The 72,089-nt window shown below is 37.4% G+C and overlaps 1 protein-coding gene and 1 long non-coding RNA gene across 3 annotated transcripts; both read left to right on the top strand.

Annotated features, from left to right (window-relative positions):
- The first annotated feature begins 5,926 nt into the window (after positions 1 to 5,926).
- On the top strand, positions 5,927 to 27,505 carry LOC118880106. 2 transcript variants are annotated; one of them, XR_005016217.1, is made up of 3 exons: positions 5,927 to 6,059; positions 11,375 to 11,477; positions 26,514 to 27,505. It is a non-coding gene; the product is annotated as an uncharacterized LOC118880106 (long non-coding RNA). The 2 variants fall into 2 exon arrangements; XR_005016216.1 differs by having other exon boundaries at positions 5,929 to 6,059; positions 11,370 to 11,477.
- Positions 27,506 to 42,339: 14,834 nt separating this feature from the next.
- On the top strand, positions 42,340 to 71,855 carry DSC1 (desmocollin 1). The gene is given in 18 exon segments (XM_036823490.1): positions 42,340 to 42,406; positions 44,976 to 45,059; positions 46,308 to 46,510; positions 48,082 to 48,198; positions 49,046 to 49,201; positions 54,819 to 54,967; positions 56,091 to 56,234; positions 56,681 to 56,828; positions 57,617 to 57,802; positions 59,791 to 60,050; positions 60,199 to 60,272; positions 60,275 to 60,337; positions 67,561 to 67,776; positions 68,107 to 68,349; positions 69,676 to 69,797; positions 70,521 to 70,775; positions 71,657 to 71,755; positions 71,757 to 71,855. Coding segments are annotated over 18 exon segments (2,685 nt in total).
- Positions 71,856 to 72,089: the final 234 nt, after the last annotated feature.

Below are 72,089 nucleotides of genomic sequence, written 5' to 3'. Positions count from 1 at the left end.
AAAAATTAATCAAGTATATTTTTTGCTGTTGTTCTCCAACCATGTGCTTTCTTCTTTTTCAATTGGCTCAAATCTACCAATATCTTTCCTTTTTACTTTTCTTTGTTCTTTCTATTACTCTTCAAAATCAGAACAAAGTACACCTCATCAAGCAGAAATGTTCTATTCAGTGTGGACAAAGAATGTTGCCTGCCATTTCAGTAAGCAAAGGGTGTTGCAACCATTAAGTCATCAGACACTGCAGCCAACCCCTGACTGTGTACCCTGAGGGGATTCAGGATGGAGAAAACAGGACACTGGCCCTAGATAGTTAAGGTGCATATCAAAGGAGTGATTTCAATGAGCCAAGACTCTTTGCATCTTCCCATACATAGAAAAATGCTAAGTTCATTAACTTACATCCTCAGACTCTCCCTTGAATAAAACATAATTCTCAACTTTTAGGTTGTGCATCTTTTTCCAGTCGACATCAGAAAAGATTTTTTTTTAAATGAGATGTGAAAAGGAAGAAAATATGGACTGTCATTTCATACTTGTGGCCAATTTTCTTTAGGCCAGCAACTTTAAATTATTGATCCAAGAATACAATGACCAGCACACCCTTTCTTGGTAAGGATAGCCCTTTTTCCAAAACTGTAGTAGCATGGTGTAGTCTTGATTTTTCTTAATGTTAAGAGAATTCTTAAAAAGTCCCAGATGTTAAGCTCCAAACAGGCATGTGCAAATGTCAGTCAACCTTCTTTCCCTGTTGTTCTCAATTAGAGAGCAGTCATGCGTCTGTTCCCAGTTTGATTTTCAGCTACTGTTTTGGAAGACTTTTAAGTAATGTAAGATATTTAAGTAATAACTCTTACAGGCTCTGTGTTAGATCATATACATCTGTATTTTAAAATAACTGTGTATTATTTTATCATGTTCACCTTATATATAAAAAATCTGAGGCTTAGAAAAGTAACTTGTCAAAGTGGTGGAGTAAGAATTTGAACCCAGGCGGTTTCACTCCTGGGATAGCTGGTTTAACCACTGTGCTGTAGAGTCATTATTCTGGGGAAACTTCATGGTAATAACTAAATATAATGGGGCACAATTGAGTTATTAACCAAAAAAATGATAAAAATAACAGACTATTTCAAAAATTGTTACACTAGGAAAGATTATAAAGACCATCTACCTTAACTTCCTAATTTGAAGATGAGAAAGTTGAGATCAAAAGACATTAAAGTAAAACTCAAAGTCATACTATTAGTAGGAGACTAGATAAACCAGTTCTCCCAATTCCCAATGTAGCGTGCTACTGTTTCAACCTAACAATTTAGATACGTATAAGGATAATCTGGGTTCTACAGTGATAAAATAGATGTAACTAGTGAAGAACTTCTGACTGCATAAATGAAGTTTGGTCTGTGCTACTGTTTCAACCTAACAATTTAGATACGTATAAGGATAATCTGGGTTCTACAGTGATAAAATAGATGTAACTAGTGAAGAACTTTTGGCTGCATAAATGAAGTTTGGTCTGCATGTTAATAAACAAAGCAGATGCTTAAGACGAATGTGTTGTTTAAAGCTAACGTATTAAAGGGCAAGGGCTCTAATCTTACAAGCATATGGTGGCTCAAAAGAGATATGAAGACTTTCTGTTTTTCTCATGGGATGTTGACAGCTAGAAAGAGCATCATTCTTACCCTTACAGCAGTGACACAAAATGTCAGACAAACTACAAACTCATGACTATACTTTAAACCCATGAGAGGGCTGATGTCACAGTGCAACTAAGTAACCTGAAAGATAAGAAAAGTACCTCCAGCAAGAGAGGGACGTGAGCACTGGTTTACCTGGGGCAGATGCAACCACACACACTGAGAATAATCCAGCTAAGGAATTCAGTTAAGGGATTTTGGGAAGTCAAGAGTGAGCTGGTGAGAGCATGGAGCCCCTGGGGCCATAGAAGGACAGGTCCACACCCTCTTGCAAACTCTCCTCCAGGAATCTCACCAGGCTCTCACAAAAAAGACTGATGAAAGTCTTGAAAACTTAATGGTGTAGGGGAGGAGGAGGGGAATAGCAGACTTTCCTAGTCTCCATAGGAAAGGCATGAAGCCTTATGAAGATCCTGCTTCTCTCCCCTGTGGAATAAGAGCCTAAAACTTCAGGCAGGGGAGTGGCAAACACTGCTGCACTTACGGCATTGGGGAAAACCATTCTAACTGTGTGTAGGGAACAGTAAAAACCCTCTAGCTTTGGGGAAAAGGCAGGAATATGTGTGGAGCCCAGAACTACAGCTTGTAAGTGGAGCACTAAAAAGACCACATCCTCAATATTCAGGGACACAGTGCTTGCATAACCTTGTGCTTAATCAGAATAACAGAGATTCCCCCACCCGCTTCTGTCCCACCACACTAACAAGCATTGAGCAACAAGTAACAGTGGAATAATGCTGAGAGAGTTGCAAGGGTGTGGAGCAAGAGACCCTCTCTGAGGCATGGTAGAAAGGGGGAACCTCAAGCTAAAGGTAAAGCAGATATTGAGAAAAAAATCCCCTGCAAATCAGTCCCCATGCTAAACACAAGAATTCTCTAGAAGAATTTGAATTCTGTGGTGTGCTGATTTTAACCATAGCAACAAGAAGCCCCAGACCCAATTCAGCCCCTTCCTAGATTAACCCAATTTGCCCCCCAAAAAGGTCTAGTAAAATTTAAAACATATGCTTCTATTAAAAACATAGAAGCTGTTTGCCTTAGTTTCTATTCCTACATAAGTTGTCCAACTTTCAACCAAAAATTATGAAGCATACAGAGAGACAAGAAAAAGTAGTAAACTACCCAGGGAAAAGCAGTCAATCTAATCAAATTCAGATATGACAGAAATGATAGAAGTATCAGAAAAGAAATTCAAAATAACTATGATTAATATGTTGAAGGCTCTAAAGGAAAAGATTGACAACATATATGAACAGATAGGAATTTCAGCAGAGAGATGGAAATGATAAAATGAAATAAAATTAAAATGTTAGAAATGAAAAGTATAGTAACAGAGATGAAGAACAACATTATATGTCTCATTAGAAGACTTGAGACAGCTGAAGAAATAATTAGTCAATAGGCTAATTAGCATTAGGTTGACAGGTATTACCCTAACTGAAACACAAAGAGATCCAAACTGTATTTCTCATTTATTGCCAGTGAGAATGCAAAATGGTACAACCACTTTGGAAAACAGTTTGGTCATTTCTTATAAAGTTAAGCATATACTTACAATATGACCCAGGAATGCCACTCTAATTACTCAAGAGACATAAAAATGTATTTTCCCACAAAAACGTATACATAAATATTTATAACAGCTTTATTCATAATTGTTAAAAATTGGGAAAAACTCAAATGTCTTTCAATGGGTGACTGGATAAACAAACTATGGTACATTCATACAGTGGAATACTACTCAGCCATAAATAGGAACAGACTTGATATACACAAGCAACATAGTTGAACCTTGAAAGCATTTGCTAAGTGAAAGAAGCCAAACCCCCAAAACTATATACCATAGGAATCCATTTATATGACATTCTAAAAAAGGCAGAACCAAAGGACTGGAGAACTTATCAGTGGGTAAGGGCTGAAAGTGAGAGGAGGAACTTACTACGAAGAGACATCATAAGGAAATTTGGGGAGACAGTGATGGAACTGTTCCCTATGATGATTTTGATGCTGAATATGACTCAATGTACTTGACAAAATGCTTAGAACTAATTATCACAAAGCAAATTTTACTGTGTGTAAGTTAAAAAATACATTAAAAAATAAAAAGGTGAATTGTTTGTGTTTCTGTACACAGAGTTTGGTACCAGAGTTGTTTTTAGGGCTGGTGATGTTTAGCAAACATACTCTACATATATTTCAGATTTGTTCTTACCAGGGTAAAATTCCAAGAGAGTGCTTTCTCAAACAGCCCTCCCTTTCAGAGAACACTAAATTCGAACTTGAATGAGCTTCTCTCTCTCTTGTTCCATGACCTAGCCAGATTCAACATAATGTGCATTATAATATTTGCTAAATTTAAAAAATTGTTTCTTAACTACTTAACATTTGGATTAATCCTTTTCTTCTTCCTCACAAATATCCATTGTCACTCTCTTCCCATCATTTTACAAGGCATCAGACTGTTTATCCACTAAAAAATGCTTGTGGGTGTGCTAAAGACTGACTCATTCTTTTCCCTACTTCCTTCACCACCACCAATATTTGTCATTAAGTTGCTCCAGTCCTGTGTCTGCAATATCTTCTGAATGAATCTGTTCCTTCTGAATGCTCTTCCTGCCACTACAATATTTATGGCCCTCAATAACTCTCACCTATCTACGTGATGCTTAGCCTTGGTTTCCTCCCCAGTATCTCTTCCTATGGAATCAGGTCCTTCTAAACATTTTAGCCCTGATCCTTAATCTGTTTGTGTGGTTGGTCTCTGTTTCCAAATCTGCCCTGTGATATTTTATTACCACTTGACCACTTTAGGTAAATATGACAACACGTTGGCCAGGTCTCATTTTATAAAGGTTTTTTTTGTCTTAAGGCTAGGGTGAGACTTTTCCCTTATTCAAGTGGCAGAAGAAAGATATTGATTTTTTTTTTTAAGTAGGAGGGATATGCAACAGTGTGAAGACTGGATTTGGAGAGAGAGAGAGAGAGAGAATCAGAATCAGAATCAGAATCAGAAGAGCATTGAGACAGTTTAGGAGAAAGGTAATGAAGGCCTGAGCTAGGGTAGCTACAGTGGGAAGGGAAAAAAGAGACCAACTAAAAAAAGTGTTAAATAGATACAACGTACAGGATTCTAGCAAGGAATTGTTTAAGGAGCATGATGAATAAGGAGCAACCACCAATTGCTATGTGGTTTCCAGTCTTTGTGATGAAGAGGATAGAGATGCTCGTATTGGATGGAGGGAAGAGCAGATGTTGGAGGCATTAGGAAGCATGGGCAGGCTGTACACTTGGAGAGATTGGGTTTGCATCTGTTTCTGGTACTTAATTCCTTATGATAACAAACACATGTCTTTCATTTCTTCCTGTCTTCTTTTGCACATCTCTGTAATAGGGTAATAATACCTACCTAAACAGGATGGTTATGAGGATTGAGTGAGCAACTACATGAAAGGCATCTGCCACACAACGAGTTCTGGACCAATAATTTGAAGTTATTCTTATTCTTATTATGTTGGTTACTGTAAGGAAATAAGTGCCATCTTAATTGTTAGTCAGTGGTAAATGGTCGTCTATCTGCACTAGAATGGACATCAGGCAGCATTTACACAAGGCATTGCCTCATGACCCGGGGAGCTGGACTGACCAGTTGAGAGTCTAGCAGTCCATGCTCGCAAGATGATCTATCTCTGGGAAGAGTCTTCCAGGAGGTTTACTCAGTTGATCCAGTTTGCTGTGATTTGAAGTAATGTGGAAAGGATCCAAAACAAAAAGGGAAATGCAGGGAGGCAGGCTGAAGAATCTAGGTGGGAACTGTCTGCGGAGGAGTCAAGGAGGGCACATTAATGGGAGGCTTCATTAAGGTGTGGGGGAGGGGGAGGGGGAGGGGGTTAGGGTTGGGGCAGAGAGGATCTGCTGGAGCCAGAGCTAGTGCTGTAGACAGGGTGTGGTGTGTGGTGTGTGAGCTGCAGAGGTGCAATCACCATAAAAAAGAGGGAGGTGTCTGAGAAGGGCAGGTGGCGGGAGGGTGGAGACATGGGGGGGGGCAGGATTGGAAAGGGACAAATGGGAAATTGCTGGGTCTGGTGGGGTGGGGCTCTCCCAATAAATCATTTGCAGTTGCTGGAATTGGCTTGAGTGTCTCTTTCTAGGGCAGCTCTATTGTCAGGGCCCTGCTTCATTTCTCTGTGGGCTTTAATCACTCATTACTCACCTGAGGCAGCCCAGAAGGCTTCATGCTGCTGGTGGGGTGAGAGGCCCGGAGCAGCTGAGTCTATTTTGCTTGAGCAACCACAACAGGATTGCAGTCTGTGGAACATGGATGATGGTATCGGGAATGGGACAGACATTAATTATATCAGGGTGGGACAGAATTATTACTTGAATTTAATTATATTACAAAAATGTGTTGTTCATGAAATTATGTGCATGATACATACGTAAGTATGTATTTAGGTTTTTGTGATAAAAATGTTTTTATTCAGTATTTATAGCACTATGTGGTTGGAATGTAAGAAATAGGAAGGAAGAGGAGAGAGAACCATTGGGGTGAAGAGCACGGCTTTGGTATAAGCTAGAACCAGGTTCAAATCCCAGCTCCACCACATAGCTGCGTGGCTTTAGGCATGTTACTGCTTAACCCCTTTGGACGTTATTTTCCTCACCCATAGAAAGTGAAAAGTAATTCCTATTAAGAGGTCTTATGAGGATTAAATAAAATATGTAGCATAGCCAGAAACAGTACATAACAAATGACAGCTGTTATTACTTATTAAGTTTTACGTTAGGTGCTTTTTCTTATCAGTTATTTCACGTATCCTTTCAAAGCCATTGAGGCAAGAGTGTGATTCCAGTTTCACAGAGGAAGGGAATGAGGCTCCGTTGGTTACACTATTAGCTGGAATCACAGAAATGCTGGGTAGCAAGGCTAGCAGTAAAGTTCAAGTCTCTTGACTTCCAAGTCTGATGCCCTTTCCATACACAATGTAAAGACACAGTGAACTAGGAATCAAGGCAGCCATCCCGCATTTACTCAGCTTTACTTCTCAGAGCAATGTGAAAAGCATCACATATTCCACTGCCATGAAAGGGGGTTGGTGAGGCTGAGTTGGAGGTGGCCATTTCGGCTTAAGAAACTTTTTATAGATCTTCCAACCCTGGAGCATCTGAACATCCAGAACAATTTCCCTGCTTCACTTGTAAAGGATGGGGGTAGGCGGGGTGTGCCTCAAGAGACAGCTGTACAATAGAGACTGCCAAAGATGGACAACTGTGGGAAGAAGTAGGGGTGGACTGAAGTGATATACCCTCTCTTGCTGCATCAGTAATTGTTTTGAAAAGCAGATAGTTGCCTACAGAGATGCTTTTCATTTTTATCTGTGAAATGGCCGCAGTGAGCATAATCCGTATTTTCTAACAAAGATGTTCAACATAGAATGATGCCAGGCAGTTTTGTGAAGCCTCTGCCTATCTGGGAGCATAATCTAGTCTAAGAAATTTGACATCAAAGTGGACATCAATGGCTTGGTAATATCTCCCCTACCCCTGTTATGTTGCTATACTGACTGGAAACCATTGTCCTTAGAAAAAAACCAAATTTTAAAGTATTTCTAGAAAAAGTTTGCAAAAGCTGGCTCTTCTTTATCTCTTGGTACTCTTGTCCTCAAACTCTATACTCACCCCAGATCAGACTTCTCTCAGTGTCTCCATGTCTCTCCTGCAGATCTTCACACTTGCCGTTTCCTCCACTTTCCTTTCACTTGGTAATTCTCATCTTTCAGAGAGTAGCTTGGAGGTCGTTCCCACCCGCTAGCCGAGCCTTCCCGCCCACCACCTCCATAAAGTCCAGGTTGGAGTAGCTGGGGGGCGCTCCCAATGCCTGCTCCCCTTTGCTGCCATGGCCCCTTCCACACACCCTGCAGTGCTGTTTGCTTATCCGACCACCGTCATAAGATAACGACCACCTGCCCCCTGAGGGCAGGGCTCACAGCTCCCCTGTTCACCACTGTATCCCCTTAGCCTACCTCCATGCCTGGCACACAGCAGAGTAGGTTCTCCATAAATATTTGTTAAAAGAGTAGAAGTATGCAGAGAAGTTTACTTCCACAGTTTCTGAAACCAGCTTCTCAGGAGGAAAATGGAGTTTAGGAGCAGAGCTTTCCAGCCAATTGTATTCAGCCATAAGACTACAAGCATGCATGTTAATATCTTTATATTTCTTGTTTTTGAATGATTATAATTATTTCTACAAGTTCTGAGTTTTTGCACCAATTTACAAACATGAGCATCTTAAACAAGACAGTAGATGGCTCCTGCTTAAAAGTTATGACAGTTACGTTCTAGAATTAAAGGGCTTGATTGGGAACTTCTATTTTAAAAACAATATATTGTGGAAAGTGAAAGGAACTATCTCACGGTAAAAATAAAGAAGGAGGGACTTCCCAGGTGGCACAGTGGTTGAGAATCCGCCTGCCAATCCAGGGGACACAGGTTCAATCCCTGGTCCGGGAAGACCCCACATGCCGCAGAGCAACTGAGCCCATGAGCCACAACTACTGAAGCCCGTACACCTAGAGCCCATGCTCCACAACAAGAGAAGCCACTGCAATGAGAAGCCCACTCACCGCAGCTAAGAGTAGCCCCTGCTCACCACAACTAGAGAAAAGCTCACACGCAGCAACGAAGACCCAACTCCGCCAAAAATGAATAAATAAAAATTAAAAAAATAAAAAAGAAATGGTTTGTAACATTGCCACCTGAAATTCTAGCACTCACTATTTAATACTTAATTTACAACCATTTCCCAATGGAGCAAAAAGTAAATATGCTTACAGTACAATTTAAGAACATAAGAGCAATGCAAATATTTAGAGGCTTTTATCACAGGTAATATTTTTAGGTTGAAGACATCCAACCAATATAAGATTCGGGGAAGTTAGATGTACTTCTAAAATGGGATGTTTCTTTTGACTAGTAATATCTTCATCTGTAGTTTGTGAATTTTATCTTTTCCCAGGATGATAAGTGAGGGAGAGACCAAAGGGAGCAAAGCAAATGTATGTTTCATTTGAGAGTATGCCAAATACACAGTGATTCACAGCGTCCTAATCAGACAGACATGACAGCTCACTAAAAAAAAAAAAGTTTCACCCCACCCACCCTGGAAACTGTTCTTTGACTAAGTTCATCATACTGACAACTACTTTCTAGACATGTCTCTGTGCTTATTCTTGATTGGCAAGGAAATTATACAAAAATGGTGACCAAGGCAGCTTAAATCATTATATAACTTTATTGCTGGCCTTTGTGATAGATTCAGCTATGAGTATGGATTTTTTTTTTTAATTCAAGGACTAACCTCATTTATTTATGGCTTTTTGATTTGCTCTGCATTTTCTCTAGCGTTTTATATGACTTATATACTTTTGAGAAAAATTGTGATAAACATTTCTACTCACGTTTCTTTTTCACATCTAATTCTGTAGGATTACATAGGTTAAATAAATTTATGACTTAGAGGAACTTTAAGAGTCATCTCATCTATACATCTCATTTTATAGATGAGCAAAATAGAGGCCTTATCTACTGTCAACACAGGATTGGGTTTTTGCCAGGACAAAAAAATCCAGTCTCCTCTACTAATACTCTGATTTTTAAGAACAGCATTATTTCACAAGTTATATAAAATGAATACACTGTGCAAATTATTGCTGATGAAATCTGCAGAAAAATTATACATTTGAGTTGACATTTCTGGTTTCCCCAGATGGCAGTGCTTCTGAATCAGAAAAACAAAGCAACAAAATAAAACAGTTAAAGGACCTAACATAGACCTGCTGACTTAGAATCTGGTAAGGTTGGTCCAGGCATTAGTATATTATGAAAAACTCTCCAGGTGTTTCTAAAATTATAAGTATGGAGCCACTGTTTGAGAAATAGTAGGTGTTGAATAGGCACATGTTTGCTTTCCAAGGTGGTTCAACAGAAAGTAGGCTAAAGTAGCTAAAGTATCTGGCTACTTGAGGAATGCAATTGTGAAATTTTAGTTTGGTGAAAATAATTTTCAGTTTCAAGCCTTTTCTTCCCTGGACCTTTCTTGTCACTATTTCACTTACGGCATATGTAAGAGAACCTCTGAGCTCGATTAACAGGCATGTCCACTTAATTTTTACAGAGGAATTTACAACAGACTCTGTGACAAAAATGAATGTTGGAAGATTTTAAAATGAGAACACAGTGTTTGGACTAAATTCTGAATAAATAACCAATAGGAATTAATGAAGGGTACATTCTTAAAAAATAGTAGTATAAGGATGTCTATAGTTGATTGGTGTCCAAGAATAACATCAAAACAAAACAAAACAAAACCCCAAAAAACCCCAAAACCAAAAACCAGAAACCATAGCACCTTAGGCCATGTTATTGATTAAATGGCATCAGGCAAAATCACAGGCCAAGCTTGCTGTGTAGAGGAAACATATCACATAGGATGTTATAAAGCCCAGTTTTCCAAGATCTTTTCCATTCTCTTCCTAACTGTGCCCCTGCTCATCACTTAAACGAGCTACAGAATTAAAAGACCAAGAAAGATGTTTCTGATGGTGTCACATTTTGATGATTCAAATAGGCCAGAGCCAGATACCTTGGCCCCCAAGGACAGTCAATAGTTGTAGGGGACAACTATAGCCTTCTCCCCTTAACACTCTTCCATTTTCCTGGGAGCCGTACTTCTGTTCCTCTGGAAATTCATCTTCTTTTCCTTTTAAGCCCGTATTTGCAGAGGGAGATACTAATCATAATATCCCTCTCACCCAGCCACAGGGGTAGACACGTGGCTCAAGAATATCTGCACATGGTCTTCTTGGGGTTGATTAAAATGGCAGTTAAAAGAAGAAAGCCCTCTCACCTCTGCTGGTGAAGGCACAAGACCATCTTCTGCAGAGAGAGTGAAGGCAAAGGGAGGGACTGGAAATAGAGCAAGGCAGAGAGAGGCCTGCGCTGAAGTCCCTGTCCTGTCATCCTGTGAGTCTCCTACCCCTCCTGTCTACCCCGCTTCTTATTTTCTTGTGAATCGATAAGCTTTCCTTTTTGGCCTCAAAACCCAGTTTGGATTCGGTTTATATAATTGCAACCAAAAGAGTTTTAATTCAATAAAAATTCAAAATGCCCTTAGATTTCATACACCATTTAGGGAAAATCCACTTTGTTTGACTTTCTCATATAATGCACTTGTTGGGGAAAGGGGATGGCAGAGGCAAATTTCTTGCTGACTCTTCTCACATAACTTTTCACTGCTGGCTATTCTCTGGAAAAAATAGGAAGCTAAAACAGCAACAACAACAAAAGCCAAGACAGGGACACTAGACGCAAGAGTAGATTTCAATAGTTATTACTAAATGTATTTCGTGTTTGGCATAAATGCGAGTACCTACACACCTCAATTTCCTACAGACTAAATTTAATACTGTATTTTCATTTCAAAATACCAGTGGTTTTGGAAAAAGTTTGGCAAGTAATCTAAATTCATTATTCATACATTTGTAAGTTCCGATAGTATGTTAGATGTGCATTTCTTCAATTGAACTATATTTTATCTATTGGGTTAGTTATAATATAATAAATAACATTTTATCAAAATCTTCTAAGTGATTTTTTTTTTCCACTTAACTAAAGCACAGAAACTTTAATTGAATCAGAATTATACGTGTCAAGAACCTGGGCAGTACACTCTTCTTCACAGCACCAATTCCTTCTGAGGGGGGAATTTCACAAGCCATCTGAGTAAGTGTTCCAGCTCTACTCGACTGGTTACAGAGATGTTCCAAGCATAGGCCCATCAGCATCAATATCTGGGCATACTCAGACTTCTGGTTTAGTGCCACTTTTCCTCCCACTCCCTTATATCCCAGGAGGGTCTCACAGCCAGCAGGTAACTTACCCCTCCCCACCCCACTAAACCCTGGAAAACCCTGGAGTGCCTTTTCACAGCTCCTGCTTCTCGGCCCCCTTCTTCTGGAAGGCAGTCAAGTGATTTGAAATGATTGATGTTCTTGCCAGAGTCTGTCACTTTCATGTCCCATTTTGTCCATAACCTTAGTTCTGGTTTACGTTTGACCTAACATATTAAACATTTTTAAACTTTCAAGCAACAAAATATCCCAAGATGTCTAATGTTCTGAACAATAACTATCATTATTTGTAATGCCTTAGTCTTTTTTATTATTTTTATTAGTTGATCACGATTCACTTGTCATATTTACAGTCATGTTTATGTATATTGTGTTTTTATTCACCATCAGCCTGTTGACACAGCCTTTTGTAGTTTTAGTCTCTAGAGTCAAGTGTTTGAGTCATAATCGAAGGGCCAATGCATTTTTAGAGTTTGCTGAATGCCATGTTTCTTGCCTCATGGGAAGACACGAAAGATATGTCATATGGCCACAGGTGATGCTGATTGCAGTGTCACTTTGTGTTTATGACAGGCATGGGGAAAATCTCTGCAGGAATGTGGCTGCGTTTCTCGTCAGTAAAGTACCTGTTGAACATTCACTAAGTGCTCAGCATTTGAGACAGCAGTTGGTGGAAGAGTCAAAATGAGTGTCGGGCATGGTTCCTTTGAATTAATATACATAACACAACCAGTAAACAAGGACTAAATTATACTTTTCACTAGAAGTTCAGAAAAAGAAAAATATAGGCTAGAACTGTTTGTTGGAAAAGGTAGGAACTGTGCAGTACCAAAATGAGTGACATGTATAGACAGAAAAAGAGGAAGAAGACATTCCCAGTACTGGGCTAACCCCTCTCGGAAGTGGAAACCTGTATAATATCCCAATCAAAGGATTAACCCACCCATACTTGTCCTCACTAGTGGCAAGGAACTCAGTAGCCTATGGGGATACTCATCCCATCCTAAACAGTGTAATTAGAAGGTTCTTTCTTATGTTTAATTGACATCAATCTGAACTGAAAGTTTTGGTCCCATTTGGTTGTTGGGCCCCTGTCCTCTGCAGGCAGGTCATACAATCTGATTCCTTGCCAGGCGTTATCAAGCTCCTGTCTTCTCATCTTGTGTTCCTCCAAAAAAGGAGTGTTAGGGACCTTGAGGCTTCCTGAAATTGCAAGAAAATTCCTGTGCCACTGAGGACTTGATAAGGTGAAGAAGATGCTTTAAATTTTGACATTTCTTTAGAAGAATAGAATCCATCTTAGAATTTTCTTTTGGTGTGATAAAGGGAAAAGGGAAATGAACAGACTGAGACTTGAACTTCTTGAGAACTTATGTGTTCCAGGCCGTTCGAGGGGGGTGTGTAGAAGTGGGAGGAGGGGTGTACTTTACTTATATTACTGCATTTAATCCTCATAACAACACAGTAGAGTAGATGATATTATCCATATTCCTTATGAGAAACTTAAGGGTTAGAGAAGGTAAGCAAAGCTGAACATTCTCTCTTTACTCATTGTGGCTTTCTATTTCCCTTCTTCTAAAGAAAGATCTTTATGTATAGAATTATGCACTGAGGTCAAAGTGATCTTAGAGATCATATATGTTCTTACACAATCCAGAACACTTTTGAGATTGACAGAGATCAATGTTATAATTATGGCCTAACAAAGGGTACAAACTAGGACTGTCTGGGCAAACCTGGACTTCCGGTCACCATAACTTAAAGTCACTTCTAGGCTACCAGGAGGTCCTACCTAGGGGTGCTGTAGCTTAGGGACTTGATCGTAGTAATTGCAGCTTTTGTTTCTAACTCTCATGGGACCATCTCCATGCACACTATGAGAAAATATCTTCTTATATCAACATCCACTCAAGAAGTTAAGTTTTTTTGTTGTTTTTGTAAGGGATACATTTTCACCTAAATCTACTTGAGTTCCTGACAAAATTCCAAACAAAAGAGGACTTCTCTAACTCTCCCAGAACAATGGTTGGGGTGGAGCTCAGTCCTACCTGGCATTGTGTGTGAGACGGATGGGACAGCTCACTTTTGGCCTCTCTTTCACTGGGTTTCCCAAGGGTTGAACTGGTTGGAGCTGTTTCCCAGCTCTTTTCTCTGTCCTGTGCAATTGCTATCCCAATACATCTCAGGGAAAGGTGAAATTAGTATTTATAGAATCCCTTTGAGATCCCTGATGAAAGATGATTTGATAGTATAAGATATTATTATAATCAACAGACCCTGGGATTGTATCCTTGAGGGTTCTAAGTGACACTCTCTCAACATGAACACCATATGAAGCAATGAGCCTCAAATATCCACCTGGTAGCATCTTTTAATGAGTATCATTATTTTGGATCAGCAAATGTTTAGTCAATTCATAATGAGAAATGCTCTGTGTGATCATTACTTAACAAGAAACTAAAATTTGTTCTACATGCACAGAGAGACTGAATCATATTTTGAATTGGGATAAGTACTAATAATACAAGTAGAAACTTGTTCAATTATATGCCTTGGAAGAGCCAACTACCAAACAGAAGGAGACTAAAGTTGTCAGCATTATCCCAAATGATTCCAGATTGGATAAGCCAAATTAATAGAAACTTGTCCAGTTTACTTTACTCTCTTTCAAAACTTGCAAGTCTTAAAAGGAATGCTAATTGTCACCCTATGTTAAACTAAAAAACAAGGAAGTTGAAGCTGACTATATTCTATTATTATGCAATTTAAAGATATAAAATTATAAAACTCAATGTGGGAAAATGATTTGACTGTTCAATTTATCTCTTTTTCTTAGTTCCCATTAATTTACAGATTTGGAGCATCATTCTTTGGCTCAGTTATATTTAGGATGATCTGAGGGGTCCTGGTACTAGGTTAAGTGGTAAAATTATAATATATTGCTTAATATAGCAATAGACATTTATGTTTATGAACATTTTCTATTGCTTGGCATTTGAAAATATATATATATATTTTTTAGAGTTTTTCTTTTAATTAATTAATTTATTTATTTATGGCTGCATTGGGTCTTTGTTGCTGCATGAAGGCTTTCTCTAGTTGTGGCTAGCGGGGGCTACTCTTCGTTGCGGTGCACGGGCTTCTCATTGCGGTGGCTTCTCTTGTTGTGGAGCATGGGCTCTAGGTGCGTGGGCTTCTGTAGTTGTGGCACAAGGGCTCAGTAGCTGTGCGTTGAGGGCTCTAGAGCGCAGGCTCAGTAGTTGTGGTGCACGGGCTTAGTTGCTCCACGCCACGTGGGATCTTCCCGGACAAGGGCTCGAACCTGTGTCCTCTGCACTGACAGGCGGATTCTTAACCACTGTACCACCAGGGAAGCCCTGAAAACATATTTTAATACACAAAGCCTACTTCAAAACCAAAATACTTGCTTCCAAGGATGTATAGTGAGACGCTTTGCACAATCGTTTCTTACATAAGTGACAAAAGGTACTTTAGAGCACCTACAAATACTTGCAAAAGATATTGTAAGAGGACACTAATGGATTTTTTAAAATAAATTTATTTATATTTTATTTATTTTTGGCTGTATTGGGTCTTCGCTGCTGCACGCAGGCTTTCTCTAGTTGCGGCGAGCGGGGCTACTCTTTGTTGCGGTGTGCGGGCTTCTCATTGTGGTGGCTTCTCTCGTTGCGGAACACGGGCTCTAGGCGTGCGGGCTTCAGTAGTTGTGGCACACGGGCTTCAGTAGTTGTGGCACGGGGGCTCAGTAGTTGTGGCGCACAGGCTTAGTTGCTCTGCAACATGTGGGATCTTCCCGGACCAGGGATCAAACCCATGTCCCCTGAACTGGCAGGTGGATTCTTAACCACTGCACCACCAGGGAAGTCCTGGATTTTTGATTTTGTAAAGTTCTTTGCCTATAGATTTATTAGGGCTAGGTTAGTTATACCAATCTTTTTGAGGTATAACTTTAGCTCTCTTTCACAGGAAAAGAGATTTTTTTTGCATTTTCCAATCTGTTTATTTGTTATATCAAAGGAAAACTTGAGCTCTAAGGTGAACAAACTCATTGTTTATGCTGGGGTTCTGGTACCCAGGACTGCAGAATCTAAGTAAAGAGAATCACTTTGCAGTTATTTCAGTACTGCAGGACAACACAAAAAATTCACGTGCAGAAAAGTTGTAAAGCAGAGATTTGCAAACTATAGCTTTAAATACTGCCTGTGGTTCTTGCTAAACATGCATTTTCCTTGATCCCTCTCCTTCCCCCATCCCAGGACAGATTTCATCTGATCTGGAATGAGATCAGGAATATCAGGTTTACCAAGCACCTGGGTGTTTCCCAATGCTCGTAGTACACATGCCACTTTGAGAACACTCCTTCAGGTTATCAGCGACTAGAACAAAGGCTGGAAATTTAAGACAGGTGTGGCAAAGGTAGCAATAGAATGTTTCTTACAGCCTGGTCCAGCCAGGGTGGAGATAGGCATGGATAGAACCAAAATTATCACATTTTATTTTCTGCCATTTCACTTCCTTTTCTATCAGTTCCTCCCCCAAATCCACTCTCCACCCCATATGCCCTTCAGATTTCTCTTCATTTTCCTAGGATGATAACTGATATAAGTTTACAATGAGTCCCTTTCAAAGGACGTGCTTTCACCATAATAGGGTACTCTTGAAATATATTCCTCATCAACAGCTCCTCTATTTATTAGAGAAGTTTAGTGTAATGGTTGAAGCCAGGATACCTGGATTCAAATCCTGCCTCTGTCATGTACTTGCTATGTGCCCTGAGACAGTTACTTTATAAAGCCTTAAGTTTGTTATCTTTAAAAAGGAGATAATAGTAACATCTATGTCATAAGATTTATACATATATAATATATATATTTAATAATATGTTATATATATTTATGTATAATATATATATATAAACTTAGAAGAGCATGAAGAAAATGTCAAAGTTGTATAAATGTTACTTATTATTTGTTGTGTTTAAGCCAGTGGACAAGTTATCTGGGCCTAAATACTTGGTGTGAAACTTGAGTAAGCTTTTGAGTCTTGGATTAAGGAAAAGAAGAGTATTCTTCAGGAACCATTGGCTTCTCTCTATAAACATAAATAAATAAATAAACATTCTCTCTATAAACATAAATAAATCCATAGTAACCAACTTAAAGAAGGCATGGGAGAACTGTGAAAATAAGAAGTGAGATACTTGTGAATGAAGCTGAGTCTCTCCTATCGATGTGTAAAGCAGTAATAAAGAATTGTTTCACAAGATACACAGAAAGCCGTTTGACAGAATTTGGCAGCTATTCCTAACAACATTTTTGTAATATTTTTAACTGAGGAAGATAAATACATTGCCTTAACATTAACTAAGTTCTCCCAGCCTAACAGGCAAGCTCATATTTGTCTTATTGCCTGATCAGGGTCACTAGTGGTGGTTGACTATCGTGAAGAGATTATCTTGGCATCTGACACCAGACCTTTGCCTTAGGAGAAGAATGCCCTTCTTCAAGGAAATACTTTGATAAGCTTGTTGACATAAGGTGAGGACTTAAAACAAAGACTTAAAGCCAAGAGATAAGGAAACAATGGATAAACCACTCTACGTTAGAAATAAACTTGAATTTAAAGGAGAATTGAGAAGAGATCAGAGCAGAAAATAGAAAAGGAAAGAACAGGAAGTAGAGAAAAGGGAGGGAATTCAAACCAGACAACATAGGTCAGAGCTGGAGAATGACAGAAGCTACTCTGAAATTCCTATCATGTGTTTGGGTAAATCACGGGATTTTAAGAAGAAGCGTTTTTTAATATTATAACGTTTTGTTTTGTTTTCTTGTTTTTGCTTCCTAATTTCTCCCACCCACTCCCTCATCTCTCCAAACCTGGTCAATAAAGGGCTGGGACTGTAAAGGACCATGTGGTGGACTGGACACTCACTCACAGAAAGGATGGTCAGGCAACTCCACGTGGTGAAGAGCAGGAAAGCAATGACAGGCTATAGCAAAGCTGAATGGTACAGAGGAGCAGGACAGAGTTGCCCTGACTCCAGAGTGGCCAGGACCACCTTCTTCCTTCCTAATTTAATAAATTATATGTGTATATATATATATATATATATATATATATATATATATATATACTCACATATATATGTTATTGTGTATATATTATAGTATATATGTGTATTGTATATACATGTTATATATGTATATGTATGCATATTATTGTATATATGCATATTGTATATACATATTGTATATGTATATTGTATATACATTATGTATACATATATTGAGCATATATTATGTCTCACACTGATTACGTACTCTACACATATTATCACTTAAGCCTCACAAGAACCTCTCAGATTGGGACTATTATTATGCCTTTTATATAGACAAGAAAACTGAGGCACAGGCAGGCTAATTCACTTGCAAGACCATACATCTAGTAAACAGCAGAACCAGGCTGTGTGAAAAGGTCCCCTGATCTAGAGCGCAGTACAACGCTCTTAACCACAATACCCTAAAGCCCTGGTTGACTTTGAAGATGGAAGGGTGAAAGCTGGGTGATGCATGAGAGCCACAAAGTCAAAAGTTCAATGGGATGACCTGCCAGTGGTGTGAGATGCCCTGGGAGTGCCAGAGACAGGGCTTTTGCTCCTGGCTCCTGGCTCGGTTTTGCTGCTCACGGTGGCATGATATGTTGGATGGCCAGCTCCAGTTAAAGCAGGTAGAGGTAGAGTAGAAAATACTTAAGGGTAAAATGGGGTTGTTCTGGGACTTCCCTGGCGGTCCAGTGGTTAAGACTTCGCCTTCCAATGCAAGGGGGGCGGGTTCGATCCCTGGTGGGGGAGCTAAGATCCCATGTGCCTCGTGGCCAAAAAACCAAAACATGAAAAAGAAACAATGTTGTAACAAATTCAGTAAAGACTTTAAAAATGGTCTACATCAAAAAAAATCTTAAAAAAAAAAGGCTGTTCCAATGGAATTCAGAAATGAAAGAAAAATGCTTTTTCCTCACTATTACTTAACATTATTCTGACAAGTATAATAAGACCTACAACAGAAAAAGAGATAGAAAATCACAAGGAATTGGAAAAGAATGGAGAAAAATTGTTGCTGTTTGCACATAACATTTTAATCAATACATTACTGTGCATGAAATTAGTAAACAACCAATAGAGAGTTGTGTATTGGTGCTTCACAGGAACCTCTGTGAAACACATCTTTATAATTTATTTTATAGAAATATTTATAGTAAGCTGACTACAGTTCCGACTATAGAATACAGGTTTAGTCATTCTTATAAATTCTTTTACCTTGTTTATAACGGTTTGAGTTTACCCTTAAGGTGTTGTGAACTATAAATACAGAGTCTTGATAAGTCAAAATGGATGCCCAGAAACTAAGCAGCACCAGCTAGTATTTCTGTCCCAGTGGATAGTAGAAAAAGAATAATTAAAAATACGTTTGTTAAAATGAATGCAAAGAAAAAGGAATATGTAAATCAACATATTTTGGATACAAATGGATAAAATCTCTCTCTCTCTCTCTCACACACACACACACACACACACACACACACACACACACACACACACACACAGGACATGGGGTCCAGGAGGTACCTGTGTGTGAAATAGATAAAGGAACTCTTCCTTCTGGCAGATGCAGCTTCACCCCAGGGCACACAATTGATGTGAGGAGACCATGGGCAGATTTCACCTCCCACTCGCCCTTCCCCAAGTGCCCTTACTCAGAGCTCAAGCCAAACAAACACGTGCAGTAGATTTGTGGAAAGAGAACTTACTACCAACAACAAGAATACAATATAAAATGGTTCGGAATGACTTGAATAAGATATCTGCATAATCTATATGAAAAAATGCACAACTTTACTGATAAATATAAAATAATAAATTGAGAGTCATAGCTCATGACTAAATTGGAAGAATGAATATTTTCAAGGCATCAACTGTTCATGCAAATGTTGACAGACTTTGGAAACTCCAACTAAAATACTGCGTTCTGCAGCAGAGGCCCTGGGGGATATAAAGTGTGTTTCTCAGATCAGAAAACTCACTATTGACCCTTTACGGACCACAACACAATCCCACAGAAATATTCATCTTCTTCACCTCTTCGAGTCTCTATAAAGGACACTGCTTACTAAATGGAGAAATCTTATAAGCAACAGGGAAAGGAGAAAGGAAGCTGAAAGGCTGAGTATTTATTGCAAATAGACCGACACTGTTCAGATGATAAGATGGAACCAATAATAACAATATTGTCAGTAGACTTTAAGCAAAGCACATTACCCTCCACAATATGGGTGAACCTCATCTGGTCAATTGAAGACCTTAAGAGCAAAGACAAAATTTCCCTGAAATGGAAGGAATTCTCCTCAAGACTGCAACATAAAAAACCCTGCCTGAGTTTCTAGACTGTTCTTCTGCAGAATTTGGACTCAAGATAACATGAACCCTTACCTAAATTTGCAGTTTGCTGGCCTGCTCTATAGATTTCAAAATTGGCAGACTCCACAATCACCTGGGCCAATTCCTTAAAATAAATCTGTTTTTCTCTTCCAATCTGCAGAGACACACACACGCATTATTGGGTACATATTTTTTCTGTTGGTTCTGATTCTTTGAAGAACTCTAACACCAGACCCAACTTTGATTATAGGTCTGCAGGCAATGAGAAGAGAATGGGTAGATTTTGAAAGAGAATGCTTGTTCCCAGGAAGGAACATTCATCTTAAAGTTTTGCCTTCTAAGGCTACTTCCGATTGTCTTGGCTTGGGTTGTCCCAGAAGCAGAGCCTGAGGTAACGTAGATCCTTGAGTGCATGTTGTTTATTTGGGAAGCAACTCCAGGGAGACAAAGTAAAGGGCAGAGGAGAGAAAAATGGGGGAGGGAAGAGCCAATACACGGGTACATTACTTAGTTGGTTACCACCATAGGTGACTTGTGCTCAGTCCCATGTCAACATCTGAGAAGCCTTATGAAACATCCCCCAGAACTTTCTGGCCAGAGAATGAAAGAGAGAATTACTTATCCACTGGTTTGCCTCCTCCATTGTTCAAGATTGTGCTTCGTATTGTGCATACAGGGGCACCATGTGTATTTAGTACTCCCATAATGAACCTTGAAGCTTGTCACTCAGAACCACTTGAGGGGTAAGATAGTAAACTCAAACATTCTGTTCTCTGACCATAACCAATCTTCAGGAATTCAATCCTCTCACTTTCTTTTATTTTACCAGCTTTCCAACTCCTAATCTTTGATTCTTACATTTTGTCCCATTCACAGTGCTCTACTGGTTTCAAGTAGGTTCAAATCCTGTCTCTACCACTTGCTAGCTCTGTGACCTTAAACTCTCTAGGCCTCAGTTTTCTTGTCTATAAAATGGGATAATAACAGTACCAACTTTATAAAGTTGCTATGAGTATGGTTGAGATAATGCACATAGAGCATTTAACAGTGTCTGATACATAGAAACCAGTCAATAAATGATAGCTGTTATGACTATGATGGTAATTATAATAACGATGCCAGCTTAGGTACTACTGTTCATCACTTCATTTACTCTCTTACCTTTTGACCCTTAGGTTTCTGCTGGTCCTAACCAATAAACTTCAAACTTGAATTTATGGTCTCTTCATCTCAGGTGAACTGTTCAAGCATAATTACCAAGAAAGGAAGATTAGGACCCATACCTTATTCATGTTCCCAAGCTTTAGCTAGAGTAACTCTACTATTTTTCTACACGGTGGTTATTGCAAAGGCTTACCATTTGCCACTGACTTCCGTTGCTAGCTCACTGTTTTTGGAGCGATGTCTTTGCTTATTCTGAGCAGAAATTTAAATCAAGACAAGGAATACCTCAGAACCATCCTCTATGGCATCTTTATCCATTCTCTCCTCCTTTCCTTGTATCTCAGAAGACACTCTGCATCATTATCTAAATCTAAGAATTCAACATTTGTTCTTGCTTCATTGATCAACAAACCTATTGTTACCTAGATGTGCAGGTCAGCATGTGAGACCCTGCCCCCAAAGAGATCTGTAACCGACTGACTGCCTGGCTTTTGATCTTTGCTCTGCCACTTTCTAGTAGTGTAGCATCTGGGGAGTCATTTGGCTCCTGGATTTCTCAGCTTAACCTCAATTAAAATGGAAAATAATAATACTTAGCACATTGGGTGGTTGCGAGGATAAGCTGATGTCTATAAAGTGCTCAGAACAGGACCTAGAACATTATAAGAGTTTTATTGGAAATAGCTGTTATTCTTCTTGATGTAGGGGATACATCTGTTCAGAGTGTTAATGGGAGGCAAAGCAAAAGGGAGGGATCCCGTCTCCCTGCCTTCTGGCATCCTGAGCCAGGAGATTAGATCCTCTCTCCCAGGGATTTGATATTTGAGCAAGGGAAGCAAAGGCTAAGAAGATATTCCTGGCTGTATCAGGGGCTAACCCTATGAGGGCGGCAATGTCATGTCCTGTCACTGCAGGTGGCATCCTAGGTAGAAGCGTCCTGTGACAGGGCCTTCACTGTGTTTTCTTATGGTGAAGTCTCCTTGGCTCCTCCCACTTTTCTGAGCCTGGTTCATCAGCTTTTGTGTTGATTCTGTGATGTATCTCTTATCGCTTCATTAAATTCCTTTTCTGTGATGTTAACTCGTGTTCATTTCTCTTGTCTGGAGCCAGGAATCCTGACAACTTAGTGACCACTACTGAACCTTAAAACTCTCTCTTCCCTGGGGAAGACATCTTTCCTTTATTCCTACCAGAATGCTCCTCAGATTCACATTTCCCTGATTTTTTGTCCAAATTTTTGACTCTATATATTCTCTGTTCCCTTTTGTATTTTCTTTTTCTCTCATTCGGTACACTTTCTCTGATTGAGCTCATCCATTTCAGGGTCTTCAAACTGCTTCAGTTTTAATGTAAATGGTTCCTACATCTATCTTTCCACTTAAGAGTTCAGTCCTAAATTCCAAATGCAATTTTTGACTTCCTACTTAGGATATGACCTGGATAGACTGACTATAACATCTTCCACACCTGAATCAGCTCATGTCCCTGTACTCTCCCAGTAAGTAATACATAAGCCAAAACAATGCAAGAATCATCTTTGACTCTTCCCTTTCCTCCTATTCTCGTCTCCTGTTGCTACTGCTTTATTTGTGATCTCTCTTCATTAGGATGAACAAGTGCAAGAACTTCTAAACTTGTACCTTTCTAAATGCAAATCTGATATTGGTCCCCTGTTCAACAGTTTCAGACAGTTCTCTGTTTTCCTGATGTCACACAAAGTAATTCTAGTCAAATTATTTCAGTTCGAAACTAATCTACTCAAGGACCATTTTGGACGCCTCACTATGAGGTATGAAGTACCAGAAATGTAAAGACACATACAAATGGTTCTTTACTCTTAGAGACCCCAAATGCTACTGGGAGAGATAAATGCAATGCATGGGACACATCTTATGTTCCACTTGAGATCTCTCAGCCTCACCCAGATCTGTTTCTCTCCCAGATCTGCATGGTTCCTGGTTGACTTAACACAGACACAAAGAGAGCATCTTGCCTCCTGCTCACACAGAGAGCCTCTTGCCATTTGCCTTCCATATCCCCATCACACAGGTTTGGAGTGACAGTAAGTCCTGAATAAATTATTGTTCAGAAAATGTCATCTTAATTTTATAATATTTAAAACACACTGGCGTTAATTGTAAGCAAAACCTGAGTAAGAACAACTCCATGTTATGCATGGAGGGTAATTGGGGATTTATAACATATTGTTATATTGTTTTTAATAGACTTCTAGCTTAGGAGGCATCATTTCAAAGGAAATTCTCTCAACAAATCCAGCTGCTACTTTATTAGAATGATTACATTAAATAAATGTCCTAAGAATATTGTTTGACTCTATTTATTAATGCGATTCCACTTAAGTTAGTAAGCTAAAACTAAAGTTTAATATTTAATATCCTCAGTAAAATAAAAAGAAGTCAAATGATTTTTATTAAAATGTTCTCTCTCATACAAATGAAGAGGTAAAAAAAATGAAAACAAAAGCAGAAACTCTGCAACCTTATATCAGGATGCTGTTTGAGGGCTTTCTCTAGTTGTGGCAAGCGGGGGCCACTCTTCATCGAGGTGCGCGGGCCTCTCACTATCGCAGCCTCTCCTGTTGCGGAGCACAGGCTCCAGACGCGCAGGCTCAGTAGTTGTGGCTCACGGGCGCAGTTGCTCCGCGGCATGTGGGATCTTCCCAGACCACGTCTCGAACCTGTGTTCCCTGCATTGGCAGGCAGATTCTCAACCACTGCGCCACCAGGGAAGCCCTGTACTTACTTTTTTGGATCATCTATGATATTTGATAAAGACATCAAAATGTCTTGACCATTTTACTTGAGTACTAACAATTCAAATAATGCAAGACATTTTTGTCTATGTTTATTGGCTTGGTGGTTGATTTTTGAAATCTTTTATTGTTAGACAAATTTATAAACTGTTATGCACTTTGTATTTACAAGTGTTATGCAGATAATACAGAGAGTTCTCATATATCCTGTACCTAGCTTTCCCTTATATTAACATCTAACATAACTATAGAACCATTATCAAAACTAAGAACTTTATCTTGGTACAATAACATTAACTAGATTACAGAATTCATGGGGGTGGTTTCCACCAGTTTCTTTACTAGTGTCCCTTTTCTGTTCCAGGATCCAATTTAAGAAACAATGTTTCATTTAGTTGTCTTACCACCTGATTCCTCCAATCTGTAACAGTTGCTCAGTCTTCCTTCCTCTTTCATTGCCTTGACATTTTGAGGAATACCTGTCAACTATATTTTAAATGTTCCTCAGTTTAAGTTTATCTGCTATTTTCTCATGATCAGACAGGTTCTGCATTTTTTGAAGGATACCAGAGGTGATATTCCTTTCTCAGTACATTGTATCAAAAAGCTACATGGAGCCTATATATATTATTGATGATGTTAATCTTGGTTGTTGTGTGATTAAGGTGGTCTCTGCTAGGACTCTTTATTATAAAGTCATAATTTTTCTTTTTTATAAAAACTTTCATCCACACATTTTAGCCTCCATGGGTGGATCTTGCCTGTGGCAGTTACTATTGTGATCATTGAGAGGTGATTTTCTATTTCCTTCTTTCCCTCCACATTTATTAATAGGACTTCATCTGTAAAACAAGAATTGTCTATTTACCCCCATTTATGTATTTGCCCAGTTATTTATATCAGTATGGGCTTGTAATATTTATTTTATTCTTTGGGTTGTAGTCCAATAATGTATAATTATTTCATTGCTTGGGCTGTTCTAAGGTTGGCCTTTGGGGGCTCTTTCAGGTTGGCTCCTATGCTGCTTTGACCTGCCACCGTCCCTTTTTCTTTTCTAAACATTTCCTTATTTTCAGCATCTTGAGATCTGACATCTGACATTGACATCTATGCTCATCTTGAATTTTTCCTGCCCAGACCTGCAATCAATCAGTTTTCTAGGATTTCTGGATCTTTTTATTAGAAATTTAGAAATCAAGATCTAGGCACTGGGTGTGCTCATTGCTACTGGGTTATCAAGTTTACAGAAAAAAAAAACAGACATACAAAAGAGATGAAACTGACAAAGGAAATTCCCATGATAATATTGAAGAGAAGTCTCAGGATATCAGCTGTGCTGAAGACCTAAAACTCTGCAAGGCCAGCGTGGGGCAGGATGGAGGTATTCAGGAAGGATGCCTGTGAGATATAAATGGAACTGAGCTACTACTTGGTATGTCTGAGCTCGTTGGTAGTCATAATAATGTGGAATCGAACATTAATTTAGTCAAAGTTTATGAAGGAAGTTGGCTGGGAGGTAGAGAATTGTGGATGGTGGGGGGGATGTAAGAGGTAAACACATATTTTCTATGGCAGAAAGTCAATAAATAATAGTCTAAATTTGGAAAATAATTTCTGTATAAGTACATTATTTAGCAATGCAGTGGCAAATAGCAGAAGAAATGGTTTTAAAAGTTGAATGTAGTTACTTTTAAGGAGTAAGAATTGGGATTTGGGAGGAGAAAGGGAATAAACTATTATATTTTTAGCCAGTATATTTGAATGTACATACTTTCTTGTTATAAATAAAAAATTAAATTTTGAAAAGGGAAAAAGACATACCCACAAAAATTACAATGGGTAAAGATTTATGGAACTGCCTCTGTTCTAGGTGAAATAAATTTTAAAAGACCCACACCTAGAAATATATTGGCAGAATTATTCTACTTCAGGAACAAAATGCATCCTAAAAGAGTACAGGCAGAAATATAAGAATTAGCAGAAAATGAAACAAAATAAGTTTAACGGAAAATAAGCTAAAATGTGACCAAGAATATTATACCCTAACAAATTGTCTGCCTTGTGTGAAATCAATGGAAATTCAATTTCGAATATTTCCAAATTCACAAAACATGTACCTAGGCTGAAAAAAAAATTATTTTTTTATTTAATCCAGTTGACAGCAAACTTCACAGATTAAACAACTTATTTGCAGAGAAGTGTTTTAACTCAAAGTACACAAGTGTAAGAGGCAGACCTACCATTTAAATTCTGACTAAATGACTAAATGGCTAAATGACTTTACCTATTATGCTAAATGGGAGCATTATTCCAGGAGCTTGGCCATATTTCCTCTCCTTCTTCCTTCTTTTTCTTCTCTTTATCTCTCTCTTTTTTCTGCTTGAAATAAATTTTTTGAACTCTATAACAGATTTTTGGGCAAGGAATTCCAAACTCAGAATACAAAAGCCTGTTAATTTTTCCTAAAAGGAGGAGAGAAACAATCTAATCATTATATACTTATTTTTTCCCCCCAGGAAAACCACAGCAGTCGGGAAAGGGACAAAATCTGTGTGCTGGACACTGCTGGATTCTGAGGATATGATGATGAACAAGACTGTTGGGGCCCTGCCCTAATGAAGGGCATATTCTAATGGGGACAATAGACAAAGAGACAAAAATCAAAAATAAGTAAAATACAATGTTAGTTTGTAATAACTGCTAAGAAGGAAACAAAGAAGGGTCTGGCAGAGAAAATAATGGGGACCGTGGGATCTGCTTTAAATTAGATGGCCAGGAGAAGATCTCTGAAAGGAAGATTTAAACTGATTCTTGATAAAGGAGGATGAGCTAGCTGGTGAGGGGGCATTCCAGACAGAGAGATGGGGCATGGCCAAGTCAAGACAAGAATGACTACTGAAGTGTGTGGTCTTGTAGGGACAAATTAATTTCTCAATACTTAATCCTGTTATTTTTTATTCAACAAATATTTATTTTGTTCCCTCCACATGGGAGGCATAATTCTAGCCACTGGGAATAAACAGTCCCTGAATAGAAAGAATTTATCATCCAGGGAGGAAAACTTGCCAGTCAACTGGAGTTAGCTAATCAGGGTAAAGAGGCTTTATATGAGAAACACACCTAATACCAATCCAGGTGGGGGTAACAGAACCAGGGAAGGTTTGTTACCTTTCCTGGTAACCAACATCTAAGCAGACACCTGGACGTAAGTGGAGTTATATATAACTAACAGGGCATGAAAACACAGAGGGTGTAATTGTCCTTTTTCATTGGCTTGAAAGAGTTGAATAAATGACTTCAACATTGTTATGATTGAATTGTGTTCCCCCCATATTCATATGTTGAGGTCCTGCCCCCCAGTACCTCAGAATGTGACCTTATTTGGAAACAGGGTCATTGCATATGCCATTAGTTAAGATGAGGTTATTATGATGGACCCTAATCTAATATGACTGGTATCCTTATAAAAAGGGGAAATTAGGACACATATAAAGGGAAGATAATGTGAAGAGGCATAGGGAAAAGACAGTCATCTATAAGTCAAGGAAAGAGGACTGGAAGAGATCCTTCCATCAGAAAAAACCACCTTGCTGACATCTTGTGAACAATGAAATAGTAAATTTCTGTTGTTTAAGTCACTCAGTTTGTGATATTTTGTTACAGCAGCCCTAGCAAACTAATACAAACATAAACTAGGAAATACCTACATTATCGTATTAAATGAAAGGAATATACAGAAATGAATATACAGAATGTATATACATTCATTTATAACTCGACAGTGTATCCTAAAAACACACACAAACAAAAATGCTACTCCCTTGGGAGAAAATATTTGGAAAATATATATCTGATAAAGGACTGGTATCCAAAAATATATGAAGAACGCTTAGAAATTCGGCAATGAGAAAACAAACAAGCCAACTAAAAAATGGGCCAAAGAACTTGAGTCCTCACCAACAATGATATACAGATGGCAAATGAGCATATGAAAATTTGCTCCACATCATATGTTATCAGGGAAATACAACTTGAAATAACAATGAGATACCACTGCACACCTATTAGAGTGGCAAAAATCCAGGGCACTGACACCACCAAATCCTGACAAGGATGAGGAACAACAGGAATGCGAAGTGGTGCAGCCATGTTAAAGACAGTTTGGCAGTTTCTTACAAAATTAAACATACTTTTACCACACAAAATTGATCCAGCAATGGTACCCCTTTGTATCTATCCAAGGGAACTGAAAACATTTGTCCACACAAAAACCTGCACACGGATGTTTATAGCATTTTTATTCATAACCGCCAAAACTTGGAAGCAACCAAGATGTCCTTCAGTAAGTGAATGGATAAACAGATTGCAATACATCAAGACAATGGAATATTAATTAGTACTAAAAAGAAATGAGCTATCAGGTCATGAAAAGACAATGAAGAAAATTAATGTATATTACAAAGTGAAAGAAGCCAATCTGAAAGGCTATATGCTGTATAATTCCAACTATATGACATTTCTGGAAAAGGAGAAATTATGGAGACAGTAAAATGATCAGTGGTCTTCAGAGGTTGGGGGTGGGGAGGAAAGATGAATAGGCGGAACACAGCGTAATTTTAAGGTAATGAAACTATTCTGTACAATATTATAATGGAGGATACATGTCATACATATGTCCAAACCATACATTGTACACCACCAAGAATAAACTCTAATGTAAACTATGGACATTGGGTAACAATGATGTATCAGTGTGTCATCAGTTGTAACAAATGTCCCTCTCTGGTGGGGATGTTGATAATGGGGTAAGCTACAATACGTGGGGTTAGGGGGTGTATGGGAAGTCTCTGTACTTTCTTCTTAATACCGTTGTGACCCTAAAACTACTCTAAAAAATAAAGCCTATTTTTTGAAAAATGCTACACCTTGTTTCACAGAGCCTGTAAACTAGCATATACCACAAAGTATGTAAAAGTAAAATAAATCTTCCTAATTCATTAAATATAAAGCATGACATTTCTCTTGTCTGTTCAAAGAAAATGTATACAGGTAAATATGCCAGCTTTGTAAGCTGTTCTCGATAATTACATTAGTTCTATATTTTATTGCATAAGTAACAATGGTATTCACAAGCAATCTAAACTGGAAATTTTAAGAAACCTAATTTTTTTAAAAGAAGGCTTTCTCCAACAATATGAATCATAGCCATGACTTTTTATTTATTTAAATGTTTATTGGAATTTATTAAAATTAAAGGAGCACAATTTCTCTACAAGACTATGTAATGAAAATAAAAAGAAAATTCTTAAATAACAAGCAGATATTTGTGTACATAAGGTAGGCTCAGTTTAAATTGTTAGGGGAATGGGTGAGATGTCCTTAGAGATTTTAAATACTCAGAATATACATGAGAGTTCTCCCACTTTTTTTCCTCGCTTTCTTCCACTTCTCTATCTAGTTAAAGATGAATACATAAAATGACAAGAGGAAGAAATAGATTCACTTCTTTGTAGTCAGAAGTGCCCCCAAACTTGCTACCTTTTCTTCTAAATTTCTAAAGACATCCACAGATTGGACAACAGGCATTTCTTATTATAAGTTCATTGATTCCCATGTTAGCTTATTATTTAGGTCGGCCAGTGGTCCTCTCTCTTAGCAGCACATTAAAATCACCTGGAAGGGTATGTTTGTTTGGTTTGTTTGTTTATTTAAATATCTCAGCTCCAATCCCAGAGATTCTGATTTAATTGGCCTGGGGTGGGACCCAGACATCAGCATTCTTTTTTTTTAACTCTATACCTGATAGAAGTGTGCGGCCACAGTTGAGAACCGCTGATCTAGGCAGTGTTTCTCATCCTTGGCTAGTCGTCAGAATCACCAGGGACAATTGCTAAAAACGTAGATTCCTGTGCCACTCCCGCAAGAATCTGATTCCATAAGTCTGAGGTGGACCAAAGGAATCCGTACTTTTAATAAGCACCCTGGGTATTTTTGATAATTAGCCAAGTTTGAGAAACACAGGGGACATCCAATAAAAATTCAAAACAATGCTCAACTGGTCTGTTTTTTGCTTGATGACAAAATTCCCTCAAACTCATCTTCCTGCTTGCCCCTCATTGAAAAAAAATTATTTTTCATTTTAAAATTTTATACTTTTTCCGTGCATATGTGTGTGTTTGTGTATGTGTATTGGGTTTAACTAGCCATCCACCCCTTTCAGAGCATTCAAGCACCAATTTGCAATATTTATTTTATACACATGCAGTCACAGATGCCCACAACATTTTAAAACAAACAACTAAATAGTGGTTAAATATTTGTGTATATTTAATCACTCTTAAACACTAAAAGGACTTTTTTTTTTTAAGTATTTATTTATTTATATTTATGGCTGTGTTGGGTCTTCGTTTCTGTACGAGGGCTTTCTCTAGTTGTGGCAAGCGGGGGCCACTCTTCATCGCGGCGCACGGGCCTCTCACCATCGTGGCCTCTCTTGTTGCGGAGCACAGGCTCCAGACGCGCAGGCTCAGTAATTGTGGCTCACAGGCCCAGCCGCTCCGCGGCACGTGGGATCCTCCCAGACCAGGGCTCGAAGCCGTGTCCCCTGCATTGGCAGGCAGACTCTCAACCACTGCGCCACGAGGGAAGCCCTAAAAGGACTTTTTAAAATGATATTTTTCTTTGGGAAAAATTGCTTCACAATCAGATGCTACTTTCCTCACCAACTCTGAATCACCATGTTCTATCCATATGAATTTGGGATTCTTAAATGACATTCTTAGAGTCTGACAGCACTGGGTAGAGAATGCCTACAGTCAAGCACTTTCCTTCAATTTCCTTCAAGTCTTCCCTGTCACAACACCTCACCCTCGTCCTCATCTGGGAGATAACACCACTAATTGCGGGTGGGAAGGGAGCTTCATCCTGCTGACCAGACGTTTCAAGTGACTCTGCCCAGTAAGTGTCTATAAAAGCTGTTTCTTATTAGACAGGTGTCTTTCAACCAGGAATCAAACTGCAACTACCAAGTCAGTGGGGTGGGGTAGGGAGGAAGGAACTCCTTCTATATTTTCATAGTTTAAATATTAGAAGCAGCATTCTAATTTACAGAATCTATTAAGCACATGTGTACTTCTTAAATCAGCATGGAGATCTAGACATATGCATTTCACACAGAAAGATTTCTTTGGAACTTGTATTCAGGAAATAAATATCAAGTCGCTGCTCCAAACATACTTGGATTTCCAGATTTAACAAACAAACAAAAATGAATAGAACAGCATTATCACCAACGACAATAATGACAAAATAACACATCTGGGTACAAGAACCCATGGAGTTCTTGTTCTCTTTCCTTCTTCACTCTACTCTTCCCTTTTACCTGTGGCTATTTTTCACTTGGATCTTCAGACCCTCTGTAGTTAGATTTTTTACTTAGGCTCCAACAGGTTTATTTTGTTTTAATTTTTCTACGAGAAGGTGAAACATATTGACATATTGTCTTTCTTTTTCTTTTTTTCTACTCACAATTGGAAATAGAGTAAGATTGTTCTCGTGTAAAACCAAAACAAAACAAATAGAATAAACAATCAATGTTTTCCTTGTTGGTTGTTTAACAACCAACTCTCTAGAAAAAAATGTATTTTTAAAATGCTCTGATTTAGAACATATGATGTTTGCCATGGTGTAAATACTCCCACCATAACTGGTTTCAAGCTACCAACGTGACATCTCTGAGTGCAGATTTTGGAAGAGATGTGCATAGTTGGCTATAAAGAACCAGGACATGCAGCTTCAGCACACCCCTGGCCAGAACGTTATGGCATTTGCTCATTTAATATCTATTAAAACCTGATGGGGCTTCCCTGGTGGCGCAGTGGTTGAGAATCTGCCTGCTAATGCATGGGACGCGGGTTCGAGCCCTGGTCTGGGAAGATCCCGCATGCCGCGGAGCGACTGGGCCCGTGAGCCACAACTACTGAGCTTGCGCGTCTGGAGCCTGTGCCCCACAACGGGAGGGGCCGCGATTGTGAGAGGCCCGCGCACCGCGATGAAGAGTGGACCCCGCTTGCCGCAACTAGAGAAAGCCCTCGTACAGAAACAAAGACCCAACACAGCCATAAATAAATAAATAAATAAAAATTTAAAAAAAAAAAAAAAAAACCTGATGAAGTGGAAGAAGAAACTTAAAATCAGGACAGTTGGGTTTGAGCCTTGGTCTAGATCCTTACTAGCCATGTGAACTCAGGCAAGTAACTTCATTCTCTCTGATCCTGAGTCCTTCTGACTAATGTATTTAAATCTCTTTTTTTTTTAAATTAATTTTTCCTGGAGTATGGTTGCTCTACAATGTTGTGTTAGCCTCCACTGCACAACAAAATGAATCAGCCATACACATACATATATCTCCTCCCTTTTGGACTTCCCTCCCATTTAGGTTACCACAGTGCATTAGGTAGAGTTCCCTGTGCTATACATATGTTCCCATCAGTTGTCCATTTTATACATAGTATCAATAATGTATATGTGTCAATCCCAGTCTCCCAATTCCTCCCTCCCCACCCCTTTCCCCCTTGGTATCCTCTATGTCTATGTCTCTATTTCTGCTTTGCAAAATAACACATATATGTGGAATCTAGAAAAATGGTATAAATCTTTATCTCCTTTTGAATGTTTTCTACTTCTCAGCATGTTTCAAAACAAGTGTAAATTATGTCATGTTGATAGTATGTAACTCGATACGACGTAATGAAAAATAGCACTTTCCTGTAATCCAATCATGGGAAAAATATCAGACAAATCTCATAGGACCCACAATACCTGACCAGTACTCTTTAAAACTATCAAGGTCATCAAAAGCAAGGAGAGTCTGAGATACTATTACAGTCAAGAAGAACCTAAGAAGACCCAACTACTAAATGTAATGTGAAATCCTTGATGGGATGCTGGAACAGAAAAAAGAAGTTAAGTAAAAACTAAAGAAAAATCTGAATAAAGCATGGATTTTAGTTAATAATAATGTATTAATCTTGGCTCACCAATTATAACAAATGTACCACACTAATGTAAGATATTAATAATAGGGGAAAGTGAGTGTGAAGTGTATAGGATCTCTCTGTTCTGTCTTTGCAATTTTTCTGTAAATCTGAAACTGTTCTAAAACATAAAAAAAAAACGACAAAAATACCAAGTGTAAGATTTTCCCTATGTAATAAATATTTGGAAACAATTATTATATAATATCACCACTGAATCCGCTTTTCTGTAGGATGGAAATTCCCAGTTTCTTTAATCATTCTTTGCATGATACAGCTTCAAGTTCTTCCATCCTGGGAGTTTCTCATCATTCCTGAATAAGCATTGCTCTTCCACACTTCTTTGGTTTTGATTAAAAACTTCTCTGAAGACTGTGCTTCCTTTGGATTCCTTTATCTGCTTAACTTCAATTCATCTTTCAAGAGCCATTAAAACTGCTCCTTCTCCTATGTGACATACCAAATCTATGGCATTGCTTTCCTATCCACCATGCCGAATGACTTTCTCGCTTCTCTGTACTCTCACGGCACTCATTCATAGCTGTTATTTCGTCATGCAGTGTTATATTTTCCCTCATTTGTTTCTTTTATGACACTATGAGAAGAGGCCATGTCTGTACCCTGAAAAACCTAGAAAAGCACCTGACACACAGAAGGGGTGTGCTGATTATCAGTTGATAAAGTTGGTCCTATCTAGACTAGCTGTTCCAGACAATCCATTTTGGTCAGTTCTCTGTTCATATTTAGAGTTGTCCCTGGGTGTCCAAGGAGGATTGGTTCCAGGAACCCCCAACCTCACCCCCACACCGAGGATACCAAAATCTGCGGATGCACAAGTCCCTGATGTAAAATGATGTAGTACAATTGGCTCTCGGTATCCATGGGTTGGAATCCACAGATACAGAAGGTAACGGCAACCATGGATGTGGAGGGCTGACTGGGTTCCCGTGCCTCTCTTATACCAGGTGTTCTGCATCCTCTTTCTGCTTGTCTAATTCCAGTCTACCTTTCAAGTCTCCACTTACAAGATATACTGATTTCTTTCTGAACCTTCGTTTCACTTATGGTTAGGTAGGCACCATTAATTTGTTTTAACGCACATTTACTTTATCTGAGTTCAGGACCCTTGTCTTGGGCTATGCTTGAATTCCTCACAGGTCATCTAATATTTGGCTAAGATGTTCTGATTGTCTGGTTTTCTGATTATCTTACTCTTCTGTGAATGTCTTTTCTCTGAATGTTGGAAACACTTAAACTCTGTACCAATACTTAGCATGCGGTTATGTATTTCTCGTTCTGTTCTCTCCTTGATACACATGCATCTTGTCTGATTAACAACACTGTAAGCATTTTTAGGGCATAATTATTCTCCCCTACAAATTCTGTTTTTCTCACATTCTCAAGCAGTGTGATAGACACATAACAGGTATTTATTAAAAAATAGGGAACGTATTCTAACTCACACTATCTGAGGACCTGGCAAAATATTGGGCCAATTCCAATCTGAACCCAAACTCTGCGAATTAGGTCAGGGACTTCCTAAAGTCAGCACTTTCTAGACTCACTTTCCCTAAATTATTCCATGGCAGGAGAATTGTATGTTACCAATTGACTGCAGAAGCACCTATGATGCAATAATAATTTGAGCCCAGTGGTTAATTGAGGCTATTTCATAAAGGGTGTATGCTTTAAAGGGTGTAGTTTCTTTTAATGTTAATCACTCTTATTCCATTCACACAAAGGAAACCTCGGTTAACACAAATGTAAAGTGTAGACGTGTATTTTTAATGTTTTAGTTTAGTCCAAAAACATTCATGGGTTACTATCTTCCCTTTCTCCATCCCATTACTATTTTATACATTATACATTATATGAGTTAAAAGTTCTTATATATCCTATTAATGAAAATAACACCACTAGGGCTTCAGCAAAACAGACCATAATGTGCTTTCCTTTCAGAATAATGGTAAAATGGGACTCCCCTGGCAGTCCAGTGGTTAAACCTCCATGCTTCCACTGCAGGGGGCACGGGTTCGATCCCTGGTTGGGAGACTAATATCCTGCATGTCGCGTGGCCCCCTCCCCCCAAAAAAGGTAAAATAGCAAAAGAGTCAGCACAACAGTCTAGGCTAAGTTGAGGTAAACCTGAACTTTTTCACTGTACCTGAGACCTCTGATCTGTCTCAGGAGAAGTGCAGCCATTCACATCTTCAAAGTACAGACAAACATTCTCAGAAATATTCTAGTTCGAATTTGTATAGGGAAACTTTTATCAAAAGACAAAACAATTTACAAAGTGTTTCTCTATTCAAACAGGAGAACTTGTTTTGTTTGATCATGTAGAGCAATTTGTTTCCCATTCTCATTTTCCTAATTATCTTCCATATAAAAGAAAGAGCAGCAGTTCATAGCAACCATTCTATTCCCTCATCTTCACCCTTTGACCCTCAAACAGCAGCAGGACCACTGAGATGACAGTCTGTTTGTTCAATTAAACTTAGGTAAGAACAAATTCTTAGGGGCATTTCATGAAACACTATACAGAATCTGATCAATAGAGATTTATTTTTGTTATATCCAAAGCAAGCTGCAGGAACCTTGGGGAATGGGTTTCATTTTTAGTTCAAGAGCAAAGAAATTACAAATGGTTCCTCTGACTATGTATCACATTTGCTATAGATGACAACACATATTTCAATCTAGCCAACAAATCAATTTATAAATCTCTGGGTTGAGTTTATGGTTGTTACTTCAGAAAATACCAGTAGTTTCTCAGGGAAGATTAACATTTCAATAGATTTATAAGGCAAAAATACTTTTGCACAATCATCAGATTCAATCACAAGGTTATAAAAGGCTAGAAGCTAAGTGTAATAACCTTCTCAACTCAAGAAGCTCCATTGAAGAAAGAGTTTTAGTTATTAACTTGTTTGGTTTATTCCAAAATGTGCCAATTTCCTTACAGTTCCAAATATGTGCCAATATATTAAAAGAGCATATACATAATAAAAAAATACAATTGCTTTGCAGTTGTGAAAAGTGCTAGACATCATCATTAGACAAATAATTCAGGTTAAAATTATAATGTTTTACTGATTAAAATAGCAGGATTTTTAATGAAATGATAACATTTGATCCTGTCTAGGATATTTATTGTTGCATTCATTGTAAGAATGTACATTGGTACTCTGCTTTTGTGATGCAAATTGGCTTTATATACCAAAAGCTATTAAGTCCCATTAAATCATTTGACCTAGAACTTTTACTTGTGGGACCCTGTCTCACAAAGATACTCCTAAATCTGGAGAAGATGGTCTTTATAACGATGAAAAATTGGCAACAACTTAAATACCCAATATTATGAAGAGGGTAAATCAACTGTCTGAATAAGTTTAATACAGTTTCTAGCAAATCCATTTAGGGCTTGTCATGACATAAGACAAATATTTGTTTTATATTAGGAAGGGGACAATGCATGCTACACAATTATATTTATAGCACAGTATAAAAATGTTAAAAGTTCTATACACAGAAACTAGACTGGAAGATATACCCTGGAAAATTACCTTTAGATCGTAGGTGAAGTTTCCTCTCCTCATTTTCTATCTTAACAAAGTTTAGATAGGGGATATGTACTCTTAACGTTTAAAAATCAACATTTAAAAATATGATTTTAATATGTAATATAAATAATTGACAGTAAAATTCCACCTTCATTTTAAAAGAACAATTTTTAAACATTTAACTTTGAAGGCCACCAAAGAAATTAATAATTGGAGGAAATATTAGGAAGTAAATAAAAATCTAAAATATTCATTGTGTTTACTTCACCAGGATTTCAATCCTGATCATATCATATGAAGTACTTTAACTAATTTTCAAAACCGAGAGTAGACTGTAAGCTCCATGAGGGCAGAGATAATGTTTTCTTCAGATTCCAATCAGCAGCACCATCAGTAGTGCTTAGAATATAAAAGGTGTTAATAAATGATTGATGGATAATTGACCAACATTATTGAGGTGACAATAAAGAAAAGGTCAGTTTAATGGGCTTCGTTTAATTTGCTTGTCTAGCCTCCTTTTTCTGTAAGTAGCTGACAGTTGTTTTGGAGCAAGACCTCCTCACGGCTTTTTGCCCATGTGGTCTGGCCATCACTTGACTTTAGCCTTTTGGACAAGATTCTCCAGTGAGATTGTGTTTTGTTCCAACTATTAAAAATAAGACATGCGCTTTCAACTATGCATTACTGTTGAATGTAATCTTGGAGCTTCTGGTGACCATCTTTGCCTCTGCACTGAGAAAACTGAATGATAATGAAACCAACACAAAGAAAGGCAGAGCTAAGAGATAGAGAGAACCAGTATCTTGGTGACACCATTTGATAACTTGGCTTGAGCTATGCCTGAATCTAGGAGATCCCTGGACTTTCCAATTACATGACCTAACAAATCCCTTTATCCTCAACAATTTTGTTTTGTTTTGTTATGTTTCTCTTAAGCCAGTTTGAGTTTGGTGTGTGTGCTGAATAGAGTTCTAAATTATACGGATATTTATGCTGACATTTCTTTTCATAAGTCTGCCAACAATTTTGATAATAATGGGAAGTAGTCATTTTATGTACAATTAGTCAGTATTCTATGTAAACAGCCTTAAGAAATCATTGCTAGTAATTGTCAATACCTATGAGTTGCTTCTAAGTTTTAATAACCTTTTACCCAGATAAAAGTCCATGAGTTCATTGGAATTGAAGGGGTTTTCCCCTGAGAATTAAACTCCTGAGACTCAGATGTCTTCTATAGTTGACTTCTTTTTAATTTGTTCATACACTTCTAATCTTCTATTTTAAGACCACACACCCTATTTTACCCCTGTAGTTTCTGTTATCTTCAGCCATGTAAACTTAACCCAAAATGCCTTGTTAGGGCTTTATTAATGTATAAAGCATTGCTACCAGTCCAAAGTCTGTTAGAATAAATTGGATCACCTAACAGAGATAATAATTTTATGAGTAAGAGGCTATTTTGAGGCCTTGAATTTATTCATAACCAGTACTTTCTGCAAGTTAGCTATGAATATATATCTTTTATGAAATTTGTCACTGTATTTCTATAAGACACATTCTTTGAAATTTATAGAAAGGCTTATATTCTTGACACCTCTTAAGCTAAAAACTAAAGAACTGCAATGGTCAGGTGGGTCTTCAGACTTAAATCTTTCACCCACGTCCCCTGAATTGGAAGGCAGATTCTTAACCACTGGACCATCAGGGAAGTCCCTAATTAAAGTGATTTTATTTTCTCATTGAGAAATCAAATTCCAATGCAGATTCAAAGTAAATATTTATTGGTGGTTGTACCTTTGGCAATAATATACTACAAGACATCATCTAGTTCTTTTTCCAGAAAGTTTTATTTCCCAAGCCTTCTTGACCTCTAATTCCAAAGAAGCAGTTATATTATTATTTCCATTTCTACATTCACAGTCAAATAAGCAAAAGTAAACCTTCCATTTTTCCTTTCTCAGCAGCATGGGGATTGAGCTGTACCTTTTCTTTTCAGTTAAACAGGAGGTAGAGATGTAAGTAACAAGAGCAGGAAGAGTAATTTCAAGTATAAACATTTACAAAGTAAGTAGTCAAACAGCCATTTTACTTGACTACAATGTTGCTCACAAAAGAGGCCAGATGCTCACAGTATTCTAGGATGATTGACTGTAATCAAGAGGTATAGGTTATAACTGCTTCTGAATACATTTCACTGGCCTCAAACAGGCTTATTGTTCAACAAGACAGAATTCTCACATGCTTGGTCATCATTTTCTGCTCATTTTTAATATATTGATATACATTTATTGTCAAAATAGCATGAGAGAGTGAAAAGAGTAGCACTTTGGTGGCAGTCAGACCTGGGCTCAAACGTTTACTTCTCCATCATCTCTGGATTAATGGGTTACTTACTTTCTCAAGTTTTCATTATCTAAAAGGAGCCCTCACTGGGCTGTTTGGGAGGATTCAGTGAAATGCCTGTCATGGTTTCTGATGCTTAACAGTGGCTCATTAAATAGGAATTTTATTATTTATATATTTATTCATTTATTTATTTATTGGCCACATCACGTGGCTTGTGGGGATCTTAGTTCCCCGACCAGGGATTGAACTCACATCCTCGGCAGTGAAAGTGTGGAGCCCTAACCACTGGACCGCCAGGGGATTCCCTAAATATGAATTTTAGTTCCCTTTCTATAACCCAAATTAAGCAATTACCATTTGAAAATATTTACCCTCCTTTCCTAAGTGCCATCACTGCTGTTGTGTGAGACTGATATTGAACTCATTGAGTTGTGATAGGAGAAATGATGCTAAAGTTTCCATTGCAAAGGTCATTAGTGTTTACAAAACTAAGCTCGATGGAATAATGTACTTTTACACTAGGATGTCCTTCATGTAAGGTACAAGTAATTTGGATGAATGGAGTGATTTTAAAAAGAGTTGGTCTTAGATCATAGGTGTTCTTGAATAAAGATTCTCAAGAAAAAAATCTCCTCATGAGTAATAAAAAGAATGCAGTAAGAAGAGAATTAATATTTATATTCCAATAGTATTTTTCACAGAAATAGAACAAACAGTCCTAAAATTTGTATGGAACCACAGAAGGCCCAGCATAGCCAAAGCAGTCTTGAGAAAGAACAAAGCTGGAAGCATGATGGTTCCTGCTTTCAAACTCTATTACAAAGCTATAGTAATTAAAATAGCATGGTATTGCACTCAGGTGATGGCTGCAGGAGCAGACGCAGAGTGGAGTAGCAGCAGCAGAGCTGAGGACCCGCATGTCTGGTCAGCTGAGCCTGAATGCAAAGGATGCAAAGGAAGAGTCCAGTGATGCAGTGAGTAAGGCCTGGCAGCAGGAGCAGTGCAGGCCCGTGTTCCTGTGGAGCTGCAGGCTGAGGGAGTGCATCCTCAGCCCCACCTGCCAGGCTTGGAGAGGCCAGAGGCCCGGGTGCACAGGGGCAGACAGAAGATCCCCAGGCCTTGGGGTTTCCTTAGTGGGCTTCTGGGAGGGTGTGCTAAGGGTGGAGGATGTTGGCCAAGGGGCACTACCTCCTCAAGGAGGACAAGGAGGGCCCTGACCAGGATGCAGTCTATGAGAAGTACCTCCTAATATCATTTTTTTTTTTTTAATTCTGGTAGTGGCATAAAAACAGACACATAGATCAATGGAACAGAATAAACAGCCCAGAAATAAACCTACACATATATGGTCAGTTAATTTATGACAAAGGAGCCAAAGATATGCAATGGGGAAAGGACAGTTTCTTCAATAAATGGTGCTAGAAAAACTGGACAGCCAAATCCAAAAAGTGAGACAGGACCACAGTCTTCATACACAAAAACTCAAAATGAGTAAGACTTGAACATAAGACTTGAAACCATAAAGTCCTAAAAGAAAACATAGGTGGTAAGCTCCTTGAAATAAATCTTGGCCATGATTTTTTGAATCTAATCCAAAAGCAAAAACAGCAAAAGTAAATGCAAGGAAGCAGGACTATATAAATCAAAAAGCTTCTGCATAGCAAAGGAAGAAAACAGCTGCAAGTCATATATCTGATAAGGGGCTAATAATCCAAAACATATAAAGAATTCATACAACCCAATAGCAGAAAAGCAAACAATCCAATTTAAAAATGGACAGAAGATCTGAATAGACATTTCTCCAAAGAAGATGTGCAGATGGTCAGTAGGTACATGAAAAGATGCTCAGTATCACTAATCAACAGGGAAATGCAAATCAAAACCACAGTAAGATATCACCTCATACCTGTTAGAGTGGCTACCATCAAAAAGACAAGAAATAACAAATGTTGGTGAGGATGTGGAGAAAAGGAACACTTGTGCAATGTTGGTGGGAATGTAAATTGATACAACCACTATGGAAAACCGTATGGAGGTTCCTCAAAAAAGTAAAAATAGAACTACCATATCCAGCAGTTCCACTTCTGGGTATTTATCCAAGGAAAATGAAAACACTAATTTGAAAAGATATATGCACCTCTGTGTTCATTGCAGCATTACTTACGAAAACCAAGATATGGAATCAACCTAAGTGCCCATCAGTGAACGAATGGATGAAGAAACTATGGTATATATATACAATGGAATATTATTCAGCTATAAAAATAATGAAATCTTGCCATGTGCAACAACGTGAACAGACCTGGAGGGCATTATGCTAAACGAAATAAGTAGGTCAGAGAAAGACAAATACCCATGATCTCACTCACATGTGGAATCTAAGAAAAAATAAATAAATAAAAAGCCAAGCTCATAGATACAGAGAATGGATTGGTGGTTTAAAAGAAGAAGCAGGGCATGGGAAATGGTGGGAGAAATGGGTGAACTGGGTTTTTCTTTTTTTTTTTTTTAGTTTAAATAAACTGAATTTAAAAAATTTTAAAGACTGCAATAAGAAAATTATATACCAGCTATTTCTTTATTCACTTACTTGTATAACTTCAATATGCACTGTGGGAAATTCCTGTGACATCTAGAGAATCAAACCACAGTGTGCAGACAATAATAAGGAGTAGACACAACACATCTGTGAAGTTGCTGCTGTGGATCAGAGCGCCAGATCTCGGGCAGAACTGCAGTGCTAGGTGTGACAGACTACACCAAAATGCTTAGATGGGGAGATAACTTCCGATGGATGTGATTGCAGATGCCTGTGTATTCCTGATTTGCCAATGGCAGCTGAGGAAGCATCACTTCTTTGAGTGGAGTTCGTGCACACACGATCTATGTTTGTACCCAGGGCCAAGACAGGTTAACAAGGCCAAGAAGGAGGGGAGGACATGGGAGTGGGTAACAGCCAGGGAGGACTTCAGAGCCTTAACATGGGGGGAAAGGGAGGAGGGCTGAGGACTAAGGGTGCTCCCTGTTGCTTCTGCCTATGTGTCAAGTGGCCGTAGAAATTTTGAAAGCTGTGAGGAAGAGCTAGTGGCTGGGTTTAGGAGTGTTTTGTACCTCACACTCCCCACTTATAGGAAAACGTCTTTCCATTCCGAGGTAATTGAATTGAAGGAGAAGGACTGACCTGAGAATAGGAGGAAAGCAATTGTTCTGCTGTTCCTCCTCCTGTCATTTTTACCACTTGCCTCCTGACTCTTCTCCAAATCAAGCTCATCCACGCCAAGGTGGCAGCAGAATATCCTGTACAAGTGCCAGCTGTCGGGAATCTGCTGAAGACACCCTGTGCATCCCAAGCTGCCCCGTTATCCAGCCACCATCCGTGACCATTGGGACCACTTCTGATGGCTGTGGCCTCCACTGCCCCAGGGAGCATCTTCTCTAAGCAGCTCCTTGTCTCTTTCCTGGTGAGTAGCAAGCAAAGGATTAGGGAGTTCAAGCATGTTACTGTGCACTTCCTTCCTTCAGTCTGGGCTTGAAAGAGAGTAGGGTGGTAGTGGAAGGCAGAGAAGGTAGACTGGGAGAACAAAAACAGATCTGAGAAAAATTCAAGGAAGAGTCAAGAGACTTGTGACCCGGGATGGCAGGTGTTTGGTTTGCTCTTCAAATTTCCACTGCCAACCTGTTAGTTTTTCAAGGGAACTCCCTGTTCAGTCTTGCTGTGGTGTTTTTCTAAGGAGTGATGGAATGAATTCACTCCTCAGCCATTTGACCCAGGAGGTTCTGAGGTTTGCTTTTGCTGCTAGTAAATAAGCTGTACTTATTTAACATACTTAGTTCCACTGAGCTACGAGAAGAGGAAAAGGATTCTGGGTGGAGAGGTGAAATATCCAAGACTTTCTTAATTTTACCCAGGAAGGTAAAAGCTCTAAAAGAAGGACAGAGCTCTTAGTTCAAGCAAGGCGTTTAACTTGAAAAAAAAAAATAAAGAAAAATAAATAAAGAAAAATACAGAAACTTGGCTTCCACTTAGGTTTTTAATAGCTTTGTAACTGTGTACTTCATTCCCTGGTATTAAGAATGAAAACATTGGGACTTCCCTGGTGACACAGTGGTTAAGAATCCGCCTGCCAATGCAGGGGACACGGGTTCGAGCCCTGGTCTGGGATGATCCCACATGCTGCAGAGCAGCTAATACCGTGCACCACAACTACTGATCCTGTGCTCTAGAGCCCACAAGCCACAACTACTGAGGCCCGTGTGCCTAGAGCCCATGGTCTGCAACGAGAGAAGCCACCGCAATGAGAAGCCTGCACACTGCAACAAAGAGTAGATCCCGCTCGCCACAACTAGAGAAAGCCCGCGTGCAGCAATGAAGACGCAATACAGCCAAAAATAAATAAATTCATAATAAAAAGAAGTAATCACTATTTTAAAAAAAGGAATGAAAATATTATAGAAATGAAAATATTATGTCAAGTAAATAAAAAGACTCATTTTTTAAAAAGTGGTTATTTAAAGCGGAATACAAATGCAACTTTTTAAATTCCAGTTTTTAGTATTATCTGCCTAACAGAGTCATTGTAAAATTAAAGACTGTTTAAATAGGCTGACACGATATAGTCAATAAACTTGGGCTGAGTTAGAAAAGAAACATACATCCATAATATGACTGATGGTTTTCTTTCCTCCTCCCAAATAGTGGGTCCCATAACTCTAGAAATATGTCCTCAGAGAAAAATTGTTTATAAAATTGACTTAACTGTTCTAGCTCTATTTTTTTAATTGCATTTTAATTAGTATCTGTATTGGTCAAGACTTTTTTTCTTAATCTTTTCTTTTTTTAATTTATTTATTTTATTTATTTATTTTTGGCTGCATTAGGTCTTCATTGGTGCACGCAGGCTTTCTCTAGTTGCAGCGAGTGGGGGCTACTCTTCCTTGCGGTGCGTGGGCTTCTCATTGCGGTGGCTTCTCTTGTTGCGGAGCACAGGCTCTAGGCACGTGGGCTTCAGTAGTTGTGGCACACGGGCTTAGTAGTTGTGGCTTGCAGGCTGTAGAGCACAGGCTCAGTAGTTGTGGCGCATGGGCTTAGTTGCTCCGAGGCATGTGGGATCTTCCCGGACCAGAGCTCGAACCCATGCCCCTTGCATTGGCAGGCAGATTCTTAACCACTATGCCAGCAAGAAAGCCCTGTCCTAGCTCTGTTTTATATTTAAATAATAACGAAACTGTCATTTGGAAAAACAGTAGAGGAAGCAAATAAACAGAAAATGCCGAGAAAAATAAGTAAAATAGGTTTTGAACTTACATTCACTTTTAAACTGATAGCTTTTCTCTTATTTTTCAGGTAGTCTCTGTCTTCTTTCCTTGAGTTAGGTATATAGCTTTTTAAAGCAATATTTGTGTCTTGAATTTAATTAAAACTATTTACCCTGTTGAAGTCTACTCTCTAAATTTTGAAATGCATTTCTTTTTAGACTAGTTTTGTGAATGAGATCATTTAGACTTTGAAGTTTATGCAAAGCCAGTCCAAGGAGTAATTTGACATCAGTGAATATTTGTGGACATTGGTCTTCAGACGGTTAAAAACATCCTCGAATATTTTCTCGACTTAACTACAGGTCAGATTGCTTGGGGCTGTGAAAATGATGATTTGTGTACAAATATGTGATTATTGTATTCCAGAGTTAAGTACTTTCTTCATGCTAAGAAATCAGAATGACATTTACAAATGGCCTTAGAGATGATAAACTCTATATAGAGTCAATGGTTTGTAACACATTTTCTTGAAAGGATGCAATACAATTCGGGTTCTAAGAACTCTATTCATTTTAATTTTTTCATTGATACTAAATGACTGTTGTGTCCCTAAAGCCACTTTCTTTGCTGTTTCCTTTTAAAATGAATATGAAAAATATTGAAGGATTGGAAGATTAATTTGTTTCTGAAATTGACAATACTTTTATCAATAAGACAAAACTGTAATGTGAAAGTTTGTTATCAAATGTAATTCCTGATTTTTTTCCTTCCTTTGAAGTTTTAATATTATTTTGCGATGCTTGTCAGAAAACTTCTCTTCAGGTTCCTTCTCATCTTCAGGCTGAAGCACTTGTAGGCAAAGGTGAGAAACCATGTTATGAATTTCGCAGTTTTAACTACTACATTTAGCTTCCAGCTGCTCTTGTAAAGTTTGGGATAAAAGCCATATGGTAGCTACTTGCATTAAAATTCGACATGAAATGAAAGATAAACTACTTGTTTTTTGGTAGTGGTTAGAAACAATTAAAGTACCAAGTTAGCTGTACACTTTTCTTGCCAGAAAAATTAGCAAACATCAGAGGGCTAAATTATCTTAGTTTAGTACAAAGAGAGGCACCAAAACCAGAAACATGTTTTAGTTTCCTATGACTGATCTGCTTCCAACATTCTTTAATTGATTACATGTAAAACAGATGTGTCAAAATTGAAATGTCCCAAAATAAAATTTATGCTTGAGTTTGATTACAATGACCAAGTACCCATCGAGAATTTATGTGATCTATTTCACAGAATAGCTTCTGAAAGTCAAATAAAAATTTAAGTAGTCTTACTATCACAGCCATACCTGAGGCATGGGTTGGATGTTCTGAGTCCAGGGGTAACATTCCTTTCATCAACGTTTTTCATTAGCCTTAAGTTTACATCTAGAAAAACACACCTTGTATACAGAAGTGGTAGACTTCTGTATACTTTGCCCAGCGCTTTGAGGTTTTGAATTAATCCCTTATATCTTTTAAAAGCACTTAAAAGGTACACAGTCTATACTCTAAAGACACATAGTAAATATGGTAAATATATTAAATATGAATCAGTAAAGGAAATATTTTGATACAACCACTAAGCATTATTAAGCTTGGGGTTTATTAAGCCTCCAAAAGATTTTATAGAATTAGTACTTGCAGTATTGCTGAGAACTATTACTTAAGTATAGACCAGTTTTCTTATTTTTTGCAAGATAGTTTTAACTATCACAGATTATTGCAAACAAATTCAAAATCTGACATCATACAGTTTACTACATATAATAGAAAACAACACATTTGTACATATACATGAGTTAAAGTGTAAACAATAAATCCAGTGACATTAAAAATATTTTATGTCTGTTCATAAATTATTTTATGATGAAAGCAGTGGAAACGGTGACTCCATCCATTTAATTACCTAATTTTTATGGCCTCTAAGTTTTAGAATAGTAATTACTCCACACATTCCAAGTGTCACCTCTCCCTTTTTGCTTCTCATGCACTAACTGGAGGTTGTCATTCCTGTAAAATTTGTTCTATTCTTGTTTCATTTTACAAATTACAGTGAAATTTCTTCCCTGCAGTGAATCTGAAGGAGTGTCTCCAGTCGGCCAGCCTAATTCAGTCAAGCGATCCTGACTTCAGAATTCTAGAAGATGGCTCCATTTACACAACACATGACCTCATTTTGTCTTCTGAAAAGAAGAGTTTTTCCATTTTGCTTTCAGACACTCAGGGACAGGAACAGAAGGAGATAGAAATTGTACTGGAAGCAGGAGGAAGGAAGGTATATTAGGCAAGACTTAAGCACAATAATCTGCTCACAAGAGCCCTTCATCTCATCTACTTCCTTCTGTGCTAAAATTATTGCTCTTGAATGCTCACTTGTTTGTCTATTCCACTTATAATTAACATACGTAAAGACTAGACTGTTTTAAGGAATAATAGGGCTATTTACAACTGGTGGAAAAATGAACAATGCAGTAGCCAGGGAGCAAAGTCAGAATATCAAATGTTTTCAGGTGTGGCAATAAGAGCAACCTACCTGCAGAACAAGGCAAGATGGGTCAGTGAAGATTGATTCTGGCTGGAGATGTGGTGCTCCACCCTGAGTGGCTTTCTCCCAAGTAACTATGGGTTTGAGTCTCTCTTTAAAGAGAAGATGAGACCGTCTACAGTTTATTCCCATCTTAATAGAACATTTTACGAGGTCCCTCTCTTCAGAGAATGCCGTAGGGCCGGTCCACCGGATTGGTTTGAACGTCCTGACTCTAAGCTCGTCTTGTTGCAGTGAGTGGTGGTAACCAGCGAGTGGGAAGGGAGAAGCTTACTGGAATTCACATAAATCTCACTTTAAGCAAACTCTGCACGATGAATCTGGTTTTATGAGATGATTTATTAATAAGGGACTCGATTTATAAGAGACTTTCCCCGCTAAATTTGTTTTGATTACAAGAACTCTTCATCAAATTTAGAATATCCTTACATATTACATATACTTTACATTTGTTATACATTTAGAATAAGGCTTACAAAATATTATTTTATGTCCAAATTGTAAGGCGTCTCCATATCACATAAAATAAAATATGCTGGAACACACGCTGACCTGCGTGTCTTTATATAGGTATACAAATGCTTTGCACAGTAGCTAGTATTTTAACAAATTTTCATTGTACCACTTCTAGTGGAATAAAATCAATTCTTTTTTTTTTTTTAATAAATTTATTTATTTATTTATTTATTTATTATTTTTAGCTGTGTTGGGTCTTCGTTTCTGTGTGAAGGCTTTCTTTAGTTGCGGCGAGCGGGGGCCACTCTTCATCGCGGTGCGCGGGCCTCTCACTATCGCGGCCTCTCTTGTTGCGGAGCACAGGCTCCAGACGCGCAGGCTCAGTAGTTGTGGCTCACGGGCCCAGTTGCTCCGCGGCACGTGGGATCTTCCCAGACCAGGGCTCGAACCTGTGTCCCCTGCATTGGCAGGCAGATTCTCAACCACTGCGCCACCAGGGAAGCCCAAAATCAATTCTTTAATATTTGTTAATGGATTATCTCTTTTTAGGCGGATCAATATTTCTCAAGATAGCATCTTTCACCAAAACCCTATAAAGTTCTGGTTGGTTAAGTGACAAGTGATTAAATCAGGAAATAGGTGAAACTGGTTCTTAATCCGTGTGTGTGTGTGTGTGTCTTATTAATAAAAAACAGAACTTATGAAAAATAGAAATTTTGGGGCATTATCCATGATATTGTTATATACAATCGTTACTTATTTTCTTCACGTTACTATATATGTGAAAATCATAGTATCTAGAATGATAAGCAATGCTATATTTCTTCACCTCTCATCAAATGCAGATTCCTAAGAGATATCCCAAAAATACAGACCTCAAGCGAAGCAAGAGGCGATGGGCGCCTAGTCCGTGTTCGCTGATGGAGAACTCACTAGGTCCATTTCCACAGCACGTTCAGCAGGTACATTCCATCTTGTTTGATTTTATACATTAGTTTTGCTTCTTTGTTTTTAAAACTTTCCTTTTGAATTGAATTGAATTAGTACCTGTTGGTACTAATAAAGATCATCTCTTCACCAGAACTAGGGTCCTATAGAAGAGAGTCAGTGTAATTTTATCACTTCCCTCCAAAAATCCCATTTAGAATTTAGAAACAAGTTGCATATTTTGAGTTTCTGATGCTTGTAGTTCTCCATCCAGATTCTCCTGAATACCCTGCCAGATTTTAGCATTCACGTACAGAGGACATGCCTACAGATTTTGCATGATTCAGTTCTCCCTTTAATTAGCACTTATCCTCACAAAAAAAAGGCCAGTATTTCTGTTTTCAAAAAAAGTGCTATCGCTGCCACATAACCGAGTGTAAGCATAAGCCAGTTTCGAAATTATGCAATTCATGAAGTATTAATTGTGGGAGAAAAGTTGCATTATTTCTGTTTTTTTAGTCACAAAATTTCCATTCCAAATAATTCAAAATCACTGAAATCATTACTATACTTTATAGGAATAAGCATAAGTGAATAAGAATTGTAAAGGAATATTCAACGCCAGGAGTTTTCCATACATATGCAGATAACTCAAAAGAATTTGGGATCAAATAAATGACAGTTTGTGGCTTTGCACCTTGCAGGATATGATTAAGAATTTGAAAAACATGGGGGACAGCGGGTAGACAAGCAGAGGAAAGAAAGAATAGATATGTAGGAAAGAGAGCAAGTGATACAAAATAAACCATCACAAGAGATTGGGTTAAAAATATTTATCACGACATATTTGCTCCTTTCCTAAATTGTCACTTATTGTTACAGGTCCAGCCTGATGCCGCACAGAACTACACCATCTTTTACTCCATAAGTGGACCAGGAGTAGACAAAGAGCCCTTAAATCTGTTCTTCATAAATAAAGACACGGGGGATATCTTTTGTATATGAAACATAGACTGTGAGCAGTATCAAGAGTTTCTGGCAAGATGATTGCATTATTAATTCAGAATTATGTTTTTTATTACAGGTTTAATATTTTCAAGCTGTTTATTTATGTATCAGAAGAATCAATTATTTCTTTTAATATTTTAAATAGTGTTCATGTGTAATATAAACTTCAAATTTCTATTGGTGCCATAGATGAAGGAAGATAATGGATGTCACAAGGGAAGAAAGTGGGGGAAAGTGATAGAAAATATAATAACAATGTTAAAGGACAGGTTTTGATCTGTATAATCCTGGGACAATAACAGTGAATTTTATTGAGTTTAAAGTTCCCTATAATAACTTAGCCCAATTATTCTCAAACCTGACTGTACATTATAAATCACATGATAATCAAAAAAAAAAACCTGATGATCGGCCGATTTCCAGAAATTCTGATTTAACTGTTCTAGGATGGGGCCCAGGCAATTGAAAATTTGAAGTCACCCAAGGTGATTCTAAATGTATCTTGAGGTTAAGATCCCCTGCTTTAGCCTCTTGCGTTGCACTGACCTTCTTTTCTTTCTTTCCCTCTGACTGTCCTTCAGCAACAAATATCTTGAATTTCAATTTCTGTCCTCAGTCATGCAAAATGAACTTACCAATTCATCTTATTCCATCTAATCTTTTCCAAAGAAAAATTCGAACTCTTCTGAAAATTAAATCCTTTGTTTTTCTGTTTCAGCTTCACATATCTCCTTAGTGTTCTGATACCTAATCTGACATACAAGAGAAATTTACAGTGAGTTTCAGCGTGATGGTGAATGAAACTGTTTAAGCACGTGGTATCTTTGAATTATAAGAGTGTAGTAAAGGAATTCTTTGCTCAAGGAGTACATGAAAGGGAAACTGATACTCGGGCAGTCCAGAAAGTAATATCTTAGCAGACATATGAAAGATGAGTAGGAATTGGTGGCCACAGAAATGCAGCCATGAAAAAAGTCAATAAATGGTGCCATGGAGTGGGAGGAGGTAGCTAAGCGTTCTAGGCAAAGGCATCAGCAACAGAAAGACCCATCGGTTTAAAAGAAATCAACAAGAACAACAAGAAACCCTGGCAGGAGTGTAGTTTGAAGCTAAGGAAGACTGTGAAATATGAGGCTAGAGCAATGAGTAAAGATCAGAGTGTGAAGGACCTGATATTTCATGCTAAGGACCCTATGTTAAGGATGTCAAAGCACAATATAAGGTAGTGACATTTTTGAAACAACATAAATGTTCCACTTTAGGGATTTCATAGTTAAATAAAATGCTTGGATTAGAATGAAACATTTTCTGTATAATATTATGTTCCCTTCCAAATTCTCTAGAATAAATATACTTTACTCATAATAATATCAAACTCTTACCTTAAAAAATAGCTTACATAGGGTCTTATTGGAGAAGTATGCTAATCACTACTTTAAACATTTTGATCTTTTTATCAAAAAGCCAAATAAATAATTGATAAATATGTATATTTATATACATGCACATGTAAATATATAAGTTCTCTGCTGCTTTTATAGCTTCTTCATAGGAAGAAAAGCTCTAACACTAGCAGTCACTCTTGTGGAGAAATAAAAAGCTGCCTGCTCTGTACGTTGTGATGTACACTTCATTTCTTATTCTGCTGATAACATGCTGTTTATGGATTTTTGAGGTCTTTAGCTGCTTCTCACTGGTCAATCTGCTGTCTCTTTTGGCTGCTTATTAAGATCATTGCAAGAGGGAAGGGAAAGAGAATAGTTTATAATTAAGATAAGTTACTGGGAATTCCCTGGCGGTCCAGTGGTTAGGACTCTGCACTTTCACTGCTGAGGGGATATATATGGTCAGGGAACTAAGATCCCAAGAGCCATATGGTGTGGCCTAAAATAAAATAAAATAAAACAAAATAAAATAAGTTACTTCACTACTTTTTGACGTCTTTTAAAGGACAAAGGAATAAAATAGTTTGGAAATTTTGCTCAAAGTTGGCCTTTTGAGTAATTTTCCTTCAGAATTACTTGTGTTTCTCTAGTTTCCATTAACATGCTTAAGATTGAATTGACATTAAGAAACACCAACTGCAAATCAACAAAATTCATAAAGTATAACAAACCAGATGTAAACATGGTACAAGTTGTAAAATCACTTGAGACAATGTGGAATAGAAGCCTTATCTGTCAACGTAGAGGTTAAAATTAAAATAGTATGCCTTTGCTTTTCTATCAAATCAGTTTCATTTACTGTTTTATACTGGAAAGCTTATTTCTCTGGAAATTAGTGGATCTTCAGTATCTGCCACTTTTGCTTTTAGTCTTGGACAAGTCGCAACTTCAAGAATCTTGTTTTCTTCTCTGTTTTATGGGCTGCTAATTGTTGTCTTATCTACCTCAGAGCTGTTGTGATCATTAAATGCCATAATGCTGACAAAATCACCATATAAACAGTAAAGTTCTCTAAAAATATTCTAATGGCAGATCAAATAATGCACATATTCCAGAATTTTGTCCTCAAGACTGGGGCTTTTGATGGGATTTTCCAATTCTTTGCTTTTATCTAACCTATTTGAATGTTAAGTGTTAATAAATTATTGTTGTTCGAAATAATTTGATTTCCTTGATTATTGGGAACAGGGTCTAATTCAATACATATCATTACTGTGCTCCCATTTGTTCTATTGCCCCATGTTGTATTGTTTAATTTTGGCTGGTAAAGATTTTTCTGGATGGGTCACACCATTATTGCAGTTGGAGGAATTTGTTTTAAACCATTCAATGCATCTAGTCTTTTAGGGATTTATATAAGGCCCTTTTGCAAGTTTTTTAGAGAAGAGTTGTATAAGAAGTGAATTTTCTTCAATAATTCCAAGTTATTTTATGAAAGAAAGCAGCTGCAAACACTATTCCTCTTTGAATGTTGAGGAGAGTCTGTACGTTTTATAAGTTTATAGGGAAAAATCAGCTCTATCTGGTCCCTTCTTACCTATCCAGCCAGAGCCTTACTATCTTGTAACATATGATTTCTTTTCCAGACACACAAGTCTATCCATTGTCTTTAAATTCATGTTGCTAGTTACATTCTGTACACACTCAGCTTTGGTGTCACTGCTCTCTCCCTTCCTCTGCCCAGTCTACACTCAATACCCCTCTCTACAAGGGTAAATTCAAGCCCCAACTTCTGTTGACAGCTGTTTACACATTCCCAAAGATGAGAGCAATTACAGAGATAAGGGCAAATTATAGTGCAAAAGGGCTAAAAGACATGAGGTTCTTCAAGCTACAGAAGAATTCAAGGGGGAAATATCACAATAGTAGACACAAGAAATTTAAATAATACTCTTCTAACCTAGGTAAAAATATGACTAATTCTACTAGAGTATAGTATTCTATTTATAGGTATTGTAACAATATCTAAATATATTATTATTGCTTTTAATAGAGAATAATGGGAACTAGACTGCAAAACCATTAGTTTTATTGAGCTTTCTGAAACTGTTGCTTTAGTGATTTAGTAATTATGAAAATATTTATAATTAGTTTCTTTATCATATGAATATTAGTGGATTCTCCTAGGGATCCAGGCTGTGGTTTAAAGTTCAGCTGCCTTTCTAGTTTAAATCATCTTTACAATAATTATTTGAATTTTTATTTATTTTGGAGATGCTCAGCACATTAATAGTGAAAAATCAAACTAGTACCTGAAATAGTACCAGAAACAAAATCACTACATCTGAAAATCAGTGGAATGTAGAATAATGATATTTATTTGTAGTTGACCATCAGGACCTATTTTAAACTACAAGTGATTATACAGCAAGAAGTAGATGATCATTTCCATTGAAGAGAAAAACTAGCAAAAATTAGTGTAAATTACAGCAGGATGGACTTAGGTTAGATAGGGAGATGTTTTAATACCAACGTGATGAAGTAGAAGAATTCATTACAAGTGGTCCCATAGAATGTTTATGACAGTTTTTACAGAGGGCAAACTTAAGGGGTGGTTTATTTTCCTAAAAAAAAAGATGGATGGAATTGAATGCAACAAGATATTTATTGGTGAATTACCCAATGTAAGGCACTGTGTTAGGTGCTTCAGTCACACAAATATTCTAAGTCTCAGGCTTCACCCCGGAGGACAATTGGAAACTAATTGGGACATAAAACAATTACATAGTTTTCTCTAGCCAAAACTCTCAAAATGACAGTAGTTTAAAGAAAGAAAAAAATACATCAAATATGAGGGGAGAGGGAGGGATTGATAGGAAGGCTGAATAGTGTGGTGGTAGCGGTGATGGTGGTGGTGGTGAAGTGGTGATAATATACTCCTGTATCCCTGAGTGCAGAATTTATTAAGATACAGGGATCAGACTGACAGAAATCAAAGTGTAAGTTTTATTACTGAAAAAGCCCAGCTGGAGGTTGTTTGGGGAAAAGTGGAAAAGGGAACAGAGAGAACATGAATGGTTATTTCAAAGCCTTCTGTCCTAGAGATTGGAGTGGAAATTTCTTCCCCTCCAGGTTAGCATGTGAAGATGAAATGTTTCCTCTCCACACAACAGTGAGGATTTTGTGTTACTTTGGTAGATGATAGGAAGATCATTGAAGAGTCTGGTTAGCTAATATCATGATTAAAATTGTGCTTTGTGGAAATGCATCTGACTCCTGAGGGCTACATAGTTTGGAGAAGGTCAGTTAGGACAGCTGTGGGAAAGTTGGTAGGACATGTGTGTAGGATACAATATGAAGGTTGATAGGATACATTTGGAGTCACATGAGGATAATAGCATTGAGAATAAAAAAGAGAAGTGAATGACGGAGACACAGAAATGCTGTAATCTCTAGAACCTGGCAACTGACTATAATATAAGGCTAAAGAGGGGGAGGAGTTAGATACCTGAGATTTTAATCCTGGTTCATTTTAGAAAATGGTTAAGGTAGGGAAATCAGGAAGGCTAGCTGTGGTGAAGAACTGAGTTAACACAGACTTCACTTTGGGCAAGTTTAGTTGTTCCTATCAGTGAAGAAAATCTGTTTAACTCAACAACCAGTTACCAGAAAACTTCAGAAATAATTTGATGGTATTTAAAGAAAAAGGGCATTAAATCTTCACATTTGGGACCAAGATATATCATTTTGAGATAGAGTTTGGAATATATATGATTTTATTAGCATTTTTACTACACAAGAAATACATGTTACTAATAGAAAAATGAGAAAATACAGGTAGAGAAAAGAACACAATCGAATCACCCAGAAATAGTTGATATTTATATGTGTATATAAATCTACAAATAACTAGAATCACATTTTGTATAAACTTTAGAAAAAAATACTTGTTATTAGCATGACTAGGGGAAGTCTACGTGCATTCCAACAAGCAGAGGTGCATGCAGTTAATTCAGGGAACAGAGTAGCCTCCTTCAGCTGGAGTGTGTGGTACTTGGTGAGAGAATAATGAGAAAGGATTGAAGCCATAGGGCAGGCATAGTCTGTGCTGCTGTGTTGTCTCTCTGTTGCATAAGTTCTTAGTGACATAGGCCTTTGCCAATGATTTTTTAAAATATTACATCTTTTCCCAACCGCTAGGTTGAATTTTGTGCCTAATTTTTTATTCAAGAATTAGCTGATGGTGTTTGTCTGCCTTTCAGATCTACATCTATGCAACTACTGTGGACGGTTATGCACCTGAGTACCCACTCACCTTACTATTCAAAGTTGAAGATGATAACGATAATGCCGCATATTTTGAAGACAAAGTGACTGTCTTTAGTGTGCCTGAGAATTGCCAAACCGGTAAGTTCACATCTTAGGAAAAACATGAGAATTTTGCTTCAGTTGAATTCTTCATTAATGTTTTAGGCACAGTTATGCAAAACATTTTTAAATGCTTGACTTTCATGGATATTCTACATAAAACTTTGTAGCCTTATAAGATCATAGGCTCTTCAAAGGCAAACCTTTTTGTGCTCATTTTCTAGGCACGTGTAGAAGGCAGCTAACTGATACACAAAGTTACTAACTTTGTTAGATTAATCCACAATGACAAAGGCTGTTTATATTTTCTATTTTGATCATGTACATATGTGTCCCAGATGTATTTATAAAGCAATAGAGCATTTGAATCTTTATAAAGTCGCAATACATTTTCAAGGACCCAGAAGTAGATTATGGTATGGCAATGCTGATCTGGCTTATAACAACATAGGCATTTCTTTACTTAGCTTATTTTCCAAACAAATTGAAAACATTTTAAACTGGTTTGATGCTCTCAGGACCCAAGATTGTGACCTCATCAAACCACAGGGCATAACAAGTCTAGTTCATTCTCAAAAATCGCAAGATATGTTCTTAGTTTCTATGTGCATATTTAATATTATTTTCCCACAATAAATGGTTTGCTAAAGTAACATTGCCAATACTCTGATTTCTGAGCCATAAAGCTTGTCCAGATGATATTCAGACTGTTGCATAATGTTTGTCTTGTATGTATTAACAATTCAGCACATTTAGTAAAATATAAAAGCATAAAACCTTTGTTATCATATGCAAAGCTGTGCTTTTCCTTTAACATTATCAAGTGGGGTATAAAAGAAACAAGATATACAGAGAGGGTCCCATCCAAAAATGGCCCATGAACTGGATTGGGAAGAAGAATTTGAGAACCACTGTAACCAGCCGTGGGGTGGGTGTTCTCACATATGCAGAACACAATCATGTTATCCACAGTAGCCACCTAATTGAAGTTTCCAGGTTAGGGGAACTTGGAAGCATGTAGATACTTATCTACTTATCTGTAAAATCAGTCAAATTCTGGGTTTTTTGGGAGAATATGCCACAGCAATGCCTTGATTTTATTTTTGTTTGTAATTCAATTATATCGCTATTTTAAGTTGTTGACAGTATTGGATTTATCTAAACAGGAACTTCAGTGGGAACACTGCCATAGACCTCGATGAACCTGACACTCTACATACTCGTCTGAAATATAAAATCTTACAGCAAATTCCAGACAATCTAAAGCATTTCTCCGTACATCCAGACACAGGTGTCATCTACACGTTTACTGGATAGAGAAATAATGAACTGCTTAATTAATTTCTCAATCACTAAACTATGTGTAAACTGATCATGAACTCCCAAAGAAGTTACAGTAAGGCCCCCAGTGGCCACCTCTCCAAGAATGTTTCCGTAGAGGCTATGTTTAGGGCTTCTCAGGACCCTTCCTTTGTCCCTACAGAGACTATGGGAAGGTACAAGGTCTCACTTAGAGATCATTGACCTGGTTTGATGTGTGGATGCTAAAATAGCTTTACATTTTAAAATGTTGTATTAGAAACATCAGCTTTCCACTGTACTGACTGAAATATCTCTATTTCTATATTTGTATTTATGGTGGCTTTTTTTGAAAAAAAAAATCAAAAAAGAATGTTTGTAAAATAGTCAGAGCCTGAGAAATGGCTATGAGAATCACAAGTTACAGGAAATATAAGTGTTCATCAGTGTACCTTTTTCCTTTTTTTCAGAAATGTGATATGTACAAGTTAATAATGGAAGTGCGAGACATGGGGGGCCAATCTTTTGGTTTATTTAATACAGGAACAATTACTATTTCGCTTGAGGATGAAAATGACAATTCACCATGTTTTACAGAAACTTCTGTGAGTATATCTCTGTATTCATTTATCTAGGTTCACTTACTTTTTCAAAAAACAAATCTGGAATTTGGTAGCTCTGTGAGATTACACATTTTGGTTTTAATAGCTACCACTTACAAATAACATTGGCAGAAAAATATGATTTCTGTAAAAATAATCAAATTGCCAGTTATTTCTGGATGCTAGGAAAATAGCTGCTCTCTTGGCCATCTACAAGTTCTTAGCTCTTGAGTTCATTCATGTAGTCAATGTTTCTTGGATGCCAAGCTCTGGTATCAGATTCTTTGTACTTAAATTCCTTTTATAGAGTGAAGGAGAAGAGGGCATCTGCCTGTGTTCTTTACACCTCAACTTCATAAGATAACGAAGGGACTAGTTTACATCTTCTGCTTTGCTGGAGAGTCAGTAGTACAGGTTGCCCACTGCCATCTATACACAGGCTCCTTCTGGGTTATATATGAGCAAACTTTTACTTAGGAAATACACTAAGTAAATAGTGTACTTCAGAATAGAGACAAATCTGAGGGCTTGAATGATTAGGAAAATCACCTCAGAGAAGTTGAAAAGTTAAGACATGAGTTAGTCTTTGAAGAATGGATAAGATTTGAAGCAGCATTATTAGTTTACTGAGGAAAGAAGTGAGTTTATGTGTTAAATGTGTAAATTCTTCCCATTGTAAAATTGCACATTTCCATATCACTTTGCTTTCTTTGTCTTTAAATATAACTTTGAGTAACAAAATCACATAATTAAAATCATTAATTTATAATAACAAGAGACAATTGTTTCAGTATTTTACAGAAGTAGAAGAAAACAGAATTGACTTTGAGATTTTACGGATGGCGGTGTATGACCAGGATTTGCCAAACACACCTCACTCAAAAGCTGTATACAAGATACTACAGGGAGATAAAAACTGCAACTTCAAAATTAGCACAGACCCAAATACAAATGAAGCGGTCTTGTGTGTTGTCAAGGTAAAAAAAATATATATATATACATATATATACTCAATATTTATGTAAATATACATATATAAATATATATACACATATATGTATCAAGCAATGCTTTACAAGATTCTAACTTACACTTGAGCATATATATATATATATATATATATATATATATATATATAAAAGTAATTCCTGTATGTATATAGCTAGAGTGTTGCAATGCAATGCTGAAATGATTTATATTGTTTCACACATAAACCTTTTATTATTATTATTTTATCCTCATTTTCTCTTAGAGGAAAGGCATGGCCGGTACAAAACTGATTGTTCTATATACGAGGAAAACCAAGGCAGAGACATGTTGAATGAGTAAATAGATACTAGCCTTAGAAGAGGTCTTAGACACCCACTTATCTAAATTCCTTACCTTATGAAACACAAGACAGAGAGAAATGGAAGAATCAATAAAAAATCAACCTCTTGACTTTTCAATTCCCTTCATGCTCATATTATACTTTTACCACTCTATAATGTATTTTATAAGACAGACCATTTACTAAATATTTAGTAGCTATTCCCATTAATTCCCCTATATTTGAGGTAGCCAGTGCTTTGGGATTTTTAAAATTTAATTGCATTTACTGGCTCAGAGGGTGATCACTTTAACTGAACTTGTTTTCTTTCTGAGTCTTTCTACCTACACTACTCACTAACCTCTTACATCTTTTCTTGTTAATTTCTTGGAGACAGTGTATTTTCTTAAAAGTGATATGCATAAATTTTGCATTCCTTATAAAACTTTTAGAAAATGTCCTTTAATTATAACACTGCTTATTTTTCCTTTCTTTTTTTTAAATTTCTTTTTAAAATATTTTTGGACTTTTTTCTAGATTTCTTTCTTTCTTTTTTTGTTATTTTGATAGATTTTAGTCTCTAATCATTTATTGTTTTGGGATTCTTTCTAGTTACTCAGTTCATGAACTAACAAATTCGTATATAATATACTTTGAAAAGGTGCTGCTAGATAACATGATTATATCTTTTGACTCAGATACTCAGAGTAACTGCTCCATTATAGCCAAATCTCATGTCCTAGTAGTCTTATTACTGAACCAAACTCAGGTCCGCTCGCCCGCTGGCAGTGAAGCCAATCTACTGACACCAGGTTGTAGTGAAGGAAAGTGCAGCTTTATTGTAAAGGTGCCAATACAAGAAGAACAGGTGGCTTGCGCTCAAAAACTCCAAACTTCCCTAAGGATTTTAGCAAACCATTTGTAAAGGCAAGGTGAGGGAGGGGTATCCCAGAGTATGTGATCAGCCCCTGCACAATTCTCTGATTGGTTGATGGCGAGGTAACAGGGTGGTGTCATAGGGGTTAACATTATCAGTCCTTAGGCCTGGGGGCTATGAGCTCATGGTCAACAAGTAGTTAACATCTTCCATTTGGTGGGGGGTTTTCACATCTTTAAAACAACTCAGGAAGTGCATCAGATACTATTATCTAGGTACTGCAGAAAGGAGCTAAAGCAGAGGATATGGAGGAGAAGTCTGCCCTGGGAAGGCCCCATAGGGTCCTGCTTGGTTACAGTCTATCTAATTATTTTATATACTTAGTTTAGAGGGACTTTTGCTAATCTAGTTATCACTGTTATCCCATTTGATAATAATAAAATAATGAGAAATAGTCCATATGAATTTATTCAAACACTTATTCTGTATTTCTATTAGTATTTAAACTTGTAATAAAAAAAAAATGAAAGCAGGACCTTTCCAAAGGAAAGTAAGAAGAAAAATTGGTTGAATCTTAAAAATCAACAATTTTGCATTTGATAGTGTTTGTCACTATAGGAAGCTAATTATTCGTCGTTAATACATTAGCAACAACTTTTGGTAACATTTTATACATAAAAATGATTTTCCCTTTTGTGCTAAAACTTGGAATCATAGTTATGTCTTCTATATATATATGTATATATGTATAGACTCATTATGGTATGTTTATCGAACAGTCATTGAACTATGAAGTCCATCGCCAAATGGTTTTGCAAACTGGTGTACTTAACGAAGCACAATTCTCTAAAGCAACAAACTCACAAACTCCTACTATGTGCATTACAACTGTCACTGTTAAAGTTAAAGACCATGATGAGGGCCCCGAATGCCAACCACCAGTAAAAGTTATTAAGAGTAAAGATGGTCTCCCCGTGGGCACAACACTCCTTGGATACGAAGCAGTGGATCCGGACAGCGGCACTGCTGAGGGCTTAAGGTAATGTATTTTCAAAATTTCCTTCTTTTTAATTGTGATGATAATTGACTTCAAATTTAGGAACATTCTATGTATTTTTAGAATGACAGATTTTGAGATTATGTCCGCTCTTTGGTTTGAGCATTTACATTTGATTTCTAAAAACTAGGTATAAGAAGATAAGAGATGAAGATAACTGGTTTGAAATTAATGAATACACTGGTGACTTGAAAACTGTAAAAGTTCTAGAGAATCAGCATTTGTAAAAGACAACCAATACAATGTTTCCGTGATTGCAATGGATGCAGGTGAGTGCAATTTTCTAGAAATAAAATATAAATATATGGGCTTCCCTGGTGGCGCAGTGGTTGAGAATCTGCCTGCCAATGCAGGGGACACGGGTTCGAGCCCTGGTCCGGGAAGATCCCACATGCCGCGGAGCGACTGGGCCCGTGAGCCACAATTACTGAGCCTGCGCGTCTGGAGCCTGTGCTCCACAACAAGAGAGGCCGCGATAGTGAGAGGCCCGCGCACTGCGATGAAGAATGGCCCCCACTTGCTGCAACTGGAGAGAGCCCTCACACAGAAACGAAGACCCAACACAGCCATAAATACATAAATAAATAAATAAAATATTAAAAATATATATATATATATATAAATATAGCACATATTTTAAGGAAATCTTGCAGCTAAATTTAAATTTGTTTGTTTCCAGATCAAAATTTAATGCAAAAAATGTTTGCATTATGATTGCTTAATTGCTTGAAAACCACCCTTTTTAGGTCCCAGTGCATCACTAATGCAAAACTTGGAGGTGGTGAATGGCCGAAGCCCCAGTTTCGAGGTCCATATTATTTGACTTTTTCCATGGACATAGTGGCATCATCAAGGATCCCTATTTTTCTCAGGAGTACAGATTTAGTACTGATTTGAACTTGCTGGAGGGATTCAACCCACCTACAGCAGTTGGGTTCAGATAGATTTGTTCTGAGTCTCTCTTACTGGGGAATAAAACACTTATCCTATTTCCTAAATAAATGGTCAAACGATGATTTTTAATGTCTTTTGCTGAGGTTTGCAATCATTCTCCAAGGTTAATTCTAGAAACTGTTTTGTGAAGAAATGTCCTTCCAATGTCCTAAAGTAGAGATCTCAAAACTCTTTTGAATATATCCTCCAAGCAGTAAATCATTTTTGAATAGGAACCTTTGCAGTGGAAGCCCTGTCAGTTGGCTTCTCTTTTTGTTATGCAAGTGCCTGACTTAAGCTTTGATTGATATCTCAAATAAACACATTGCTAACCACAGAACTAGATCAAGAGCCAGGCTGACCTCTACCCCATCTCCCCAGGCTCCTTTGTTTTAGAGATCTTGGTTGATTTCAGTAACTCACCATTCCGGGCTGCTTGTTTTTTCTCTTCCTGTGCTTTAAATTCCTGCTTTTGTGTTTTAAATTCATCAATAGGGAGCCTGTGAAACCCAAGGCCCCAGCCTCCACCTCAATAAAAGCAGAATCCCAGGTGTTACTCCCCTTGCCCCACCCCGTCCATTCCCCACAAACTTACTCTTGCTGTGTGGCCCCATGTGTGCCATGTAATTTCCAGGACTTGTAAGTAATAAACCTTTTTTTTTTTTTCAATGTTTCCTGATCGTTATGCCTTAGGGCATCTTGCAATCATAAGAGCAATCACAAGGGCCAGTTCAGCTACAACCTTGGTTATTGATAGGCTGAGACCAGTCCACAACCACTCCCATATATTTACTAGTGTGTTTATTTATATACATATACTACTATGCTAATGTATACATCATAAAAATAGATATTAAAAGAAGATGATAAAAAATATAAATAGAAGTTACAATATGGCATTCCACCACACCAATTACACACTCACTCATTTGGGGTAAATTTCCATTAATGATAAAGGTGAATGAACTTGGGCTTTTATGACAGCCTATGTTTTTGACTATCTGCTTAATCTAAGATGGTTTCCATTATTTTTATGGTTAGCATATTTTTATACACTAGATGTTCAAAACAAACAAGCTGGTACGGCAATGTTGTGGTCTTTTTCTATAGCATCACTGAATTTCTTTAGAAGGAATGGGCGAGTGTAGGAATAAACACATATCAAATCGCACGGAAATAAACAAAAGTTGAAAGTAAGTCATGAAATGTTTCATGTTTATTCATTTTGCCCCTTGATATTTTGATAATAAGATAAAGACAAATGTTTTCTCACATATTATACCCATACTTTTTTCTATAGCTTTACACTAAAAGCCACATCTACGAAAACAATAGATTCTCTGAGGAGAGATAAAGGTTAAACTAATGAAGATACTGCTGCTTATGATTTATAGAGGAAGGGCAAACCAGTTCATCTACATGTGTCCCATTCAGGTTTTTTCCTTACTTCCTCTCTCAGCCTTGGCCTATTCCTGTTACCCTGGGATGGAAATAGTCTGTTGCACGTCATAATCAATGAGATGACCAAGCAGTTTGAAAGAACTATGCCCATGAGCCAAAAATTTTTAGGTTTCAAAATCTGAAAGAAAGCCTCAATTTGAATATTATTACTTAATCATGCGCATATGATCTTCCTTTCCTCTTGATACCTCTCACACAATCTTTTAATGTAATTCTTTCAGTATAAGTAGGAAAAAAAATCTACTAAAGAATGGGGAAAACATTAACTGAGAAATATAGTTCATATTGCCACTCCTTTATAATCCTGGTGATTTGCTGCTTCTATATAAGCAAAAGTGAAATCTGAATGGTTCAGGAACACAATTATGATGTCAAACAAGGATTTATATTTACTCACTTATTCCACAAATGTTGATTGTCTTTTAAGTTCCAAGTACTAGGCCATGAAAATTAGGATTCATAAGACAAGGTCAAATTTTCACACAATATCAGTTGAGGGATTATTATGTTCTCATAACAGATTCCCTGGTATGAAAATTTTCCCCATCAAAGAATGTATGGATATCATGAGAAGTGGAAATCAGTTAAAGAGTTGCCCACCCAGATTAAAGGATAAAGAGAGGAAACCTCACGGAAATGCAGAAGCTTGGTGATAGAAAATGAAATACTTTTTGGAGAGAAGGAAAATATGGAAAACAGATATAAGAAATTAACTTGGTCTTTTGGTGACAAAAGAATGTCTTTAAATACAGTGATCATAGCACAAAGAAATGAAATGTCGAATCTAAACTTTGTGACCCTATGCCCCAGGCCCATGGATAACCTGGATGTGCTCAAGAAGTAAAGATAAGGGTGCTATAAATGTTAAAGGAAGACCGTATGGTGTCATGAAGGATTTTGTTTATTTGAACTTTAATCCATTTAATATATGCTTCCAAGGGCCAAATATATAATTACTTATATTTCCAAATGAATGTTTAGTTTTGATGCTCATAAATATTTTATGATGATGATCTAGGTATTCCAGCTTTCTTAGAATCCAGTTTATTTCCTTGTATTTTTTGTGTCAATTTTTTTGTCAGTCAGGCTGGTTTCCCTGCTTTCACTCTAGAAAGCACTGTTTTATACACCCTCCACCTAGAATTAGACTGCCCCTCCTGTTTGAAATTCAGGTCCCTTTGCTTCTTCAAATGAATGGCAGTGACATCTTCTGCAGTAGCTCTCACTAGTCTTTGTTCAGTTCTTTTTTTTTTTTTTTTAATTTATTTTATTTATTTTGGCTGCGTGGGGTCTTCGTTGCTGCACACGGGCTTTCTCTAGTTGCGGCAAGCGGGGGCTACTCTTCGTTGTGGTGCGCGGGCTTCTGATTGCGGTGGCTTCTTTTGTTGCGGAACACGGGCTCTAGGTGTGTGGGCTTTAGTAGTTGTGGCACGCAGGCTCAGTAGTTGTGGCGCACGGGCTTAGTTGCTCCGCCGCATGTGGGATCCTCCCAGACCAGGGCTCGAACCACCCATGTCCCCTGCACTGGCAGGCGGACTCTTAACCACTGCGCCACCAGGGAAGTCCCTGTTCAGTTCCCCTATGAACACCTTTTACGCCCTCCTTCCCCGGGAATAATATCGTAATTATCACGGGTGATGTGTCTTCTCTATAAAAGGGTGCTCTCATTGTTTCTCATGTACATTCTTTTCCTCTAGCTAGACTCTGAACTCATTTTCATACAAGGACCCTTATCATTGCTAAATATCTTTTTTACCAAGCATCTGGCAGAGATCTTGGCATGTTTGCTTCGTGTAGGTACTGATATTTGTCATTCCTCTGTTGTTTGAGAGCCCTGTGAATCTCCAGGTCCAGGTTGTGAATTTCACTACCAAGAACTTCGCAAGTTCAGGTGCATAATAGGCACCTGGAACAGTTAGTTTTAATGTATTATAGAAACTTGAGTTCAAAAGTTTACAAATACTTTGTTACGTTCGGCTGTAAAAAGAATTTTCTTAAAATAAATATTTCAGGGTTGTCATGTGGAAGAGGTAAACATTTTGTGTATAGTCCAAAATAACCCATGAAAAAATTGGAAATGATTAGGAGGTGTATTATAGCTTGATAAGAAAGAACCTGAAAACTTTCTAGTGGTTAATTAAAGAGTTCTGTACATGGAGTGGGTTGATTCATAACAGTGAACTTCCGGTTCCTGGAAACTTTTAAATAGCAATGGGGAACCCTTGCTTTTCAGAGTCCCTATTGTTGACATGTAAGTTTAGATTTTAGTTAATCCAAGATGTACTTTCTAGCCCCAGGATTATGACATTCCTTACTCACCGATACTTGGCATTTGCTTATGTGCTTAATTTAAAATAAGGTTTAGAAGTAGACAAACATACACGCTCAATTACCTTTTCACAATCTTCAACTATTATCAGTAATTACTTATTTTTTGCTCTATTTCCCAGAAGTAAGGAAAAAATTTGCAATCAGTCTTTCATAGTTTTAGAAGGCATCTAGGACTTTGTTTTCAGCTGCAGCTTTGACTACTATCCATTTTAACAATTTCAAGTTTTCCTCTTTTTAACAACATGCTTAAATCAGACTGTGATGGAAAATAATCATTTATGTGATGAATGTTGGTAGAATTTTTTTTTTTTTTTGCTGCACTGCGGCATGCAGGATCTTAGTTCCCCAACCAGGGATCAAACCCGCATCTCCTTCATTGGAAGCATGGACTCGTAACCACTGGACCTCCAGGGAAGTCTCCCTATTTCTTTATTAGATTTTTTTAAAGTGATTTCTATTGTTCCTTAAAGAGAAATAGTTCTCTGCTTAAATTTTAAAAAGTAAAATCAGAGCACACATGTTGACTCACAGGTAGTATCTGTAACTATTTTTTTTAATTAAAAAAAATAAAAGCTTCTTTTTTCCCATTATTCACTTCTTTGTTAGGGTTTAAAGTTGTTACTTGTATTCAAATTTATTTACAAATTTATGGCAGTCCCAAATGTTTATATGCTATTGCAGATTTTTTTAAATAAAAGTTGTACCTCTCTTTATTTTTTATTTTTAAATAAATTTATTTATTTTATTTATTTTTGGCTGCGTTAGGTCTTCGTTGCTGTGTGCGGGCTTTCTCTAGTTGTGGCGAGTGGGAGCTACTCTTCATTGCGGTGGCTTCTCTTGCTGCGGAGCACGGGCTCCAGGCATGCGAGCTTCAGTAGTTGTGACATGTGGGCTCAGTAGTTGTGGTGCACAGGCTTAGTCGTTCCACGGCATGTAAGATCTTCCCGGACCAGGGCTTGAACCCATGTCCCCTAAATTGGCAGGCAGATTCTTAACCACCGCACCACCAGGGAAGCCCCCTGTATCTCTCTTTAATTTCTAGATATTGTAAAACTTGTCCAGATAAAATAGGTATATACTGCAGTTACCTTATGTAAGTGATTAATTTAAAAGTCACTTTGAATAAATTAATTTTTTAGTTATTCAGCAGAAAAAGTTTCACTGAAATACACTATCCAATATGGCTTAATTGTTATTTCAACCTAAAAAGAAAAAACAGATTACATTTACACATGATTTATGGTAGTCTTTATGATAAATTCAATATTTATGCACCAAAATTTAGACTAGCATTCAAAGCAAAAAAAGTGAGAAATTTCATCAGTTATTTTTCTGTTTATTTCAATTTTGAAAGCTTACCATTTATAGTAGTTTGTAATTTTATTACAAATGATAAAATTTGAACATGTTCTTTAAACTTCATTATCTCTTAAACACCAGTAATGGGCGTTATGTTAATTAAAAATATTTATTTAGACTTATGTGTGAAACATTAGGCCAATAATAGTGGAGAGCTGGAGATGAGTAACTGTTCTTATTCTCTTTTTTTTTTTTAATAAATTTATTTTATTTATTTATTTTTGGCTGTGTTGGTTCTTTGTTGCTGTGTGCAGGCTTTCTCTAGTTGCGGCGAGTGTGGGCTACTCTTCGTTGCCGTGCGTGGGCTTCTCTTGTTGCAGAGCATGGTCTCTAGGCACGTGGGCCTCAGTAGTTGTGGCGCATGGGCTCAGTAGTTGTGGCTCGTGGGCTCTAGAGCGCAGGCTCAGTAGTTGTGGCACACGGGCTTAGTTGCTCTGCGGCTTGTAAGATCTTCCCAGACCAGGGCTTGAATCCTTGTCCCCTGAATTGGCAGCTGGATTCTTAACCACTGCACCACCAGGGAAGCCCAACAGTTCTTATTCTTAAAAGCAAATTGATTAAATTCGCGGCAGGCGGGGGATGTGTGAAACTTTTTTACAGTTTATTCAATTAATTTTTTTACAAGTCTAAAAACAGTAAGTGCATTATATTCAATGTGTTAGTATTAAGTTTTAAGTTAGCCAAGAAATACTGTGCCCAGATCACTAGGCTCTCAAGATGAATACAACTTAGCCCTTAGGATGAACATGTTCACAGTTCAGTGTGTGAGCCAAAGATGAACCAAGGGTTCTGAGAAATTGAAGGAGAATGTGGCTACCATTGTCCGTAGAAGTCACAGCAGGTTTCATGTGGAGGTGATATTTGAATGGATTCTTAAAGGATAATAAGGTTTTGTCAGGCAGAGAAGAGAAGAAACGTATTCCCAGCAGTGGCAATAGAATGTGCCAAAGCTGCACACAGGAAGGAGCACACCTACTGAGTTTGATGATCAGTTTTACAAAGTTTGAACAAAGAGTAGATGAAGAAAAAGGTCAGGAGAGGAAGTCAAGGAAGTGACTATGACCAAAAGTAAAGTGTTTGTATTTTAAGCATGAAAGTATGTTCTTCCTAAAGAAAGATGTAAGAAATCAATTTTCTTCTTAACTGGTTATTCATTAGTGACATTACTTGTAATCTCATACCTTTTAGTTTTAAAAAGCACCTCAAGATATCATCTGATACAGCTACCAAGCTCCAAGGAAGAGTAATGTCACTATTTTGTACTGGTAGCAATGCTATTTGTGGATCGGAAAGTGTATGAAATTCCAGTTCAGACCACTAGTAGAAAGCAGATGTCAACTGTACATCATAGAGATTGCTGAAAATAAACTTTAAGTGAAGAAACATCCTATTTTTTGTTTTTTCTTAGATAACAGATCTTGCCCTGGAACATTAGTAGTTCTTTTGGAAGATGATAATGATTACCCACCACAAATTGAAAAAGAAGTGACAATTTGTCGGCATGATAAGGATTTTGCTGTTCTCAAACCTGTAGATCAAGATGGACCTGATAATGGGCCACCTTTTCAATTCATTCTCGATAATTCTGCCAGCAAACTTTGGACAATAGAGACATTAACGGATGGTATGTAGTTATGCTAAACCTTCTAATCAATAGGAACTTAAGATGGTGGTCTAGATTTTCACCTTAGTTCATTATAATAAATAAATATTAATTTTAGTAAATTATTTTATTGATCCCAGGAAAAGGATAATACCTTGTTTTTTAAAGCAATGAATAATATACTTATGTTTAGACTCTTGTTCTGAATATCTTTAAGAAAACATACAAATCCATTTTAATATAATATTTGAATAATATATTAAATATAGAATAGTATAGGTAAGCATAGAGCAATGTCAGTTAATTTTCCTGGCTTTTCAAGAAATCAAAATCTGTCTTTTTTTCACATAGGTAAAACTGCCATTCTTCATGAACTGCAAAATCTTGATTATAACTATTATTCTGTGCCTCTCCAAATAAAAGATAGACATGGCGTTTCTGCAAAACACATGTTATCAGTGAGAGTATGTGACTGTACAATTCCATCTGAATGTAGAATGACTACTAAAGTGCCGAGCGATGCAAGGCGATCAAATGCAATACTTGGAAGATGGGCTATTCTTGCCATGGTGTTGGGTTCTGCATTGTTGTCATGTAAGTATAATTATCTAGAATGTGTTAGCTGAAATGTTATCTAATATTTTTAAAAACATATGGCAGTTCTTTACATCAATGACATTTATAGCCTTTGATAAATGTGTCCTTTTAAAAATCTTGCACGAACTCTATGGCTTGGGGTACTGAGTCATAGAAGAATAAATCTATCAGTAAGAGCAGATTAAATTTAAAGTAATTTTCAGAACTGTAGCCTTAGTTCGTCCAAGAATTAGCTGTGAGACACTAGGTAAATCATTTCCTCTTCTTTAAGTGCTTTTTCCCACGTGTGAAGTGAAGAGGTTGGATAAAATTAATGTTAAGATTCTCTCCCATACAAAATATTATAGTCTCTCAACCAGTCACGTTCATGTAGTGAATGCACAAAAAGAGTTAGTGGAAAGAGCAGTTTCAAAATTTACTTAGATGTTTACGCTCAACGTTATTAATGTATATTAATGAAGTGATTTAGCATATATCTTAATAAGACTCCAACGTGGGGGAAATGGTCATATGGTGAGCCACTGAGGAAAAGTAATGGATGCAAAGAATCCTAAGATTTTGCATTCTGCAAACTGGTTTTGGGAGATGCAAAAGTGATGGAAATCATTACCCAGGCTTCTCCCCTTCCTTCCTCCCTCCCTCTCTTCCTCTCTGTCTTCTTTCTTTTGTTTGCTCCTTTTCCCTTCCTTCCTCCCTTCTTTCTTTTTTTAAACAATCTATTTGACTACATACAGCCTATTTGCATTTACAAACTTTTCCCATAGTCTTTACTTTGTCTGTGTTCATTGATTTGTGTTCCAGGTTAAACTGGATATTCCTCTTAGCACTTGATGTACACTTTCAAAGCCAGGCACTGATTTTACATAATTGCCTTTCCTGTTTGATTTATGCCTAATGTTCTTTGTTTTGTGATTCTAAGATCTTTGAGTTGTTCTGTGTGGATTTTAAATACCAATAATACTAGCTTAAATTCCAATCAAATGAAGTTACTATTTCAGTGTGGAGGAAATAAGGAAAGCATTTAATTCTGGACCTGGGAAGAGAGCTATTAATAAACTATGTTCACTTCATCTTTCTTCCTTTTTATTGATTTGTATCTTATTTAGCCTAATAACATAACCTCACTAAGACAGAGCTGGTCTGTATACTAATACATTTGTTAATATTCTGTTTTAAATTTTATGACCCAAAGAGATCTCTATTTATGGAACAAATTTTTTAAAGTTCTCTGAAGAAACTTTAAAACAAATCAAATGATTCAAATGATTTAATATATACCAGCATGAAAAAATGCTATTTTACTTATATATTTTTATTTTTTAGGTATTTTGTTTACATGTATCTGTGTTACTGCTAAGAGTACAGTAAAGAAATGTTTTCCAGAAGATGTAGCCGAGCAAAACTTAATTGTATCAAATACTGAAGCACCCGGAGAAGAAGTGATGGTAAATCAGTTTTCACTTTGCTTTGTATGGTGGTTCAATGATGACAGTTGATTATTATGTAAAATAGTAATAATAATAACAGCTAATGCTTATTGAGCACTTATTATGCCAAGCAGAGCTCCAAGTGCCCTGCATGTATTAATTCACTTAAACTTCAATTCTATTGTATTAGTTTCCTAGGGCTGCAATAACAAAGCACCGCAAGCTGAGTAACTTAAACAATTGAAACTTATTATCTTACAGTTCTGAAGGCTAGAAATTAGAGATCAAGGTATTCACAGAACCATGCTCCCTCTGAAGGTGCTAGGATTCTGTTCCAGTCCTCTCTCCTAGCTTCTGATAGTTCCTTGGCTTATGACAGCATAAATCAAGTCTTCATATGGCATTCTGTGTGTGTGTGTGTCTGTGTCCAACTTTTCCCTTTTGGATTAGGGACCCACCTTAATTGAGTATGACCTTATCTTAATTTAACTAGTTACATCTATAACGACCCTATCTTCAAATAAGACCACATTCTGAGGCACTGAGGGTTAGGACTTCAACATATGAATTTTGTTGGGGGGGAGGGGATACAATTTAACCTATAACACCTATGATACGGGTACTATTATTATCCTGATTTCATGCATGGGGAATCGAGAGGCACAGCAGGTAAGTGATTAGCCCATGGTGGGAAATAAATGAAAGAAAATTGTTAGTTTCAATTTGATTTATTCATTTTAGGAAGCAAATATTAGACTCCCCACACAGAAATCCAACATCTGTGACACAAGCCTGTCTGTTGGCACACTTAGTGGCCAGGGAGTCAAAACACATCAAAGTTTTGATGTGGTCAAAGGCTGCTACACTTTGGATCCCATCAAAGGAGGCAGACATCAGACCTTGGAATCTGTCAAGGGTGTAGGACAAGGAGTGACGGACACCAGCAGATACACATACACCGACTGGCACAGCTTCACCCAACCTCGGCTTGGCAAAGTAAGTGCCAGTGTCTTCAAGTTCATATTACATGAAAGTAAACACTACTTATAAATCAGGATTTCCCCAGAGTTTTCCTCCTCATACATCTGGAGCTCATCACCTTTTTCATGTTGAATTATCATAGAGATAGATGGATGTTAGGGCCAAACCCAAAGAGAAAAACGATCTTGTAAAGTTCAATTTTTAAAATAAGGTTTACAACACTTGATCTAGGAGTGGCATATGTAGGCATTTTATACTTTAGGACGTGTAAAAAGACTGATAGCTTCTTCCCTAAAAGTTGCCAGGAAAATCACCTAGAGTGAAATATTCATTATGGAGTACTGTGCAGATCACAAATTATAAATATTTTTAGTATGTTGAATCCTCCATGTGGTTATGAAATCCTGACTATCGCCATCAACCAGATAGATTGTTAAGCTTTTATTTGGGGTTTTAGCTCCTTGTTTTATGCTCAGATCAATCAACATAGATTAATATTAGCCAGTTAATGTATTATATTATTATAGGTATATAATAGTGTATAAACGTAAGAATCATAGCTTATATTAGTTTCCCCCAAATATGTGAAAAAGTTGCAGAGATACATTTCAGTTATACAATCTCATGTTTAAATGGGAAACTGTAAACTACTTGTGTGATGTATGTGGAGCTTTTGTTTTCGTCCATGTGTTCAGTAGGAGCATTTATATATTTGCTATGTTTTAATAATGAATATAATACAGACCAATCATGTGCATTTTTTATATGTAGGAATCCATTAGAGGACACACTCTGATTAAAAGTTAAACAGTAAAAGGTAAATCAAAGACATTATTTTTATGCTAATACATTTAGGTGTTTTTAAAAAAATAATAAAATGTGCTTTTTCAAAACAGAAGGTGTATCTGTGTGGAAAAGACGAGGAGCATAAACAGTCTGCAGACTACGTCCACTCCTCTAACTATGAAGGAAAAGAGTCTGTGGCCGGCTCAGTTTGGCTGCTGCAGTGATCAGCCGGAAGAAGAGGGGTTTGAGTTTCTAGATCATCTGGAACCCAAATTTAGGACCCTAGCAAAGACATGTGTAAAGAAATAAATGTGCCTTTTAATAGAGTAAACACATGCACATGTGTTACGAATGCACATGTAGGAGTTTATTGAATGTAAAATGACAGCAGCATCTGCTAAAGTGTTTGTTTATTGGAGGTAAACTTCCAGTCATATAGATAAGGATACTATAAATACGAAGCTCCCTCTAATTCTCCTTGTCTGAGATAACGTCCATGTTCTCTAGAAATAAATGTTTCATTTGTTAATTTCCATTTATATG

Source organism: Balaenoptera musculus, chromosome 14 (genome assembly GCF_009873245.2).
Source record: "Balaenoptera musculus isolate JJ_BM4_2016_0621 chromosome 14, mBalMus1.pri.v3, whole genome shotgun sequence".
NCBI classification, from domain to species: Eukaryota; Metazoa; Chordata; class Mammalia; order Artiodactyla; family Balaenopteridae; genus Balaenoptera; species Balaenoptera musculus.
The sequence above is the reverse complement of the archived record's forward strand: the minus strand, read 5'-3'. Positions and strand labels throughout refer to the sequence as shown.